Genomic DNA, 72,089 nt, shown 5'->3' on the forward strand with positions numbered 1-72,089 from the left:
TTAAGTGTCAAAATTTATTACATTTTTCATGGTTTTTTTTAAAAAAAAAATTTATCTGCTATTTTTTCTTTTCTTTTTTCTTTCTTGGTTAACGTTTATAGCTTCTTTTTTCTTTTTTTCTTCCTTTGATTTTTTCTTTCTATGCTAACGTGTTGGGTTTTTTTTTTTTTCCCTTTGATTTTTTTTCTCTATATTAACGTGTTGGCTTTTTCTTTTTTTTCTTTTTTTTGATTTTGATTATTTTTTTTATTTTTATTTTAGAAAAAAACTTTTGGGTTAATTTCTTATGCTTTTTTTTTTTTTTAATGAAGTATCCATCTATATACAATTTTTTTAAAGTATAATGTGTTACTTTTTGTTTTATTTAATAAGGACATAATGATAAATTTATACAAACTATATTTTCAACTAAACAAAAAAGTTTCTCATCCCTCCTTCCACACTCCCAACTAAAATATACATGAGAGAAATTAAGGCCCCGTTTGGTTTAGAGCTAACTCAATTCTCAGTTCTCAGTTTTCAGTTCCCATAACTCAAACCCAAAACTCATAACTCAATTCTCAAACACCACTTTCACTCAAAAATTGCAAAATAATGTTTGGACTCAGTTCTCAGTTACCTATCTCTACCACTTTTCCCCAAACCCGTGGGCCCCACCACTAACACTACCCAGTGTTGCATTTGTTGCTACCTGCGTCTCATTAATGAAAAACCCACTTCTTCCACTTCTTCTCAGTTCTGCTTTACTTCTCCCACTTCTTCTTCTTTACTTCTCCAGACTAAAAGAGTCACCGTGTTTTGCCTCTCGCCTCTCGCCTCCCACATCGATGCACGCTGACATCAAAGCAAGTATTTTCTCTAACGCTCTTCGCTCCGTCTCTCTGTCTCCCCTGCTCTGTTTTGATCCCCTTTTTTGTCTCTTGCTTTTGTCAATTTTTGAGAGATTGTTTTTGTTTTTACACAAAAACTATAGCTCTTCTCGTAAGTTGAAGGATAATATCAAATCATATACCTACCACAACTTTCCAATAAAAATTTCCTCTAACAAATCTTGACGAACCCATGATTTGGAACTAGTCTGATATGCAAACTCTCTGTTTAATGTTTATACTTTATACCTGCCAATAGAAATCTATATTGCCCAATTGAATCCTATTAAGATAGACAAAAGAGAAAATTCATGGACATTATAAATGGAAAATTTATTAGAAGACCTACGTACGTGTTCAATTCTCAGTTTTTTCGTCTCTTGCTTTTGTCAATTTTTGAGAGATTGTTTTTGGTTTTTTCACTTGGTGAACTTGTAATCTAAAGGATCTCATCTCTTACATAAATTCACTGGGCGTAGCCCATAGGCAAACGATCCAGACCTTATATGTCAAAATCTCCTTTTGTTGTTTTGTGTCAAAATCTCCTAATTGGTTACTGAAGCTACATTTTGAGTTTTTGTTTGTTGTATCTTGTTTTTATCAAAATTATTTGCTTGGATTAGTTATGGGATTTTGTGTACTGGTAGGTCAAATGTGATTGGGTTTGACAATAGCATGGTTGTGGGTACTCGGAGGTTTGGATTGGAGATTTGGATTGCAATTTGGGTTTTCAAGGATTACATTTATTTTGTTCTTCTAGATTGTATACACTTTAACATCTGTGTTGTTAGCTGTGGCATCTTTTAAAGTGGATGGTTTCATCCCTTTTCAAGTGGGACTAAGTGGCTATGTGACAATAATCGTATAAGAAGCTTCCATATATTCCACTTATTTATTTTGAGTTTTCAAAAAAGCTTCCATATATTCCATTTTGATTCGAGGTCCTAGGTCTCGAAATCTAAGGGATTGATCTAAATGGAAAGCAGACTTGACAGTAAAGTTCCCAAGCTTTTTTTTTTTTTTTTGTCCAAAGGAATTTTGAGAGGTGAGGAGGAGGATGGAGTGGTGATTTTGGGTGTACATTGTCTTTGGGATTCATAAGAAAAAGAGTGGAGAGTGTATTGGTATCTTAGGTTGAATCAAGTTAAGAGTGGATATACATTTTCTTTTGGATATACGTTGTCTTTATTAACATATTTTATCCTTCTTAAGCCCAAACTCCCATTCTCTTTTGATTTACATAAACTACTTGGAGAACCTATTACTGTGGATTTGGATTGCTTTACTCATGCTTGTATAGAATGTTTGTATAGAATGTTTCAGGTATTCTTGTATACGTGATTGATATAGAGGCAGGTTCTTACCAATGTCAGAAACAAGTAATTATTACTCCAGTACCAGTGGGCATCTGTGTGACCTAGACCATTGTACCTTTAGGATGTCCCTAAAACTTCATACTTTTGGTAGGAGGTTTTTTGGTTGTCGCTACTGGTCACCAGTAAGTACCACATCCAAAATTAGTAAAACACTCATTATGTGCATTAAGTCACCAATTTGTTGAAACGCTATTTAATTGTTTTATTTGATTGTACAGGGTGATGATTATGCATGTAAGTTCTTCAAATGGTTGGACACCAACACTTGCACGCGTGGCACAGCAACAACACCTATTATGAGCACGAGGTGGAACTTGCTAATGAAGAGTTGAAGCAAGCACGTGCAATGGGAGAAGCTGCAAAATGAAAGGTTGAAAGAGCCAAGGTTGCACGTAGGATTTCCAAAGAGAAAGCGGAGAAGTTCAAGATAGCTCTAGTAATATCATGGGTGATATTTGGAGTACTGCTTATTTTGTCTACTAGGTTTGAGGATGTTAGAAGCAGGCAAATGTATTTGCCTGGATGAGTTGGTTATGTGCATAATAAGCTAGAATTATATTGTGAAAATTGGAGGTTATTTGTATTATAATGGTACAACTTCATGTACCAATTTTTGTATTGAAAGTATAAACATTTATGGTATGTATGACATTGTACTTTTATAAATCTTCCTTCCAAGTTTTTCCTATGCTCAATTATTTTACCCCATGCATTTTGCTGTAGTTTTAGTGCTTTTGATTGGATAATTGAGAATAGATGGTGGCTGATATAAGTCGTAGCAAATTTCAGTTTTTTACTTTAACTGCTGTGAGTCAAGGAAGAACCAAGGAAGTCAATACCGTACCAGAGGGTGCACCGGTTTGGCCACCGATACGATATATTTCGGATAATGATCAATACCGATGTATTGTTTCGGGTTTACCGCTATTTTATATATTTAATATGTGTATATATATATACACACAAACCCACACAAACACATCCACACAGACAAATCAACACAAAGATACCCAAACACACCCAATGTTTTTGTAATTGAGCAAAATTTTGTAATACTAAAATTATTTATAAGAAAATTATTATTGCACACACAGTATTACACATAACCGTACACTAACTATCACTCTTCTATTTACAAATAAAGCCAAACAATTAAAGTGAGTTTGTTGTTATCTCAATGCTTCATTATAATAATTACACATGTTAATATTATTAAATATAATTTAACATAAACAAACCTATAAGTACGATAATAAATAAATACAAATAACAATACATTGTTATTAAAACTAAGAATAATATAAAATAGTAAAACATTAAAAGTGAAGTATAATAAAATATAAAATAAAATGTATTCTCAAAATAATAAAATAATATTACATGTGAGCTGTAAACCACAAGTTTTTTTTTTTTTTTTTGGAGAAAAAACCACAAGTATTGTTTGACTTTGTGTATTCAGATATTTCACTTATGACCAATTGTGTTGTCTCATCAAATACCAAGCTTTTACATTTCTTTATCTTTCTTCTTTTACATTTGCTCCTCTCCTTTCTTTTACCCATCGTTGCAGCTTCAGTGCCTATTTCTTTTTCTTTTCTTTTTTTCCTTCCTTTCTTCACATCTATTGCTTCTTCTTTCTTTCTTTCTCTTCTTTTTTCATCTCTTCACACCGATGCTTTTGTGGGTTTTATTTTACTTTTTTATGGGTCTATTTGTTTTTGAATCAGTGGGTTTTGTTTGGGCTTATGCAAAGGAGGGAGAGATGGCGGCTGGATTTTTGTTCATGGGTTGTGTGTTTGTGTGGCGGTTGGGTTGTGTGAGTTGGGTTTTTAAGGGTTGGGATCGGTGGGTTTGGGTTGTCGATAGTGGTAGGAGGTGGAGTGGCTCCGGCTTCGACCAAGTGCAGCAGCTTTGGGTAAGTTCTGAAAATTCGTGAGAATTTTTCTTTGGGATTTCTCTATCTGATTCTTTACCCGGTATCCATTTACCGGCCGAAACAGCCAGATTTTGCCGGTACGGCCAATAGGAGGCCGGTACAGTCGGTATTTTTTTCGGTACGAAACAAGGGGGTAATCTGTACCGGTGCACTGGTCGATACAATATATTCCAGCTGTACCAGCCGGTATGGTACGAAATTGACTTCCTTGGGAAGAACATTGGCAACATCCCTACCTTACATGCAGGAAGATTAAGAGAAATTATTTAGTGGGACTAGTAGAAGCTTAGGGGATGGGAAGGATTTAAATTATTTTATTATGTGCATTACCCATTCATCTTAGAAGCACTCATGCATAGATTTAAAACTTGAAATGGCAAGAGAAAATGATTGGTTAAGTGTAAGTTCCTATATTCTAGGACTACATCTGATCCTATAATGATTGGTCTGAAGCTGTTGTGTTAAATTCTTGAGTCATGACTACTACTTGCTTAGTTCTGATTAGGTGTTCTTCATCCTTTGTGTTATCTTTTGTGTCCTTGGATATAAATAAATTTTTTTATAAAAAAATTAACATGTTATTCATTGACCCTTTAGCTAATAGTCGAGATTCTTGAAATCCAACTTTTACAAAATATTGCGAAAAGGAAGTACATACAATTGCATATAAGCATGTTTACCTATACTTACATTACCAATAGGTATTAGATACACCTATTTTTACATTGCCAAAAAGAATTACATCGGAAATGTCAATGGGTTTTTGACATTAAGCCATAACATGTAACCATTGTTCATAGTTAATGTAAATTTACAAAAAGATGCATCATAATATCTAAAAGAATGCATCATGTATCTAAGGGACTTCTAGTCACAGTACCTAACTTTATACAAAAGTCGCCACAAAAAGTCATAAGCGTTGGTAATAACTCTATACAACAAGTCCCAACAAAAAGCGGTGAATCTATATACGTGCCCACCATCAACCCCGTCATCGTGCATACTCCTCCCACATGCGGGCAGTCACATCATCCCTAAACTCATCCATTGCCCTCTTCGCCGCATCAGACATCTCCCTCACATGCCTCCTTTCAGTACTTGCACTTGACTCAGGAGAATTCCCATTGTTCCCAGCTTGTACATCATCTCTATTAACGTCAAAGTTCTCCCATAAGTTAAACATTCCATCTCTAAGATTATTGATACGTATAAAATTGTGTAATGCACAACAAGCATAAACAACCAAACGTTGCTAAGATTCCTTATAGTTTGCCATACAACTCAAGATGTGATAGCGAGCCTTAAGGATTCCAAAGCTCCTCTCAATTACCATGTGCAATGTAGAGTGTCTATAGTTAAACAACTCTTTCCCCGATGCCGGTTGCCTATTGCTCCTCCTGAATTCCTGAGCATGATATCGGGTGGCCTTGTGTGGTGGAAGAAACGATGCACCAATGGGGTACCCCCGAATCAACCAAGTAATAGGACCCTACAAGAATAGCATATCTCAATTAGTAATAGGAACCTACATAAAGGAAAATAAGACAAAAGAAGAAAAAAGGAATAAAAAGCTACCACGTAGGTGCAAACCACATTAAGCTTACCACATAGGAACCTAAGTGTTCAACTAAAATATTCTCAAAGGCTGATGCAAGTGCAAGGTATAGTGAATGCATGTTTTATATATATATACAAGAATTACTAAATGGCATTAGCATTACATAGGTGCAGACCACATTAAAAAATTGGTGTAATCAGTACATACCCATCAAATTTTAAAAAATAAAAAATAAAAATAAAAAACTCTTTATTTCCTTCTACAATATCGCCACCAATCAAAACATCTTTTGCCAACAAGGCTTGGCAGTATTGCCTTCTACAATCTTTGCTCAAACATGCTATAGATGTAACAAACTCTCTTCACATTTGATTTTAATAAGACAAGTGGAGGTTGTGATGCCATAAAGTCTAGCCTGTGTGTTGCAACATACAACCTCCATCCACTACAAATGCTGCCAAACATGAGATAGTCTATGAGATGGTTGACAATTACTATTGTCAACCATCCTTTTCTTCTTCCTTCTAGGCCCCTTGAGATTCATGTCACTGCCCCCTTGTAACAACATGCCTTCCCACCAAAAGAAACTATTGATCAAATTTTATATATGACACTAAATAAACATCTAAAGCTCTACATTTATAATTGTTAGAAATACTGAATGATTGTATTGTATTTCATGCATAATATAATATACATAAGTGCCTTTATATAAGAAGCAGAGTGTACAGTACAAGTAAGTGTGTTATACAAGTAAACAAGGTGGGCCTAAAACCCACATACCCTAATACACGTTAACAGCCCCCCTCAAACTCAAGGTAGATGTGAGACCAACTTGAGGTTGTCAACCAAAGTGCGAAGACGTCCCTTAGGATGTGACTTGGTGAAGATATCAGCAAGTTGATCTTTAGGGGAGACTGAGATTAGCTTGAGAGTACCATGGACAAGATGATAACGGATAAAATGACAATCAATCTCGATGTATTTAGTCCATTCATGGAAGACATCATTGTAAGCAACATGAATGGCACTTTGGTTGTCACAATAAAGAGGAGTAGCAGAGGATGTGGACACACCTAAATCTTTGAGAAGCCACTGTAGCCAAAGGAGCTTAGATGTGGTATCAGCAAGGGCACGATCTTCTGCTTCAATATTGGAGCGGGCCACATGAGTTTATTTCTTACTTTGCTAAAAAATCAGAGAAGAACCAAGCAGAAAGCAATAACCAGTGGTGGACCTGCAATCAGTGGGATCTTCTACCCAATCAGCATCAGAAAATGCACGGAAAACAAGAGGAGACTGAGCAGAGTAGAAAAGACCATGGATGAGAGTGCCCTTTAGGTACCGAAGAATGCGCAAAACAACAGCATAGTGAGTCGATTGTGGAGCAGACAGATACTGACTCACCTAGTAAACATCATAGGAAATGTCTGGACGAATAATAGTGAGATAAACTAGGCTACCAACCAAGCTTCTATAAAGAGAGGGATTAGACAATGGTTTCCCCCCTGACGAAGTCAGATGTGCATTAAGCTCAACTGGAGTGTCAACAGTCTTACTATCAGTGAGTCCAGCTCGAGATAAGAGTTCAGAGGCATACTTGGCTTGAGTAATATAAAGTCCATCTATAGAATGAGTGATTTCAAGACCCAAGAAGTAGCTGAGATGTCCAACATCTTTCATCTTAAACTGCTGACTGAGAAAATCCTTGAGTTCTTGAATGCCACTGAGGTCATCACCAGTTATGATTATATCATCCACGTACAGGAGAAGTAAAATAGTGCATTTGTCAGTGCGACGAAGAAATGAGGCAGAATCATAATGACTAGCCATGTAACCCAAGCGAGAGATGGTAAAGCTAAATTTGGCAAACCAAGCTCGTGGAGCTTGTTTAAGGCCATAAAGTGCATGCCGAACGTGATAAACCTTGTTTGATTCAATAGAGAGACCAGGAGGAGGTTGCATATAAACTTCTTCACTTAAATCCCCATGTTAGAAATACTGAATGATTGTATTGTATTTCATGCATAATAGAATACACATAAGTGCCTTTATATAGGAGGCAGAGTATGCAGTACAAGTAAGTGTGCTATACAAGTAAACAATGGGGCCTAAAGCCCACATACCATAATACACGTTAACAATAATAATAGGATCTTATTTTTAACCAAATTTTCTACATGAGATGCTTGTGCATAAAATTCAAACTTAACAGCAAATCATGTTATTCTTGGGCCAAGATAATCACAATAAGTGCAACATAAATTCTAGTCATTCTAACATTTCTTCAAACATATCGTACCTATACTCTATACACAAATGCAAAAAAAATTCTCAAGCATTCACCATTTCTAGCAGATGACATATTGAAATAATAAATCCCCATATAAATTACATGACAGACGGTAGAGGAATATGAAAAAAAAAAAAAAAAAAAAAAAAAAAAAAAACAACAACAAAACAAACAACAACAACAACTTTACATCAAAAGTAGTTCATTATTTGGGACACAACAAAAAGCAAAATAGAAATACACTAGTCAACAAAACCTTATAATGCAGAATTAGAAATGCAGAATGCAGAATTATAATGCAAAATGCAGAATTAGAAATGCAGAACAAAAACAGAATTCAGAACTAGAACAGAACAGAATTCAGCACAAGAAAAATTAGGACAAAACAGCAATATGAACATAATTCAAAATTAGATCAGAACAGAATAGAAAACATACCAGAATTCAAAATTACAACAGAACAGAATGAAAAAACAGCAAACAGCAAATAAAACTAGAACATAACAGAATTTAGCACAAAAAAAATTAGGACAGAATAGCAATATGAACAGAATTCAGAATTAGATCAAAACATAACAGATCAGCAACATAAAGACGCATACCTTTCAGTGGCCATGGAATCCATGCTTCGGATCTTTAATAGCTTCTTGGAAAACCTTTGAGTCGTAGGCATTTCCCTCCCAACTAGAGTGGACATATGTGAACTTCATATTATGGTCGCATGTGCACATAACGTTGGTTGTAATCAAGCTCTTGCGACTCCTACAAGGCTGGGTTCTCTCACTTGGAGGCCTAGCACTAATATGCGTTCCATCAATAGCTCCTATGCTTCTCTACATTGAAGAGAGCCAATTATTTGTAAACAACATCTCTATATGTGAATGAAGGAATACAAAATAGTAATATGTGTGAACAGACTCATTGAAAGAACTTGTATTATGAATTGATTTACCTCAAACCAAGGGTAGTATTTGTTATTCGACCGCATATGCTCTGGAAGGCCTACCACATTCAGATCGAGCTTGATTAAATGTTGGCCATAGCTGTGGATAGCCCGCAACACCCTACAAAACTTGCGGCTGACAGTTTTAGTGGAATGTTGGAATCTGTCACCCATAGGTCACATCCGAGTATTATGGTTGACAATGTACAAGAATATGGCAACAGCCTCCTGCATGTCCACATGCCCCTTCCCTTCCTTCAAGTACCCATGCTGTTTCAGCTCATCCACCAAATGATAGAACAAGTCCAATGTCATGCGAAACATGTCATGACAATTGGTAGGATTGCCATCCCTCACTTCAGCCATGTAGTCTTTCCCACTCAAAATGCTAGTTCGCATTAGGCGCTTGTCATAATGCCGCTGGAAATAAGCCACCATCTCACCAACAAATGGAAATACAATCTAAAACTCTTCCTCCTCGCTGTTATAGTCTGAATCTGTGTCTACACCAATTTCCATGTCATCGTCATAGTCACTGACATCCATGTCATGATCGCAGTCACTGACATCCATATCATCACCGCATCCAAAACTCTCCATGTCATAATCATCAAAGTCAAAGTAAGCATCGTCAAAATCGAAGGTCCAGAATGGATCATTGGGAGAGACCATTCTACCCTATACCCTACAAAAACCAAAGCATCAATACCAATTCATTGCAATATGTAAACTGACAAAAGGAATAATATGTGGTATTGAAGATGCTACAATAATGTTAGCACAACTCTCCTTATAATGTAAGTACTAAAAAACAATTACCATAGAAATGATACAATACTAAAAACAACAATTGCATATAAGCATATATGTTAATCATGTCAAATCCACAACAATTACCATTACAACAAAAACAGCTTTAAGTAAAAGTGTTCAACTAAACAAGGCAAATACAACCAAAAGTCCAAGATCATTTACACACACACATAAAGTCCTTACAAGCTACATAAGTGATTCACATCCGAATCACAATAATCCATACAAAATAGAAATAAGAAGTCTCCACTAATTTTCTAGGCTGTAAGCATAGCTCTCCATCCACCTCCTCCTCCTATGTTCTGGCATGCCCATGAACACCACTCATCTCTCTTTTTTTTAGAGAACCTCAAAGATGTTGATATAGGTGTCATCATCAAGATCATTGTACTAGTTCAGCACATCTAAAGCCCTCCTAAGGGAGTAAAGATCGCCACCAGTAGCAGATTGTGCAACATGGTTGGAGCTACTCATAAACTTGCCCATTTTCTTGTTAAATCGTTCCCTTGCCAATGCAGTGTACTCTTGAAGAGCAATGGTCATCTCACTAGCCTTATCCGCTTTCTTGGCAACCTTCTTCCCCTTGCCAATAGGCTCTTCAATGGGACGTTTGTTCGCACGTTGAGTTTGCTTCGTAGCAAGGGGATCATCTTGGGTTATGCTCTCCATGTCAGGATTGTAGTAGTCATCGGTACCCAACTGGGTATGATGAGCCTCATTGGCAATTTCCTCCTCTAAGGCACGCTCTTCATCACTATCTGGGGCTGGTGTGTTTGATGAAATTTGATAGGCACCGATTGCAGCATTAGATGCAAACAGCTGCCGTAGTTTGTCATAGCTAGGACATCCACTCTTCTGTAATGCATTTTCTTTAGAATCAGCCTGAAATGACAAGATGTACATCAAAATCATACTAATACAAAATAAAAAATTACAAACATTTTACCAAGGAATTAGGGTAGTAAATCTAACATACTGCAACCACATTCGCCCACACCTCCTCAGAAGCAGTAACCGTTTAGGTTGTCTCATCCCACCCCACCTGGTATGGCTCAAAAGCTAGCTCCACTTTCTCTACTTTTGCCTAAGCCTATTATGCTTTTGCTGCACTTACTTAATGCAAAAACTCCTCCCCGTTTGCTGATTTAGGGCATTCATAATTGATAGCCAAGTTGTAGCCTTAAAAATACCATGTTCCATATTCCCCTTTTGTTGTTCATCCACCATAATATCAATGAAGATTATTTCAATGTGGGAAGGCCACTTTGGCTCCTCAGCATTTTGAGATTCTTGTGCCATCTAATACAAATATCCCAACACAATTGCGGAGATGTTAATATATATATATATATATATAGTTCCATGAATTGGCCACTTCATTTCTATTGGAAGAGGAACTGAGACAGTATTTTACTGAAGTTTTCATTTCTTAATGTAATTTTGATAAATGTTTATGTCACTTTGAAAAACAGAAAACTAATGGATGGACATATAAAGCTAAGAAATGTAAATAGTGCAATATGCAGTGCTCTATCCAGCAATATACAGTGCTCTATATGTTTTATTTTTATCTAATGCTTACTATCATACAATGTCAATATCTAAGATTAAGTCATCACTTATCAGTTAATTCCAAACAAAGGAATGAAAACAGTATTCTTAATAACAAAGAAAAGAACCATATTCCTAATTAATCCAAAACCTCAAAAATTAAGTTAAAGCTTAGACATTTTCCTTTTATCATACGTGTATGAAAATCAAGAGACCAAAACCATCAAAAGACCATCCAAACATGAACTGAGTGAAATCAATAAAATTTGTGTAATTGTTACATTGCCAAAACCAAGACCTTCTTCACAAGTTACTATAATAATAGGAAACAAGAGATACTACAAGAATAAAGGTTGCACTTGATGAAATTGCATATCAATTTTTTCAATATACAACACAAATTAATGATCTGAAATGTGGGAGAGAAAAACCTCATCCTTTTTGTCTTCTATACACATTAGACACAATCAGAGTAATAGAACCACAAACTTCTGCGAGCTAAGTAAGCACTGTCATACTTGAGTTGCCATCAAATCAAGGTTTGATATCTTATTTGTTGTAGATGGTGAAAGAATCTCTAAAGGTAGGAAAATAAATTAAACAAATGGCAGTCTAATATAAACAAATGGCAATTTCAGTTCATCAATTAAACAAATAGGTCACATAAATTTCATACCACAACTGTGGAAAGAAAGACCCACTTCAATAAAACACAAATAATGAAAAAAAAAGACCTAGGTGCAGATCAATAAAAAAAAAAATTATAAAAAGAAAGAAAGATCGAAGATGAGTCCATGGAGAAAAACCCACTTCAACACACTCAACAATACCCGTGGGCAAAAATCAATAAAACATAAATTATACCACAATGCCCAAATCATAAAATGGTCATTGACAATGGAGAGGGAGATAGAGATATACACTGCACCTAGGAGAAGATCACAGAAATGCCTTGAAATGGTTTTTGCAACGGACAGAGAAATGACTTCAAACCCACTTCAGTTCAGACCCAGGTGAAGAGAAATTACTTCAAACCCACTTCTTGCTTTGGTTTAGATCGCTGGAGGCCGAGATTTGATGGAGTAATGAAATGTGAGAGAAAACGGAGAGAGGGAAGCGAAATGGGGGAAAATTTTGGCTGAAATATTTTAAGGGAAGTGAGAAATGGTTTTTGAGGGAGCAACGGTAATATCAAACAACAGCTCTAAACTGACTTGACAACACAGAAGAAATGGGTCCCACAGAGTCTGAAAATTTACCTTAGTGCCATTGAGTTATGTAACTCAAAAACAGAAAACAACATTTTCTTGTTTCCATTTTTCATCACTCTCACTCAATCCAAACTGAGTTTGAGTGATGAAAACATAGAGAGGAAATCAAGCCAAACACTCAAAATTGTGTGGGTCCCATGTAATTCTCAAACTCAGTTATGAAAACTCAGTCATATGACTCAAAACACCCCTAATCCAAATAGGGCCTAAAACATTTCTATCCTCCCACTTTTTCATTATTTCTCTATTTTCTATCATTTTACTTTCTTATCCACGGACTCTAAAATATTAGAAATAAAGCATGCTTATGAAAAAAAAAAAAAAAAAAAAAAAAAAAAAAAAAAAAAAAAAAAAAGCACGCATTAATTTGCGAGGTCTAGCTAGAGGACTTTGTCAGATTTTCGGCTGAATAGCTATTAAGAAATATATATTTGACTTTGTCCTTCTTCTAGGCAACCTACAAAGAAATATATATTTGAATTTGTCAGATTTCATTATTTGTACTTCTTAGTATAAAAAGTATTGGCTTGGCATTGATGTTTCACAACACATTCATCATTATTATCATATAGAGAGAGAGAGATGGTGGTGCGAACTGTGTTTCAGATACTTTTGTTATTGGGATCAATTAATACAGTAGTAAGAGCATCTCCAGCAGCTAATGTAAAACCAAATTTGGACCACCAAACAGCACTGTTCACACTCCAGCAGCTGCTCCAAACGCACAGGTTCTCTAAATATTTTTTTGAAGTTGCTACAGTAATTCTCTTAATTTAGAGAATACTGTAGCAACTCTATTCCCTTATTATATATTAAAAAATTAAACAATGGCATTTAATTTACAATTCTTTCTCTCTCCCAAACGTTTTTCCTTCTTCTCTATTGTTTGGTTTCTCTTCATCAGAAAGCTCCCTCTCTTCAAAAACGCCACTCTCACGAAATCAACCCTCGCCGCTGCTCTCTCTCACAAAAATCTCGCACCGTGTCTTTCACAAAAGAACTCGCACCGTGCCTTTCAATCGAAGTTCGCTCAACCACCTGTGACGAAGAATAGAGTTCTGAAGCTCAACCTTGAATATCGGTACACAATTTTGATTTAATAGGGTTTTTGTCATTTTTGAATTTATTAGTTTATCGTACGAGTTCTGAAGCTCACCCTTTTCTATTGTTCTTCACCGTTATGTGGGTTTAGGTTTTGGGTTTTTGGTTCTTTTGTCTCTATCTTTCACTCTGTTCTTGATCTTTTTTCTATTTTTTCTATTTGATTAATCTTATTAGAGTCAATAAATTAATCTCAACCTTGAATATCGGTACCCAAACCAAGAAAAACAAAAAACCCCAAACAAAAACATTGAGAATCTGAATATCGGTACCCAAACTTTAATCTTATTATGTCTCTTTTTTTTTTTTTTTTTTTTTTGGTGTGGAAATATTGAGAATCTGAATTCTGGGTTTTTTTGTAGCTGAAATTGTGATGGCAATGATGTTTGATCGATGAATTCATATTGGGTTTTGCATGTTTGTCATTTTTTCTTGGTGGGTTTTTGATATCTATGTGGTTGGAATGGTTTTTGGAAAATGTTTTCTGGGAAATGCGTGTGTAAATAATTCTATGAATGAAAATGTAAGTGACTAATCTAATGGTTCATGTTGCATTGAGTTGTGTAGTTCTAGAATGTGGTAATTTCTGTTGCTTGGTTCCATGAGATTTTGTGAAAATTGTTTCTGAATGTATAATCTTAATTGTGAGATCTCTTGTGCTGTTAATATTTTGGGTTAAGAATGAAAAATTTATAGACAGCTTTGAGGTTGAGTTTTTTAGAATGTGGCGATCATTGTAGTTTTGTTCCTTATGGTTTCTGTGTAATTGAGATAAATTATTGTTAATTGCTTGAAACTGTGATAGAACTGGGAGTTTGATGCCAATAAACCATGAACTGAATGTAAGGGATTCCTTACACATTATAGAATTATTGTTTCTGTGTAACTTAATGTAAATTATTGTTTTTGTTTTTGTTACTAGGAATGGATTCAAGTATTCCAAGGGACACATCTTTCACTAATCTTTTAGAAGATAGTTATGATGAATATATGTCAGGATCTTCACGTATAAGTGAAGATAGTGTTCCACAAGCTCAAGCATTTAGCCAAATGTCTCCACCCCAAGTTGAATCCACGGCTAAGAAACTACAACGTGGCAGCAACTTCACCATACAAGAAGACGTGCTTCTTGTGTCCACATTTCTCAATGTCAACCAAGATGCACTGCAAAGCACTAACCAAAAACGCACAACATATTGGTCAAGAATTTGGGAGTATTACCACCAATGGAAGACCTTCACTTCTGAGCGTACGGTGAGTTCTCTAACGAACCGATGGTCAACAATTCAACTTTGCACCAATAAGTTTTGCGGGTGTTTGGCACAAATTGAATCAAAGAATGAAAGTGGTAAGACTAATGAAGACAAGGTACATCTTATAAAGAAATTTGTATTAATTTGCTAATTTGTTCCAACTATTTCAAGATAGTAACTATAAACTATTTGTTAATTTTTCAGCTTAATGCAGCAAAAGAGCTCTATCAAGTATTGCAGCATACCAAATTTCAATATGAACATTGTTGGAATTTATTAAAGCACTCACCAAAATGGTTGGCTATTGGTAACAGTCAGCAACCAAAAAAAAGAGGGAGATCTGAGCCATCTTCACGTTCTAATCTAGAGTCAATAAGTTTAGAGGATGATGATATTCCACAAGTTCCAATTGTAAGCTTGGAGAGACCACTAGGGGTGAAGGCCCAAAAAGAAAGATTGAAGAAACAAAAGTCCAGAGAAGGCACGACTTCACATATAGAAGACATATTGAATGTCATGATGGAAGAAAGAAGAAAAATGAGTGAGATGAAAATGGCGTGTATTGAAAAAGGACGTCTTGTAGACCAGGAGCATGATATGGCACGAATTCAACTTAAGGATAAAAAACTTGAAATAGCAAGAATGAAGGAGGAAAATGAAATGGAGAAATTGAGAATGGAAAAGCTGAAGGAAGAAAAAGAGCTTATGATGATGGATGTAAGTATGTTGTCTCCACTGCAGCAAGAATATATTCGTCAATGCCAAATGGAAATCCTTGAAAAACGAAGGTCTTGTTCTTAGACTATTATCATTATCAATGCTCTTATTTTGTATATGATTAAAAGAGCTCTTTAAACTTGTTTTGTATATTGGGTCACTCATTTTTGTTTTGCTACAATATGATATTGTTGCACTATTCATTTTGTTTTGCTACAATGTGATCCTATTGCACTATATACAATGTGATCTTGTTGCATTATATATGTATATCTGTTTTCCCCTTCTATTTTTCTGATGGTAATCTCCCCCCCTCGCTTGAGGCAATTTGTAAGGGAGATGCCTTTGCTTGTAATCCTTCTTAGTCTTTTAATGAAATTGCAGTTCATCAAAAAAAAAAAAAAAAGGTGGTGTTCAACCTTATTGTATTAAAGCTTTGATTGTGCTGTTGTGTGTGTGTGCGCTGCTCTGTGTGTGTGTGTGTACTCTACTCATATACAGGGGCTGTGCAGGGGCTGTGTGTGTGTGTGCTACTGTGTGTGTCTGTACAGGGGCTGTGTGTGTGTGTGCTGCTGTGTGTGTGTGTGTGTGTGCGCATGTTGCTGCTGCTGCTGTGTGTGTGTGTGTCCCTTTAACAGGGGCTGTGTGTGTGTGTGTTGGTTGCTGCTGCTGCTGTGTGTGTGTGTGTGTGTGTTGCTGCTGCTACTGCTGTGTGTGCTGCTGCGTGTGTGTGTGTGTTGTTGCTGCTGCTCTGTGTGTGTGTGTGTGCTACTGCGTGTGTGTGTGTGTTGCTGGTACTGCTATGTGTGTGTGTGTGCTGCTGCGTGTGTGTGTGTGTGTGTGTGCCTGCTGCTGCCGCTGCTGTGCATGTGTGTGCGTTGTTGTGTGTGTCTGTGTGTGTGTGTGCTGTCGCTGTGTGTGTCCGTGTGTGTGTGCTGCCCAGCTGTGTGTGTGTGTGCGTTGCTGTGTGTGTGTTTCCTTCAACAGGAGCTCTGTGTGTGTGCTGCTACTGTGTGTGTCTGTGTGTGTGTGCTGCTGCTGTGTGTGTATGTGTATGTGTGCTGCTCAGCTGTGTGTGTGTGTGTGCGTTGCTGTGTGTGTGTTTCCTTCAACAGGGGCTGTGTGTGTGTGCTGCTGCTCTGTGTGTGTGTGTGTGTGCTGCCCATATACAGGGGCTGTGTTGTGTTGGAAATTTGAAAAATATAGCTGTTGGGAATGAATAGAGAAAGAATAAAAAAATATTAAAAAAAAGAATAAAGAAAGGTTAAAGAAATAATGAAGAAATAATATTTAAATGAGATAGAGAATGGAATAGAGAATCTGTTGAAAGGTGGATTTGAAAAAGTTGGTAGTTAAATGTAAATGTTACTGTAGATTCTCCAAATAGTACAAAAATTTGGAGAATCTGCTGGAGATGCTCTAAAAGGAGCAAGTATAGCAAAGGACTCATGTCAAGCACAGTGTGGGGACGTTGATATTCCATACCCTTTTGGAATAGGAGCTGGTTGCTACATCAACGATTGGTTTGCGATAGATTGCAATAATCTAAGTGCTGTGGCCTCATCTCCCAAACCTTTCTTGAAGAGCTTCAAACTGGAGGTGCTAAATATTTCATTACAGAATGGCACAGTTCGTGTCAACTATCCAATTTTTTCGATGTGTGCAAATGGTACTAAGACAGAAGCAAGTGTGGATTTAGCACCAAGCCCTTTTGTGTTCTCGCAATTCGCAAACAAATTTCTTGCTGTGGGTTGTGACAATTTCACGTCATTGACATCCCCAAATAGTACAATTTTTGGTGGCTGCAGGTCTGTTTGTGTCACAAACACCACACTACTCAAAAATAATAATGGCATTAGTTGCAATGGCACCAACTGCTGCCAAACCTCGATCCCTTCAAATCTCCAACTGTTTAACGCAACTATAGAGTCAATAAACAGGGAATCTCAAAGTACCATAGATTGCAAGTATGCATTCTTAGCAGAGCAGATGTGGTTCGAAGTCAATTTGATAAACCCCTTTGAAATCCAAAATATGTCCCAAGTTCCTGTGACATTAGATTGGGGGATAAATACAACATTGTTCCCTCTTGTTACGGGAAGTAACCAATCATCAAGTTATAACTCATCATCCTATACATGTTCAAATAAATCTTCTACCTTTACATGTTTTTGCAAATCCGGCTTCGAAGGAAATCCATGTCTTCCTCAAGGATGTACAGGTAAACTACTTCTCCGAGCCTATTAATTTTAAGTATCGTCAAATCAATATAGGAATTTTTATATTGATATTTCATAACGTAGTAAAGGTTGAAATTTTCAAATCACTCTAATTATCAAATTATTATTTAAAAAAAGAAAAAGAAAAAGGAGTTGAAACTTTCAAAGGATTGTCTAGATCAGCCAAGGAATGTAAGTTCTAATAGTAATGAACTTCCAAATTTACCAACTTTTTTTTTTTTTGGTAAATCAATCATATCACTTAGATATTTAAAATGATTGTTTTTGGATGATTGTCAATGTGGCTTTCAGTTTTGTTGCTCAAATTGTTCTAAAGCTGTGTTTTTCATTATATGTCAGATATTAACGAATGCATAGATTCTAAAATGTGTTTGGGTGCCTGGAATAACTCTTCAACTGGCTGGAATAACTCTTCGAGATCCCTCTGCGTAAACTTAGGTCATACTATTGTTTACCAGTCATCGAGCCTCGTCCTCCTCCGACTAAAGCGATCACAATAGGCACGTCTTTTTTGTTTTTTGTTTAACAGATACTTTAATTTCTTCAGATTTTCTACCAAAGTTGTGGAACTTTTCCTGCTGTTTTTTATTTTAAAATTCGTTTAGCGATTTGAACTTATCTTTCTTGTCACCTACACAGTTTCTCGAAAAAAAATAAATAAATAAACTACCTTATTGTTTGTGTAACATCAAGCCACATGTCCCATTCCTTTGCTAGTTTTTAATTTTATTCAATAAAAACTTGTATGCTTTGTACTAATTTAATTTTTAGGTAAACCGCTCGTATTATCAGTTATTAAAAACAAATTAAAAAACAAAACAAAAAAGGTCGTAGAATCATTTAAACCATGTTTGGGAGATTATAAAAGAATCAAATGAAGAGTAATAGAGAGAACACAATGGAGTGGAATATGATGTAATTTTTTATAGTATGCTTAGGAGTCTATAAATGAAATATCCAATTAATTTTATTAGAGCAGGAGTATTGAGGTGTAAAACCCCCCAGTTGCTACTTTAGCAACTAAAAAGTCAAAACCCACCCACATTGGGGGGGTTGGGTCTCTATTTATTTTTACCAACTGCAAATAGTTGGTTCTCATATATGAGAACCAACAATTCACAAGGATGTAAAATAAAAATAAAAAATTAATAAGAAAAGAGAGACAAAAAGGTAGAGAGGTAAAAGAAATACAGGAGAAGAGAGAAAAACCAAAATTTTTATATTATTTGTTGGTATAGTTTATATTATTTTAATGAGTTGTATGTAAAAATAAAAATCAAGATTTTGGATGAATTGTAAAATTGAATGGTAAAATAGATAAAGTACGTTTAGAGGATGTAAAATAGACACTTTTTTGCATCCCTGGATGCTACGTTCCGTTTGATTTTTTATTTAAATAGGGATAAAATCAATATTTCGTGCCAATTTTATTAAAATAAAGATTATTATTATTTTGAGAGGAATGGGATAGAATGATCATCCCTTATAACCATTTCAAACAAGGGAACAGATGCAATATTCTTGATAGATCAATTCTATTAGATTGATTTCCATTCCTTTCTCTTATTCCAAAAGGAAGTAAGGAACTATTAAGAGGCAAAACATGTTTCTTTTATATATATAAATATATATATATATATATATATATATTCCCCCATTAACAATTCTTAGTATTTCCTTCTCTTGTATAGTTTGCCAAGTTTTTTGAGCATTCAAAGAAGATGTGTCTCTATTTTACTTGTACATATTATAACCTTTACTACAACGAGTAATCCTTTCCTATTTGATTGCGCTATGCAGGTATTAGCACAAGCCTTGGGTTACTATTTTTGCTAATTGGTGGATGGTGGTCCTACAAAGTGGGAAAGAAAAGGAACAACATTAAACACAAGGAGAATTTCTTCAAATCAAATGGTGGTTTATTGCTACAACAAAATTATCTTCAAGTGAAGTTAATGTTGAGAAAACCAAATTGTTTAATTCAAAGGAACTGGAAAAGGTCGCTGACCATTTTAATGTGAATAGAATACTTGGCCAAGGAGGACAAGGCACCGTTTACAAAGGCATGTTGGTAGATGGAAGGATCATTGCAGTGAAAAAATCCAAGGTAATTGATGAAGCAAAACTTGAAGAATTCATCAATGAAGTTGTCATTCTTTCACAAATTAACCATAGGAATGTGATTAAACTACTTGGTTGTTGTCTAGAAACAGAAGTTCCTCTGCTAGTTTATGAATTCGTTCCTAATGGAACTCTATCTCATTATCTCGATGGCCAAAATGAGGAGTTTCCACCAACATGGGATATGCGCTTACAAATTGCCAATGAAGTTGCAAGAGCTTTTTTCTACTTACACTCAACAACCTCCTCACCCATTTACCACCAAGACATTAAGACTACAAAGATACTCCTACATGATAAGTACATAGCCAAAATAGCAGACTTCGGGACTTCAAGATCCATTACTATTAATCAAACTCACCTAACCACAATAGTACAAAGCACTTTTGGTTATTTGGACCCTGAATATTTCTAGTCAAGTCAGTTTACTGAAAAGAGTGATGTTTATAGTTTTATGTTGTCCTTACTGAACTCTTAACAGGAGAAAAAGCAATCTCTTCTACAAGGACACAAGGAAACAAAAGTTTAGCCACATATTTCATTCATTCAATGGAGGAGAACAATTTGTTTAATATTATTGATGCTCGAGTTATGAAGGATGCTAAGAAAGAAAAGATTATAACTGTTGCAAATCTTGCAAAAATGTGCTTGAACTTGAGTGGAAAGAAACAATCAACAATGAAAGAAGTTGCAACGCAGTTAGAGGCAATTCGAACATTACGAAAAGCTCCTAATGTTTGAAAGTTCAAATAGTGTATAAAACACCCTTGAATGTTTAGACCCCCAATTACAAAATAACCAATTCAAGCTTTGTGTCAAACAACTAGTGTGCGGAAAATGAATAAAAGCTATAAACAGAATTGGTAAACAATCTAAACCAATTAAAATCACAACCCACAGCAGATAATAAAAGGCAAAGATAAAAGGGAAGGAAGATGCAAATACAAGGACAACACACGATGTGTTATCGAAGAGGAAACCGAAACCCTCGGCGTAAAACCTCTCCACCGCCCTCCAAGTGGTAAGTAATCCACTAGAAAATGTAGTTGGAATACATGAACAGTAATAGACCCTCCAAGCCTAATCTACCTAGTATACCTAAGCCCTCCAAGCTTCTTGCTCCATCGAGGTTGCGCCGAACCTATTTCTTTTCTAGCTTCCTGGATTCCGCTACTTGACCATAGCATCAACCAATGTAGATTGGTTCCTTCCTAACTGCTTTCCAGAACACCAAACAGCTCTCTCACAGTAATGGATATGGTGAGAAAAGGTTTTGGTAAAAGACCTCTCAAGGGTTTTACAATGGAGAGGAGGAGAGTTGAGGAATTTGAAGAGACTCTTATGTAAAGATTGTAGATGAATCAATCTTATTTTACTCTAGGGTTTCTCTCTCAAAATTCTCTCTGAAAACTCTCTTTCTTTTGTGGATATAAGGGGTATTTATACTGGGACAAGAATGGAATGTGAAGAGTTAGGTTTTTCAAAACAGTGGACGTCAAATACAAATATACGTGCCACATCAAATACAAATATATTCTTGTAGCCCTGTAATGACTGAGCCACATCAATCTAGAGAGACCTATACGTGCACACATACATTCAATATGCTCTTACCTCCAAAAAGAAAAATCTACCTATATGCAATTGCCCATTGTAGATAGATAACATCCCTTTTATGTTAAACATAGTTTTTGGCTCAAAATTATTGGAACCATAACGCTATACCTCCCAAATTATATAGCCAAGAAAAAAGAGCTAACGCACGTCTAAGTTCTAACCTGACCTTAACGGGTTTGCATTATGAGCAGAGGTGAAGCTGCATTGGTGAATTTTAAGGATGTTGATAAAAGTATATACTATAATGTATAATCAAAATGACAAAACTTAGATACAGTTACTTAGGTTCCCCAACTGAAATAAACCACATAACTGCATTGACCAATGTAACAATACAACCATAATGTACAACAACATGGCTTTTTTTGCCTGTTAGCCTAATTTCTCACATAACAAAAGTGTTTCAAAATTGGCCACATTACTAATATGTTTGGGAAATTAGCCTAACAGACAAATAACACCTAAGAAATTGTACCTAAGTTTTACCCAGATCGGAAATCTCACGTCAATGACCCAAAAAAAAAAAATTAGTGAATAGAAAAAATGAGTCTCAAATCAATGGCAGATTCAATCCTTGTTAATGTCTTCCTTCTTCTTCTTCTTCTTCTTCTTCTTCTTCTTCTTCTCTCTCTCTCTCTCTCTCTCTCTCTCTCTCTCTCTCTTTAATGTTGAATTTTTCTTGTGTCAATAAATTCTGCCTCATCGTTTCACATCCTTCTTTTATGATTTTTTTTTTTTTTTTGTGTTCTAATTGGCTTTCCAAGATGGGTGTGTCAATGCTCTATGCTCTATCCCATCCATATATACTAATGCAAAGTATGCTACAGATGAATCTTGGCCAACCAAGATTGATGACTTTTTCTTGCAAGTTTAACGTTTGGATGTTATATAAAACGTTTTCTTGTTGCTTCCCACTTCAACCTTTTCTTAAAGTTTGAAGCATGCACCATGCCAGTTATTCAAATAGTGCAAATGCATACTGGACAAGATTCTTTACCAGTAGACCAACCTTGAAGCACTATGTCAGAATAATGAGTGGCTATTATTTGGTATCATTTATGTGACTGTTTTAGTTTGTATGATGGATTTAATTGGAATAGTCAAATGACAGTTTTAGAGTTTGAGATTTATTTAACTCTAATGAATAATTGGCCGTAGGGCAACTAGAGTTTTTCAAAGGAAGGAATAGTTCTGAGCCCAATACAGAATCACTCGCAAATGCTTTAGCAATTGCTCAACATCAGGATGGAGTTACTGGTACAAAAAACCTACATATGGCTAATGATTACGCAAAACGTTTGTTGATAGGGTACACAAAGGTGTGAGTTTGGCTTATCAATTCAACCATATGATTTTTCTCAAAGTTTCTCTCTCTCTCTCTTCCTAGTGTCATCCATTTCTTCAAAATTTATGTGTAGGCTAAGGAATTATTTGCATCTTCACTTTCTTGCTTGGTTCAATCTACCTCAAATACTGGATGTGGGAAGTTTCAACCAGTAAAGTATTATGAGCTTCAGCTACTGAGCTATTCTAATTCATTGCTTAAAGGGCTCATTTTATCGTGTCATTTGTATAGCTCTGATGATGGATCTTGTTTTTGACTTTTGAGCACATTTTTTGGTTCTCTTGTTAATATGGTACTTTTTAGCTACAATTAGTTATCCTTGCATTTTTTTTAATGACTAAGAGGCGGTAATGTTTAGAGGGGTAGTTTATCTTTGTATTATTATGGGTTAGCACAAGAATTCACAATCTACATACAACAAAATGAAATTACAAAAACTTCAAAAGAATCAGCTCTTTGTGTCCATGAAATGTAATCAATCACTAACAAATGAACTATTCTTCAGCTATATGATCGCAAGTTGGGAGTTTCCAACTCAATTCATTTACTTTAAATCGTAAATGTCAAAATGATTATACTGTGAATTTAATTTTGTATTACACTACAACCTAAGTTGCTTCTCTCTTAGAAAATTCAAGGGGAAGCACATACAAAATTATCAGCTAAATCCTTGAGTTGATAAACCAACCAAGCTAGACTAACAAAATTTGACTCCAGTCCACTGCACAATAGCACCACAAGGCTTATAAGAGGGGAAAAAGGGGCTGGAACTCAGTTTGCATACATGCAACTCCAAAACTTAACATTTATTATCATTAATTCCACTGGCCAAGGGACATATAATGACAACAAATGCCAGATTTTAGAGCAATAATTTGAGCATTAACTTTAAATCAGAAAAAATTTTGAAACAACTATCCAAGAAAATAGGTTCCAACTTCCAAGCAACAACATGAGTGCACAATGAAATCACAACAAGAGATAGAACAATTAAAGGTACAAACAACCATGCATACATAAATGAAATAGAAAAATTATCTTTAGAAACTACAAAATTTACCTGAAATGAATACACATTGCTTAAAGATTGACATGTGAATATGAAACTTATCCTTGATGTTGAGAAACTAAAAATCCTTTACACAAGCTTCTAGAGCAATTCTAGAATGTCATTATCTACCTATAAGACTGCAGTAAGTGACAAAATTGAGAGCCACTCCCTTGTTGGACAACTCAAATTGAAGTTTATAAAACAATAGAATATATAAATGATTGGAATAGAATCAAATTGAAGTTTATTTCTTTCATGGTACAACTTTTATAGCTATTTTAGGAGGAGAAAAGCTATGTCCATAACACTTTCACAACAAATCTTAGATAGCAAGTTGTTATTTATTGTTACTAGTGAGCAAATAAGTAATTTAAGTGGTAAATTTAAATTAAAACCAATAATAACTTACTACTTGTGATTTGTTGTGAAAATATTGTTGACATAGCACTTCTAATTTTAGGAGAGTTGGTCACATTGTTCATGTGTGATATGGTTCCCAAGACCTATTCTGTATCTATCACAACTCCATAAAGAGTGAAGTTCTCCTCCCATCCAATAACTCCTTGTGAGGATCAACCATATCTTCACTTCAAATAAAACCTATTTAATTACAGATTTTAAAAAATAATAATAATAAAATAAAATAAAAATAAAAAGACAAAAAAAATTGAAAGGAAAAAAACATCAATAATATGAAAAGAAACATCACTTCATAAAAGTAAATAACCACTTCCAACAAATATACATACACCTTATAGATTGACTGGCGAAGTCTTAATAAGTAATTCTTGAAGTGCTTTATCTGCTGGATTTGCAAATATCAAGTCAAACAACATGGATGCAGTGGTTGCATTTGCTGAAAAACCCTTGTCAACCATTATCTTAATAAGTTCCATAGCCTTTGATGTCTCATTATGTTGCAGTAACCCTTGGATTATTGTGTTATATGTGTGATCGTTAGGTGAACAACCGCACCCATCCATTTTCTCAAACATCTCACTTGCTTCTTCTAGTAGTCCCTCTTTGCAAAGCCCTTTGAGCATTATGGTGTAAGTTCGAACATTGGGTTGCAATCCTTTCGTAGGTAGACTATAAAAGTGTTCTCCTGCAACTTTAAGATTCCTAACATTACACAAACCGTCAATCAAAATGTTGTGAATCACAATATTGTTGCCCAACATTTTGTCTTCCAACTCAAGAAACACTTTTATTGCCTCAACAACTTGTCCATTCTTACATAGGCCGTCCAACAAGACGGCATAAGTTTGGGGATCTGGAGGTTGGCCACAAGACTGCATCTTATGGAATAGCTCTAGAGCAGCCTTGTGTCTCTGCACTAGAAAAAACCCACCTATAAGAGTGTTGTAAGTCACAACATTGGGAGTTACTCCCTTGTTGGACATTTCATGAAAGAGATTCATTGCCTCATCAATTCTTTTCTCTTTACAAAATCCATTAATCAATGTGTTATAGCTAACAACATTAGGTGAACAACCCCTCTCAACCATCATGTTCAATGCTTCGATGGCATCCTTCAATTTATTTTGCAAACAGTATCTATCAATCAAAGTATTATAAGAGACTACATCAGGCTTAATACCTCTTTGAATCATCATATCAAAATCTTTTTTCACCTCTATCAACATCCCCTCTTTGCAATATGTGTCCACCAATATGCTGAAGGTTCTCACACTTGGCATGATCTTCCTCTGTGTCATCTCATTCAACAAAGTAATAGCCTCTCTCCACCAGCGGAAATTGCATAAGCCTTGAATTAAGGAATTGTAAGTGATAACGTCTGGCTGAAAGCCTTTACTCCTCATTTCAGATAAAAGGTTCAAAGCCTCAGTTACTAATCTATACTTACATAAACTATCAATAATTGTGTTATACACTGTCAGATTAAGCTCAAAATTCCCTTCTTCCATCTTCCTAAGCAAACCAATAGCCATACTAGTCTGTCCAATCTTACACAGAGCATTCAGTATTGTTCCACAAGTAATTACATTAGGCTTATACCCATTCTTCTCCATTTCTTCTACCACCCTCACTACTCCAGCAATGTTACCTTGAAGACAGAGGCCCTTGACAAGGGTGTTTAGAGTAATAGAGTCTGGGTGATGACCAAGTTTCAAAATTGTTGCCAAAAAAAGAAAACCCAAAATCTACTCGGTTCAAATGGCAGAAGCAGTAAACCAAAAGATTAAGAGTATAAACATTAGGAGAGATACCAAATGATTCAATTCGTTAATTAGAGAAATGACTACTGGGTAATGCTTCAATCTTGCAATGGCACCCAACATGTGATTAAAATTGACAATGGAAGGCAAATGACGCATGTGAAGCATTTTATCAAACAGGTCTAAGGCATGATCAACATTCCTAAAGCTTCTAGATTTGCACTGATCTTTAATAGATTTCAAGAATTGGTTTTGATTGTGATTGTGATTCGGGTTTTTTTTAGCACTAGCAATACTAATAGTAGCAGCAGCAGCAGCAGCAAGAGTAGAATAACAATAAGAACGAAAAGAAGAGTGAGAAGTACGAAGCAGCGTACCCATTTTCCTGAAGATCCAGCAAACAATTCGGCAGTGGAAATCAGAACGAAACGATAGAGTTTGAGAATTGATGGTGAGAGAGCACAAAAGAATTGGGGATGGGGGCAGCTGAAATGTGGTATTTATATCATGCTTTTTAAAAATGTAAGTAGCAAAATAATCAAGCGTAGGCTCGAACTTGAGATAAATTGACCAAAACACACTTACCGCACCACTAAGCCACCGATCAGTTACATCTTCGAAGTAACATAATCTGTATATATCTAATCTAATACTATATAAAAATCCATATACCTTTCCCTGCCATTAAAGATGTTGCGTCGTGTTGGAAAAAATGCCATTTAAAAGTAACAAATTTGGCTTTATAAAGTCTAGAATTTGGGTTAGAATCCGTTTGAAATAAAAGTCTTTTGGTTAGAATCAAATAGTTGCTTAAACTTCGCTTTTAAGTAAATGTGGTGTTGAAGAACTCGCGTGGCTAAAATATTTTATTCTCTATAAATTCTCACCACAATTTTTTTTTAAAAAAAAAGAGATGTGGGTTGCATGTTTAGTTCATTAAGAATGATACTGCAGTCCTATGGTTTTTTCTATCTTTGCTAAGGACGGACAAGGATATTTCAATTAGTTCATGCATGTGATTTGTATAGGGTATATATTAGGTTATAGTACCTTGGTGTCTGCAGAAAAAAATAGTTCATGAGATTAATGACTACCTCAACTAGAACCCAGCACAGCTGGTGAGAAGCTCTCTAGAGATGGCGTTTCAGTAAAGTAGAGAATTTATTGAGTTGACTACCTAATCCAAGCAAGTAAATAAAGGTAAAATACTATAGTATAAAAATGTTGATCAGATACTAGAAATATGGTTCTCTAGGACGGTCACATCACTCTTGCCTAATGGTCTACTGTTCTATTAAAAGACTTCTATTTATTTAAAAATTTGTTAACTCAATTTATGATAAAAACAAAGGCAAAAGATAACCAAAAAACTAATAGAGTTGTGTAAATGGTAAAAAATTAAGAGGGAAAATTTTCTTGTTTAAGCGCTAAAAAAAAAAAAAAATTCCTTCTTTAACTGCAAATGTTAAGGTGAAAAAGTTGTTTGTGTTTCATTCTATCATAACAGCACACAGTTTTTTATTCTTAGTTCTTACTTAATCATACACTGTGCCTTATTTAACAACCTCATATCTAGTCAAACGCTAAAAATCAAAATGATGTTATGTTCGTAGATGGCGCCAAAGCTAGATATCACATCTAATATTTTTTAGGAGATGTTGAGAAGATCCGGTAGTTATTTCAAGGCTATAAGATTTTATTATAATAATATCTTTATGTAAAAAAATAAAAAATTAACAGATAGCATTTAAATGTTTTTACCTTTTACTTTTATTTTTATCATAAATTGAGTCAGCAAATTTTTGAATAGATGTGTATTTTAATGTAATGATGGATCAATAAGCAAAAGTGACATGGTCTACCATAAAAACCTTATAATTTCTTGCAAAAGTGATGTGGTCTATCATGAGAATTTCTCCGGTCAAACAAGTGGCAAAGAATGGAGTTTTAGTACTGTTTGTGTTCTAAAAACAATTGAAATGTGTCGCAGAAATAACCAAGCAAATGCTCTGATTTGAAGTTTTTTCACATCTGTTGTGTTGCAGTATTTGGGCCAGAATCTGATAGCATCAATGATGAAGGGCTCAGCTCTCCACCTAGTAGATGGAAGGGTAAATGCCAAGGCAACAATTTGAATTCACCTACAACAAGTGAGCTCTCTCACTCCGCAGTACTTATGTGAGCATTGTCATGGGTCCAAATTAGTCATTACATAAATAAGAACTAACGAGGTAGAGAAAATTTCATAGTAAAAATAAAATTGGTCATGTTATGAGTGACAAACATTTTTTTGATAAATATGTTACTAGTGATAACTCTCAACAGCAAATATTATTCAGCAGTTTTACCGTTGTGCAGTTTGCTGTGTTAATGGGAGAGAACCAACAACTTAAAAAGGATGCGATCCTAATTCACTCAAAATAAGATGAGTCAATAAATTTCGAAAATTTTTTATACTTGGACTCAGAATCATAAGTGATTGTCTTACGAACTTTTGGGACAGCAAACATAGGTAACTATTAGTCTATTACATAACTTGAGATACATACATAAGACAGTGTCAATAGCATTCATCTTTTAAGCTTTCATCTCATTTAGCAACTCACAGAAATTTTAATATCACAGCAAGATAATTTAGATGAAGGAATTGCAAGAGGTAGAGTTCCTGGCGCAAAATTGCACTGTTGAAAGCTTGCAGGTCATTTGGATGCTCCTTGGCAAACATCCTGGCAACGATGTAGTAACTGATAGAATTGACATTATTTCTACGTCACTTGGTTTCTACCAGTCACTCTGCGTCTTTCCATGCCATGAGAAAAGGCATCTTGACTTCAAGTTCGACTGGAAACTTAGGGCCTCAGACATTAACCCTCTCCAAGTATGCACCTTGGATATTAGCTGTTGCCGCCAACACCATTGACAGGAAATTTGTTGCTCAAGTTTGCTTGGCAATGGACAAGTGTACACAGTGAGCTTTCGATTGAAGTTATTCCATGAAAAAGATAGCATTTCAATACAGTATTCTTTATTAATACCATACTAATTTTTTGAATGATCTAAGAAGGGCCTCTCCATTAATAGCTTCAACTTCAACGAAAAATCGTTTCCCTTGATTTGGGCAGGAGATGCTGCAAACTACTTTGCAGGTGCTGACTTGGATAATTCAAAATATTTCAAAAATGGTTCCATGAATTCTTTCAAAGTACGAGGACAGATTGTTTTCTGTGAACCCTTATGGGATGACATTGATATCTTTTTAGCCAACAGTGTAAAAACCATTATGATCTACCACTAGTGAGGCTCCTATGTCAGCCCATTTTATGACAAAATAGAAATGAGTTTTCTTCTTTTATACACTTGTTTAAGCTTCCACAACATACATAAAAACATTGGACTTTGTGATCACCAAATCATCATGTCACTTTTGTACCATAATGCAACCAGAGTTGCAAATCTTCAAGTCAGTGGACAAAAAAGCTACTTCATTAAGTTCAAAAGTGTTTCAAACTACACTAATCTAAATTGGTTCCAACTCCCAATAACCCATTAGATCAACTAATTAAACTAAAACTAATTAAGTTAAAACAATTAAACTAAAAAAAAAAAAGACATTTTTTAGAAACCCTACCCTACATACCCCACAACTCACACTTTTCAGTTTTCATTCTCACTCTCAGACAGCCTCCACACTCCACACTCCACTCCAATCCAATTCTGCCTCTGCCACTGGCTTCCCCTTTTCTTTCACTCTTAGTCTCTTTTGATCATCAGTGGATCGGCTTCGTTCTTTACTTCTTTTGATAATCAATATGATTCTTCTCTCCCTCTTCCCATTGCTTTCTTGATTTTCTTTGTTCTTCAACAGCTCTACCTCTCTCTCTATTGCTTTGTTTTTTTATATGTGATTAAAGTTAGGGATTTGAAAATCTCGATATGTCATTAAAGTTAGGGTTTTGAAAATCTCAAAAACTGACCAAAACCAATTGAAACCGAAATAAAACCAAAACTGAAAATTTCCAGTTATTTCGATTGGTTTCGGTTAAGAACTTCACAAACCGAAAATTTCAGTTTTGGTCGGCCAAACACTAAGAAAACCGGCCAAATCGAACCGATTTCACCCCTATTATATACCATATGCACTAGAATGATAGGTTATATCTTTACTTTGACTCTTTTTGATATGTTATAAAAATTCTATTAAAGAAACACAGACGTCCCAGTTTACAAGAGGTATAATAAGGCCATATCTTTACTAGATTCTAGATCCTTCTAGGTAATATCTTCTTAATTGCTTCCTGCTTTCCCCCAAGGCTAAGCACACTCAATCTCTCCTTCAGCTTCCACTTCTATGTCAAGCATCATAACTGCAATCTCTTGACTTTGTAAATTTTTCTTTTAACAAAGGTAAGTACTAAATCATTGTGGTTTGTAAACTAAATATATGCTAAATGGAGAATAAAGTTACTTTTTTGGCAGCAGATTTACAAGGACAGTCTTTATAATTTTTTGTGCTATATCAGAGTATACATATTTCTAAATTATATTGAAAAAAATAAAAATGTTAGTACCTGCCTAAAGGTACATATACGCATATATACAGTGTTGTTATACTTCCCCATTTTAAGGCTTTGGTTCAGATAAACTTGGATGTTCTATGTATAACTGTACACAGAGAGGTTCGCTACTCATTGACTTAATAGGGGTCAGGAGGGGAGGTTGCTCCCACTGCCTTGTGTCCGTTGGGATCCATTGCTCCACATCCTTGTTTGCACTAGCTTCTGGAAGGGATCGAAAGTAAGCAGTTATCTCCCACCTGTAGTCTGTCAAAAGAGAAGAGTGTGGGTGCAGGTGGGGGGTAGATTAGAGACCTACCCTTAATTCTAAACATAAAAGGGAAAAAAATCCAGGATATAGATCATGAATGCAGCAAATACTTGAGAATTCCTTCAAGCATAGGAACCAACACCAAGGCATTTGATAAATAATGGAAAGCCATAACAAAATAATATAAAATAATAAAAAAGGCATATTTTGTAACACATGTATACAGAATGAAGTATTAAACTGAGAATCAATATACTGAACTGCCATATTCAGCACTTACCGCGGGGAAGAACCTTAGTAAGAGATTCTGAGACCGAAAGCTTGATTAAGAATGATCTAAGAGAGAACTCCAGGTCAGCTTCTTCAACCTTTGAGCCATATGACAGATTCACTGCAAGCTTGAAAACAAAACGCTCCACTGGGATGCCATCAGTGTTGAAAAAAATAACTGCTGCTCTCTCCACCATTCCCTATTTGTGAAGGACAAGGCTGTTTCAGTTGATAATCATAACATGAAACCAAAATCTTAATATTCTTTGTTAAAATTTATATTTAGGCAACTCAATTCAAATAACTAATTGCAACACAAGTTTTATACATCCCTATATGATGATTGGAAAAATTCATCAAAAGTAAGGAGCCTCTCTGTTACGGATACTTGAATTTTTAATTCAAGTAAAAATTATAGGAGATTATGATGACAGAAGTTGGTTAAAGAAATTATGAGAGAAGCAAATCTTATCTTTAACTAACGGATATAATTAGACAATACCAGAGATTCTATACAAGAAGAAGGGTGACTCCGTCAGTAGAAATTACCCAATTTACCATTCAAAATTTCTTTTCTTTTTTTGATCCCCCCCACTACTTATTTCCATTCAAACTTTCAACATTTGGGTCTATGTTTTGTAACACTTTAATGGTTAATAATCACCCAAATAGCAATAGAGAATCATTCTGAAATTAAAGCACAATATATGATCAATCTTTCAAAGTTAACTAAAACCAATATGGTCAGCTAGACATAACCTATTGTTTCCTCCTTACTTAAATATAACATGTGAATTCTTTCAATACAAGCCAAGCAGTGAAATTCTCCAATACATAAGCCCACTTTAACACCTGAGTATAGCCTCTACTAATATAGGACAAGTATTTTATTTAACTTACAACAAATTGAGAAGGAAAATAACAAATTTACCATGCCAACCACTCAAACCTTTCAGAAGTTATTGGTTACAAACTTAACAAAGCATCATGAATTTGAGGATGACTATCCTATCAAAAAGAAAAAGTATTTGCAATTTGTTTTCCATAGCATTTGTAATATTATTTTTACATTACAAAAATAAAAACAACACCGTGACTAATAGCATACACTAAAAAGATCCTTTATCTACATAGAACATTAGAAATTACATTGACCGAAAAAGGAAGGGGGGGGGGGGGAACTCATTTTATAGATTTAGCATCATCAATTTAAATATTATTTATAACTAAATCCAAAACCAACCTTTTGGATAAAAGGAAGAAGACCAAAGACAGCAGAATGTATATAATCTCTGAGCTGAGGGTGGCGAGCCCTCTGAACCACCAAATTCATATACCTCCTCCTCTCAAATGCACCTTTCACCCACAAATTCACCATCACCCAATTCATCAAGTAGGTATATATAGATAACACAATATCAGAAATGCACTTATTCTTTTCTTTCTTTTCCTCCTGTTTTGATGCATATAAATTTTATAGGCAACCAAACAGAGAGAGAGAGAGAGAGAGAAGGGTTTAAAACGAAACTAACCAGAAGGGTAAACCCCTTTGAGGAAAACAATAGAAGTGATCGCCACTTCCAAGAATTCAACCAAAATCCGAGCTGCTTCACCTGCCATTAATTTTCACTCACACTCAGTTTCTTTTTTCTATTTTCTTTTTTCTTTTTTTCAATTTAAAAGGAAAAAAGGGTATAAGAGAAAAGGAAGTAATAAAGTTAAAACCTTGAGGAGATTGGTTATCTTTCCGATCCATAACACTAATAAATACTATGTATGCGTCTCTGTAAGCTGCAATTTTTGTGCTGCTCCAATTTGGTTATCTGACTCTCTATTTTTGGGTTTGGAAATGCTTGCCAGTTGCAGCCCTTCTGATGATTGTCTTGCGCTTATGTTTCAAATTTTCACCAACTCTCAATTTGAGAACCATACATCATAGTTGTGCTTATTATTCTAGGTAAAATAAATAAAGATACAAAGATGAACTACAAAGTATTACAAAATTAGGGATACAAATATATTCTTGTAGCCCTGTAATGACTGAGCCACATCAATCTAGAGAGACCTATACGTGCATACATACATTCAATAAGCTCTTACCTCCAAAAAGAAAAATCTACCTATATGCAGTTGCCCATTGCAGATAGATAACACCCCTTTTATGTTAAACATAGTTTGCAGCTCAAAATTATTGGAACCATAACACTATACCTACCAAATTATATAGCCAAGAAAAAAGAGCTAACGCACGTCTAAGTTCTAACCTGACCTTAACGGGTTTGTATTATGGGCAGAGGTGAAGTTGCATTGGTGAATTTTAAGGATGTTGATAAAAGTATATACTATAATGTATAATCAAAATGACAAAACTTAGATACAGTTACTTAGGTTCCCCAATTGAAATAAACCACATAACTATATTGACCAATGTAACAATACAACCATTAGGTACAACAACACGGCTTTTTTTGCCCATTAGGCTAATTTCTCACATAATAAAAATGTTTCAAAATCGGCCACATTACTAATATGTTTAGGAAATTAGCCTAACATGCAAAAAAAGCCCAACAACACCTAAGAAACTGTACCTAAGTTTTACCTAGATCAAGAATCTCACATTAATGACCAAAAAGAAAACATTGGTGAATAGCAAAAATGAGTCTCAAATCAATGGCAGATTCAATCCTTTTTGGCAGATTTTGTCTGGGTTCAACTGAAAACTATAAACCCATATGCCAAAACAACATTTTGATCATTTTTCTTTTTCATCTTTGATTATATGAGAAACTTTTTGAAGAGTTAGTGACTTGGGTTCAATCTAATTCTAACATATCTAAAATATTCATTACTGTTCTCCAAGAATTGAACCAAGTCTCAGTTATTCAACATAATAAGTTTATCATTGTATGAAAATATGTGAGTTGTAGCCAAAAATGAATAACATAAAAGGTAGTATGTAGATGGGTTACCTGAGATTTTGGCAGTGGCACGATGGAGAAGAATGAACAGAGGCGATAACTGTGTGAGGGGGTTTTGGCGTTTTTAGAAACGTGTTTCCAAATAAAAACGCGATGCCAAGAACACGTCTTTTCTTTTCGCGTTTACCCTTAAAAGAGTTCAAATTTTTTATTTTTGAGGTTTTTTATTTTTATTTTTTAATTTAAGATTACAATTAACATCTGGATTTTTTTTTTTCTAAAAAAATAAAATCAGGAGCTAAAGATAGCAATGGGACAGTAGTACAGGACAACTTATTAATTTCACCGCTCCATGAGTGATAAGTAATTATTGTGAAGTCCAAGATTATTACTCCCTCCTCTCACATGAGAAATAGATTATGTATTTTTTTGCTTTATTTCCTATTTGAGACAAAAAAAGAAAAAAATGCACGTAGGGTAAGAGTGGGATAGGTCAAGGTCAAAATGAGTTGGAGACACGTTATCATTTCTAATGAAGTGACTTGACATTAACGAGGTAAAGATAATGAAAAAGAAGAAAGTCAATTGTGAAAGTGGTAAGAGAGAAAAAGTAAAGAAATATTATACCTACAATATTTTTACAATAAATTCTAAGTGACAGATTGTTACTGATTTTTATTGGTGAAAAAAAAAAGTAACTTTAGTGGTTCAAATTAGAACTAATAACAATTACTACTTATAATTTGTTAGGAAAATGTTATAACATAATAATTCTTAAAAAAAAAAAAAAAAAAAAAGTGAGGAGATATGTATAGAATATACTAAATTGATTTGTCCTCTTACTTAGATATCAAGAGTGAAGATACCCACCATTGATATGTACAGAAAATACTAAATTGTTAAATGTCCCATGCCACATTTCGTGAACAACTATACCCAAAAATGAAAGAATTGTGATATGGCGTTCAATAAGCCACTGCTTGACTTTAAATGTGCATATGCACACACAAATATATATATATATATATATATATATATATATATATTTATATATATATATACACTGTCAAATTTGGAAAGCTAATCAGAATGCACTAAATTTTAGAATATTTCAGTAATCTTTCTATGTAATCCCCCTTCTTTCTCCTTTCATTTCCCTATGTTCCAAACATACCTCATTTAAAATAAATAAATAATTAATTAATTAATTTGAAGCATTTTGCTTGCACATTCCATTTAGCTAGTAGTTACTTTTTGTTTGAAAATTAACTGAGAGTACGGACCCAGAAGGGCCCAAAGGGGCTCGCCCCCAGGCCTTATGAAAAAAGTAACGATAAGTATATTTTATATATAATAGGTAAAGCCCAAAAATATGTATATTTAGGCACCTCTTTCGTGTAGCGTGGCCTTCTTACCTCCAAAACCATCGGCCCAACTTAACCCAGTCCAGCCTAAATTCATGTAAATTTTCAACCCAAAACATAATAAATTTTATTAAAAAACAAAGCAAAAATAAATTAGCAAATAAAAAACTAATAGTATTTTGTATCTTTTGTTTTTGTTAATAAATAAATGCATCTTAATGTATTAATATTAAGAAACAATAATTTTATTATTAAAAACACACAGAAAGAGGAGAGAATGTTTTAAAGAAACTGATAGTAGTGTATATTCAAAAGAGCTTAACTCTTGAATACATAGTATAGACTTTAAACCTCTTTAACTCACACTCATTTTCCAATGTGCAATTAATCCACTATTTTTTTTTTTTTTTTTGAGATGAAGTTATCAAAATAAAACCAAATTTAAGAAATAAACAAGCAAAACATGGGCCAGAACAATGGGAATCAGAGTAACATACATTACGAAACCCATAAGCTGAAATAAGTCACAATCTCATTCATAACTAATTAACTACCAGTATATAAGTTAGAATTTATCCCCAAAAAAAAAAAATTACATGGTAGCTTTAGGAGGTGAGTAAATGATTTTGGTTTTTTGGCAGGTGAAAGCATGAAAACTCATTGCAATGTAACAAAATAATTTAAATAAAGAGTAGGGGAAAGATTGTACAACCCACCTATACAATTTTTTATTTATTTGTAATTTATCCCCAATTTGGAGAGAGAGAGAGAGAGAGAGAGAGAGAGAGCTAAAATTTAATACCAAAATCAATATTCTTGTTTCTTTTAGGGGTGTTTGTAATACTCATGGCAATGCATATTACAGTACACCGGTATTGACTGATACCTAAAATATATCGTACCACTAGCCAAACCGATACAATCTCCAGTACGGTATTGACTTCCTTGGTGAGAGTTTGAATGCTAACAAAGGCACAATTTATACTACCTAATTCCTTTACAAAGCATAGGATGTCGAATAACTTCAAAATAAAGGATATTATTAAAAATATTTCAAATTTTACTGCACAAAGTTTACAAACCAACATAACAATAAATATGATGCACTTCAATGACAAAAGAAATAAATGTCTGAACTTTTTTTTTTTTTTTGTTTTCTTTTATTCCTATAAACTTTATTTTCACCCATCAATATATAGTTTTCATTAGAGAAAGAGATACTCTTTTAATAATGACTTTTGGTATATCTAAATAAATAAATAAATAATGACTTTTGGAAAAGTTTTATAGCTTTTTTTTTTTTTTTTGAAAAATAATTACAATATGCTATTAATCTCACAGCTCGAACTCTTTCTCCCCTAGACCCCCAAGCACTTTGTGCATGGAAAGACGCCAATTCAATTACAAGGCCTTTAACAAAAAATTTTATAGCTTTTAAATAACGTTATCAATAAAGAATAAAGATTCATCTATTCACTTATGCACAAAATTACCATGCCTTAGAAAAGAGTCATCATAATTTCTTATTGCTGGAAGTCTATAGGTAAATTACTAAATTATATTGATGGAAAAGCAAATAAAGTAGCTGACTTCATTGCTTTCATTGGGCATGACCTTCAAATGCACGTAGGTTAATTTGGAATTTCAATCCTCTTTACTTTTTAGATATAATTGTTGTAAACCCTATAAGAGGAATTGTTCTAGTAAATTTTCCCACACACCTAAAAAAATTATTGGGCATGACCTTCAAATTTTTTTTTTTAATAATCTATTTATTATAACAAGCATTGAAGGAAGATTCGTTCTTTAGTTCTCCTTGAAAATGAGACCAAGCAATGCTAATAAGTTAATATTATTCTCAAAAATTAATATTTTCTTTTTAACAGTAATCTCATGCAAATATATATATATATATATATATATATATATTTTGGATACAAGATAGAAATTCTTCTCTAGTCTAATCTATATGTATATGTCTGTGAAGCTCCCTCCTGGAGACTTGAACCCCGGCCCTTGCCCCCCACACCCCACAAGCACTTATACTTGTAGAGTGACTATCGCACCAAGAGTGTACGATGGTAATCTCCTGCAAATCTTAACAGGATATAAAATATTAAGCTTATTTGGCTTATGTAAATCTTTTTAAAACTTTATTTTTTTTAGATACAATTATAACTTTTTACATTTTTTTTTAGGGATAAAATGCAAAATCACTCCCACTTTAGGGATAAAAGTCACTTTTTTTTTTTTTTTTTTTGAGAAAAGGATAAAAGTCACTTTAACTTTATTCCTTTCGATAATTTGGGAGATAGGGAATTTCAATTCCAAAAATCTCCATCAAAACCATCCATAAGTGACTTCATCATTTGAGAAGAAGCATTAAAAAAAATATCTTCAATCAAATTTTAATTTAAATAGTTTTTTATTACAATTTATTCTAAAATAAGTTTTTTAATATAAAAATGAAATGTAAGAAGACGAAAATTAAATGTTAGAATCAATTAGACTAAATTTCAAAATTCATGGATTTTTATTTTTTAATTAAAAAAATAGCAGAAAAGCAGTTTGTTTTTACCTTAAAAAATCAATTAAAAAAAAGTCCAAAATATATTACTGGAAAAAGAAAAAAAAAAGAAAAGAAAAAAGACACGGCTTATAAATTCCCAAACTAAGTTCTGAGGTCCGATGAGGTCTGAGAGAGTTGTGATTTCGAAGAAACTTTTCAGATATCAGCTAAACTCTTCTATTTCTATGTCAATTTCAACCTCCAAAGAAAGGAGCTCTACATGTGACTCTTAAAAGACCCTGCACTCCAACTGTTCGACGATTGGTCCCAGAGACACCTCTTTGTTCTTATTCGGAAATGCAGGGGACATTCATGTTCTTGAGCTTAAACAAGCTTCTCAAATGTTCAAAAACTGGTTCTAAGACATGGGTTCCAGTGAGGCACAAATCAAGTGGAGGAAGAAGACCCAAGAAGAAAATATACCACAGGGTCCATGAACTTGACAGAGTCATGGACTTGCAAAAGAAACCATCTTTGATCCTTCAGCTCAAGTCCATCATCCAATCCCAGAAACAGCAGTCTCTCTTTCTCAGGGACCTTGAAAAAGAAGTTGGGTTTGTTCAGAAATGGAATTTCATGGCTGTCATTGAGAAGTACCCTGCTATATTTTGTGTTGAAGGGGGTGGCAGTACAAACAGAACACCCCCTTCTGTTAGGCTCACTGGTAAGGCCCAAAAGATTGCCAGTGAAGAAGGTGAAGCTAGGAACTTGATGGAACCGATTCTGGTTAAAAATTTGAGGAAGTTGTTAATGTTATCAGTTGATTGTAGAGTACCACTTGAAAAGATAGAATTCATTGAATCTGAATTGGGTTTGCCAAATGACTTTAAGGAGTCATTGATTCCAAAGTACCCGGAATACTTTTCTGTGAAGGATGTCAATGGGAAGGCTTATCTTAATTTGGAAAATTGGGACTCTTCATTGACAGTCACTGCCCGTGAGGAAAGAGCAGCACAGGATGGGATTCCGGACTTTAATGGGAGTCGAAAGCAGGTTAGAATCTCGAAAGATGGTAACTATCGAGGTCCAAATGCATTTAGACTGAGTTTTCCTGTAGGCTTTAGGCCTAACAAAAGTTATCTTGAGGAAATTGAGAGGTGGCAGAAAATGGATTTCCCTTCTCCATACTTAAATGCAAGGAGATTTGAAGCTAAGGATCCAAAAGCCCGAAAACGGGTGGTGGCAGTCCTCCATGAGCTTCTCAGTTTGACTATGGAGAAGAGAATGACATCTGCACAATTGGATGCATTTCATTCTGAGTATCTGTTACCATCTCGATTATTGCTTTGCTTGATAAGGCATCATGGTATGTTTTACATTACTAATAAAGGTGCAAAAAGCACTGTTTTTCTCAAAGAAGCTTACGATGGTTCAAATTTGATAGATAAATGTCCTTTGTTGTTATTTTATGACAAATTCATATCACTTAGTGGTAGAAGAGAGATCAATTTGAACGGCGAGATGCCTTCTTCACAAGTTGTTACCTGAGAATTTGCTTTGCTGAGAGAGATTCTGTGTAATGCTGGTAGATATGGACTATGCTTGTGAGACTTGCTTTAATGCCATAATTAAGTCAGTCATTTTATAGTTCATGATTTTGGTCTAGCTAACTGGTTTTGATCTCCCCAACAATCAAACTTATTTGCGTTGATTCATTTTATTGCCAGGGCTTGATATCTGTGTGTATAAGTATGCAGTTTCCATATATGTAAGCATATTTTTATATCATTTTGTTTTTGATATCCACAGTTGTGTCTGAGCATTGGGTGAATTACTGGAAGTTCTGTTTAAAAATCATACTTACAATAGATCATTTTTTACCTCTTTGTCAATCATTAAATGGGTATTGTGGTTGAACTCGTACAAGCAATATTTTTAGTCAAGGTTATCTATGCAAGTATTTTGATCAACATGAGTTTTAGTATTATGGTGACTGCCTGACTGGGATCTATAGAATCTCTATGTTTAGGCTTTTGTACCTTCATTTCTATTCTTCTTGAGGCTTATAACTGCTTCCAATTATTGGCCCCCCTCTCTTCTGTATTATCCTTAATTAAACTGCATCTTCTGGTTGTTTACCTCATGTTGAATTTGGTTGGGAATCCATGGTTAGACGCTATTGAGTTATATGTAGTGCATGAGTGAATTTCGAGAGCAATATCTGTTGATTACGTAGTGGCCATTGCTACTCTCTGCTTCTTCCTCTTATCCACTATCTCTTAAATGTCCAAAATTTGAATTTATTTCTTTAAGTTAGTTATCAATTTCAGAGACCTATCCAACATGTTCTGGAAAATTTAATAAAATTGCAATTTAATTAAAAAAATATGATCATATACATATTGATGTATCCCTTTAAAATTCACATCTTATTTTCATTATCAACATATTTGTGTGAAATCCATCTCCCATATCTATAAGTGCTTCAAAGGCAGAGACTTTGGTCCATTAAATGGCTTCCCCCTCCCCCCTCCCCAAATTTGTTACTATGATGTAAAAGAATTTATACCTTTTCTTTTTTGTGTACAAATAAGAAAATATTTTCTTATCTAAAAAATAGAAAAGCTTTGATGTATATCATCTGTCCCATTTCTTTAAGAGATGTAAGGTGCTAGAGGGATGTTGTGAGGATATGAATGAAATTCATGAAACAGTCCAATCATCTGTCTTAGATTAGCTTAGAAAGCCAGAGACAACCAAATGAAATGAATGAAATGGAGGGGTTCACCAGATGGTTCTATATCTGTGCCATCTGTTTTTGCCGAAGATGTGAAGTGTTTTTTTTTCTTGTTCGTGTTTGGGGCACAAATATATCCAACAAAACCTAAGTCAAATCAATAGATTATGGTGTTTGGTGGACAATAGCTGCACTTTATGTGGTTTGGAATGTGACTTTGCTAGAGTAGCGTGGTTTGGATTAGGTTGGTGCCTTTTGTATTGATGCAATTAATGTGAATTTAAGTATTTATCTGATAATGTTGGTAGTTGCTCCCCCAGCTCAAGTCCTGGATGGCAGAGTAACAAACCAGTTGCCATTATTTGCTGCTGTGGTTATAGATTAATTACTGAAGCTAAGGAACTTAACTTGATCTAATTCCACTGAAGTTTTAACTATGAAGCTTCCTGCCAGAGTAATGCAGAATTTTGAAAGCTTTGCTAAGCTCAGACAGGATCTCTACTCAGGCAACTATGGAGCTGACAAAAACCTCCTGCATTAAGTTCAAGGTGAACTGTGATGTCACTCTCAATTCAAAGCAGGCATGTATAGCCAGCTGTTTTGCGAGACTGGGAAGGCCATGTTCTTAAAGAGTGAGCAAAGAGGATTCCAATTTTCCAAAGAAAAGGGTGTTAGGGAGCTGACAATGGAAGGGGAATCCAAGATGTGCATGGATGTTTTAAGAAAGGAGGCAAAGTCCAAGCTGGGAAATGTCTTCCATCCTCGAGGCTATTATGTGGCTCCAGCCTCCTGCATGTATGTTTAATTGGGTTAGTAGGAATGCTAATGGTGTGGCTCACTCCCTTAGCTATTGGGCTATTACTCGTTGTCCTTGTGGGAATTTTTTTTTTAATTAATTAATTTATTATTATTATTTTTTTTTATACTTTCCACCAGAGGTTCTATCAGTCGTGAAAGGATGAATGTACTCTAGTTGTTGATTTTTAATGAATATCTCTGGTAGCTCCTCCTCTGATTCTATCAGTCATTTTTGTAATTCTTGTGTGCAATAATTAATAGTCTATTACCAAAATAAAAACACCATTCTTATAAAATAAAATTAAAAAACAGGATATTTGAATTGCATGCACATACACTAAAGTAGTTATTTTGTCAGTTCACTGGCAGTGAAAAGTATAAAGACTAGGACTCACCAGAGTTTCCAGTGATAAATATCTTTCCTTTGGGCCATCAAACTGAGGGGAAACATTGGTGGCGCGTATGAGTGAAACAAAAAGCAAGAATTTTGCAAGCCTCCAAGCTATTAAATATCTGCAGCAGCAACATGCTTATGACTGAAACTAGTTGATTTTTTGCAGTTGACTGCTGATATGAAAATTACCTGTGAAACTAAATGCAATATTTTAGTTTATAGGTTGAACACTGTCAGTGTATTACAGGATTTAGTTTAGTTGGACACAAGTGAGGTGCATATGTGCATATAAGTGCAGAAAAAATTTAGAACTTGATTGTACCATATCTAAATGCTTCAACCCTAATTGGCTGATTTAGTTCAAAGAATTGACAACACAAAAGACGTGAAGAAGAATAATGAATTTCCTGAATGGCTTCTAGTTGGTGATTGTATTGAAAATTCTTAGACAGTTGCTTCCGAATTGTTCATCGCCCTCCACAATGGCTTGTCCGTCTAGACTACTATGGTGTGTGCTTGAAAGTATAACCTATGTTTTCGGGCAGCCGTGATCAGTCCAAATGCCAGCTTTTTCATGGGGGGATACCTTCCTTCTATTTCCCGGAGTGCTTGGTTGGTATAGTAGACGGGTAATTGTATGCGATTTTCTTCTCGAATAAGAGCTGAGTTAACAGCTGTTGGAGACACAGCCAAGTATAGGAAGAGCTCTTCACCGAGTTTGGATGGACTAAGCAACAGCGGGGATGCAAGGTACACTTTCAATTCCTCAAAAGCCTTCTGGCATTTGTCGGTCCATTTGAAGACCCCCTTTAGTTTTTTGAAGAAGGGTAAACACTTGTCCGTCGTCTTGGAGACGAACCTGTTGAGAGCCGCCACCCTACCATTTAAGCTTTGCACCTCATTGACGTTCTTTGAAGGTGTCATCTCCAATATGGCTTGAATTTTGTCGAGGTTGGCCTTTACACCTCACTACGACACCATAAAGCCTAGAAATTTCCCTGATGACACCCTGAACATGCATTTGTTGGGGTTGAGCTTTATGTAGTAGAGGCGTAGGGTTTTCGAATGTTCCCAGAGGTCATCTAGGTGACTACTCTCTTTTGCACTTTTTACAAGTATGTCATCCACGTATACTTTGATGTTTCACCCGATTTTCTAGACAAAAATTTTGTTCACAAGCCTTTGGTACGTCGCCCCTGCATTCTTCAATCTGAACGACATGACCTTGTAACAAAAGAGCCCTTGGCTCGTGACAAATGAGGTCCTTTCTTGGTCCACTCCATCCAACCTGATTTGGTTGTATCCAGAAAAGGCGTCCATGAAACTTAATAGTTGGTGTCCGGCCGTTGAGTCCACGAGAAGGTTGATACAAGGGAGTGGGTAGCTATCCTAGGGGCACACTTTTGTTTAGGTTAGTGAAATCTACGCACATCTTCCACTTGTCATTTGCTTTTTTGACCATTACTATTTTGGCCAACTATTCAAGGTAATAAACCTCCCTAATGAAATTTGCCTCTAACAGCTTACGGAAGTCCTTGGCTATGGGTTTATCTCTTTCCTAGGTGAAGACTCTCTTCTTCTATCGAACTGGAGGGAAGGACGAGCACACATTGAGCTTGTGGACCATGACACTTGGATTAATCCCTAGCATGTCCTCGTAGCTCTAAGCGAAGACGTTTTGATTGTTCTTCAAGAAGAGGGCGAGCTCCTTGCAAACTATAGGATCAGCCTGCATGCTGACACGAGTGATCCAACCTAGGATGTTGTCATCCAGTGTGATCTCCTCTAGGTCTTCCATTAGTTCTACTACAACTCGTCGCTCCTTGATGCTTAATGCCTGCAAATGGTTGTCCATTTTTAACATGGCAATGTAGCAATCGTAGGTGGCCATCTGGTTTCCACATGCTTCTCCTATCCATACTCCGTTAGGAACTTCACAAGTAAGTAGTATGTAGACGTGGCTGCTCTCCATGGGTTAAGCATAGGTCGCCCGATGATGGCATTGTAGGCAGAGGAGCAATCAACGACTAGGAAGCTGACTTCCTTAGTGAGCTGCTGAATATATGTCCTAATGGTTATTGGTAAGGTGATAGTTTCGAAGGGAAGACTTTGGTGCCACCAAATCCAACTAGCGATGTGTTTGAGGGTAGGAGACGTTCCTTATCGATCCTCATCTGCTGGAATGCAGGATAGTAGAGGATGTTTGTTGAGCTCCCATTTGTCCATTAGCACCCGTCGAGTGTTGAAGTCTGAGATCGACGAACTAATGGCTAAGGTGTCATCATAAGGGTGGTGGAGTTGTCGAGTGTCCTCTTCTATAAAGCTGATGCTTGGGTTGTCGACCCTAGTCATTTTAGGAGGTTGTCTAGAAATCTGGACGCTTTGCACCATCCATAAGTACGTCTTCCTTGCCTTTTTAGAGGAGCCAACCATTATGCTTCCTCCTACGATCACCCTTATTTCTCTAAGTGGGGCCCTTAGTCTTTCTTCGACCCATTGGTTGGGTTTGGGGCCCCGTGGTGGGTTTTCTCCACCCCTGACGTACCGTTGTAACTTCCCTTACTTAATAAGGGCTTCAATTTGTTACTTGAGGTCATAACACTCAGAAGTGTCATGCCCATGGTCTCGATGGAAGTGAGAGAACTTTTTTTTTGGGCCTCTTGTTCGGATCGCCCTTCATCTTGTTCAGCCAAGTTAGCGTCACGTTGTCCTTTATTTGCATGAGGACTTGGTCCAATGGGGTATTCAGGGGTGAGAAGTTTACAGTCCTCCTAAGCAGAGGTCTTAATCTCATATCATCCTTTGGTTGCTTGTTCGAGTAGCCTTTCTTCCTTTGTCTGGATTGGGATCATCTTGCCTTTCTCTCTTCTTCAACTTGCCCCCTCGGGCAACCATTGTATCTTTAGCATTCATGTACTTCATGGTTTTGTACAGCATATCGGTTATCGTCTTTGGGTCGTTCTTGTAGATAGAGAAGAGGAACTCTCCAGATTGCAACCCGTTGGTGAACGCGGTGACCAAAACTTTGTCGTCGGCTTCATTAATCAAAAAGGCCTCCTCGTTGCTTAATGTTCAATAGACTTGCTAAGGACCTCTTGTAACTTTGCCCTCCAATAAAGTGGGTGACGAAGTATTTGCTCAGTTCTTTGAAGGTGGAGACAATGTTGGGGGTCAGTTTACTGAACCATACCTTTGCTGGCCCATTAAGTGTAGTAAGGAACGCCCTGTATATAATCTCATCTGTAACCCCTTGTAGGTGCATGAGGGTTTTGAATGACTGTAGATGGTTGAGTGGGTCCCATGATTTGTCATATGTTTCCATCTGTGGCATCTGGAACTTGGCAAGGAAGGGGAAGGAAGTCACTTTCATTGTGAAGGATTAGTTTGTTTGCTAAACTAACTCATCCAAGTTGGTGGACACTCGTCCCTTTATGCCGTTCATCATCATGTCCATCTTTTCCTTCATTATTTGCATGTCCTAGGCCATGTGCATCACACTGATTTCTATTTTCGAAGAGCGGTTAGTGTCCTCTAGTCCATCCTGTCTACTGTGGACATTGTTTTCTTCTTGATCTTCCCTCTCCTAACGGTCCCCCGTCGAGAGATGACTATCGTTTTGCTTGTCATTGTCCCATTCGTCGCGCTAGTCTTTAGGACATCGCTTTTTCCTTTAGTTTAGCTGTTGCTCCAACTCCTAGTTACGTTGGGTAAGTCGTTCGACTGTTGTTGCTAGGGTTTGAACTTGTCTTTCCAAGGCTTTGGAGGGATTTCCTATCTCCTAGTTGATGGTAGCCATTGAACGCGTCTGGACCATGCAACTCTTTGTCCTAGAAGCGATGATATGACTAATCACTTGTTTCCCACAGACAGCACCAACTGATGATTCACAAAAACCGTCAGTAAGTTGATGGCTCCTGATTGCATTAATGGGTACCTGAAGAATGAGAAAATAAGAACCAAATAGAAGACACCAGTATAGTACCAGCCAAAGACCCTTTGAAAGTTAGTAAATGAGAAATTTCTAAGAACTCTATAATGAGAGAGTTAGGGATTTTCTGCATACCTGGGAAAGGAAGATAACGGTTGCTTATATAGTGGTAGGGAAGAGCCCTAAATACCGAGAATAGGGAGATTTTCCTTATGGGGAGAATGTGGAGTTAATGCTATCGAGATCTTGGGGATACTCTCCATTCTAGGAATGTGAAAATCCTGTGGTAGGGTTTTTGTGTGTGATATGCAAGATGTTTCCATATATGAATGTACGTAGACCACGTAAGGCCATGTAGGACCCGTCGATATGCGTCTTCGTCAGTTAGGGGACCCTTCATCGGTCTGGCAAAGAGACGCACTCGTCGACTTTGTCTCTAATCCATCCTTATGGCTATCAGTTCCTAAGGAAGCCAACAATTTCTATGGGGCTGACGGTTCCTTTGAAGCCATTGGCCTTTTCCTTGACGGGCTTGGTTTTCCTATGGGTCCCAATTTTATTACTAAAAATACTCTTATCACATCATCTTCAATAATATTTGACAGCGTAACTCACTAGTTGGAACACCAAAAAATGCTCTCATTTTGGATGGATCCTTAATAGGCATAGCATTGCATCAAGTTGAATATTCGACAGTATTCCTATATTCATCAATTTAGAAAATACTTCATCTTCAAAGTAATAATGAGGATGTCCTCTCTCCATGATAGCAAGTCCCACCTTAGCAATCTCATGTCCTTGCATCATAATAGCAAGTCCTCTTTAGCAATCTCATTTCCTTGCCTTATACTTGCTACCACATTATCAATTCCAGATTGAAAATTTTCCATTTGCTTTTCAAGTATTTTAACCATTTGAGCTGGTTTCTTTGCCTTCTTAGATGATGTGTCACATGAGTAGGAAGGAGAGACCATTGGAGAATATGATTCTACATTTGGCATGCTGAACTCATCAAAGCCATCAGCATTTCCTTCCTAATTTATGCTATTCTCTTTTTCTTTTTCTCATTGACGGATTTTCTTCTTTGCACTTATACAACCTTCACCATTTGCCCTGTTCTTGGAAAACAAATCAAACAGCTTCTCATAATATTGAATTTGAGTTTTTTTTTTTTTTTTTGGGTTTTCCTATAAGAATACAATACACACTTATTAGTATTTTTATTATTACAACAAAGTACCAACAAAATGTACCAACTTGATCTAAAAATCATTTTAGGATATCAAAATAAATATAATTAACCTCTATTAAAGGTTTCCACACAGCTTTAGTCTCAAAAAGTCTAGTAATTGGATTCCATGCAAATCTACTCGTGTTCTTGAAATGGTCATAACATGAATGGAAAGTACCTTTCAAAGTTTTGATATGATTCTTGATGTTACTTTTCTCAACTGCATAACTGAATGATGCAAAATACTTTTTATACATATTTGAATAAGCACAAGAGCTCCATGTTTGATTGGGCCTATTTCCATCATTTTGTCCTCCAACATGACGTTAAGTAAAAAGTCATCCATGTCATTAGTCCATCTCATGTTATTCATTTTAGGGACACTATCATTTGTCTTCTTCAATGTCTTAGACATCTTTAAAGACTACATGTTAAACATATTATTCTTTACAATATTATTACAAAAATTACATACAACTATTACAAACAAACCAACAGAACAAAATAAGACAGCATATTGTTACTACAAATAAACTAATAATTGAATATTCTTCTAAAAAAGTCTAATTATTGAATAAAAAATTAATAAGGTTAAAATAATAGTTGTATAGAAGCAATTACTGTTAAATGTTTCACAACAGTGTATACAAAACAACTATTACATAGAAAATGATACACATAAGCAAGTTACAAAAAAAAAAAAAAAAAAAAATTGAGATTATTACTGTTGCTATGAAGAGGCTGAAGTTTGAGAAAATTGATTATGAGCTGTGAAAGTGAGAATTAGGTGGGGTAGGTTACAGCAAAAAAACATAGTTACTTTTGTCTTTCTGCCTTAGCAGGTGTTTTCATGCCTCTTTTCTCTCCATTTGGAGAGAAAAGTTTTGTGTGGGCTCGGGTGGAAAATGCCTAGTCTCCACCTAAAAGTTTTCTTTCCCCTCCTCCCAACCAAACAACACACAAACTCATTAGGACTTGGAGTTAAGGGGGAGGAAGTATAAACAAAGACAAATCATGGTAAATTGCAAAGTACAAAAAAAAAATACATTATGTTTTTCTTTTCTTTTTTTCCTTTTCAATACTCATTTTCACTATTATGTCTTTTATACTGGCCTCAAATATTACATCAATGCATGTGTGTACGTATGTGCATACATGTGTAATGTTGCCCCCTAGTCAAATCACGGCTCCTCCACTACCTATCGACTTTCTAATTAGTTGATGACAAGGCTCTTTCTTCTTCTTAAATTTAATTTGCTACAAGTTTGCATCGATTTTGCTTCCTCATTATGCCATTTCACTCCACTATCTCTTACTTCCCATTTAATGGATTGAAATATCCTCTTGAACATGATGTGGTCTCCAATTAACTAATCTAGTAGTCTGTTTCACAGATCCCATCATCGCTTGAACTCTCAGCTTCAATGGGTGCCTTTGCCTTTGCTTTTGCCTTGGTTGCTGATGTTACAAACCTATGGAGGAAAAACACAATTCCCTCACCAGAATCTTGAGGACAAGATTTACTGTCAAGGGGAAGGGAATGCTATGGTTCAGACAACACCAAAAGGAGATTGCATTGAACGTGGATAACAATATAAGAAGATAAGGATGCTGGTTTTCAAGTTGAATTCAAATAAAGCTCTTGAATTTCCAATAAGCTTCTACAGTAGATCAGCAGTAGATTAGGATGAGAATTTCTGCAATATATTAGGATTAGGATTAGTATTTGTATTTCAATTCAAATAGGAGTTGAAATACTTTCAATCTCTGTAATCATCCCGTCACATACTTTCTTTTTAAGCTAAAGAGAATGCCGAAGGGCCAAAAAGAAAATAAACATTGTAATATTTTTAAAGGTAGTATGGATTTCTATGCTAGATTTTTCTTAAAATAAAGAAATTGTTTTACATGAAACCATGATAACTGTGCTTCACTTTTTCCACTGTGAAGAGAGCAATGTGTCTCCCTCTAGTGTTTATTGTCCATCTCCCTTATCCCATTATCTATTGTTATTTCTAGCAAAAGTATTAGGATTCAAGCTTACTCGCTTCTCTAGGAAACTTCCAAGGTTTTAGTCTTGAAGCTTCTTTTTCCTCTAAAATATACAACAAAATTGTATGAGTCCAACTAGTATGACCAACATAGCAGTTTCAAATAGCAGGAACATCAATATTGCCCTTTCCTTACTTGAAAGAAAAAGAATATTAATTATTGGCAGTTCATAACACTCCATTGTTCTTTAACATATCCAAAAGGTTGCAAATTACCTGTGTAGACACTAAGATACTTGGGTCTTGCTTGCGAGCAGCTGAGCTAGATGCACGCTTCTAAATTGGTAATGAATACAAATTAGATACAGTGCACGGTATGAACTGAAGGACAAGGTTAGTAGAACAAAGATTATGTACTTTGGTATGACATTGTAGTGGGTTGCCAATCTCTGCATCAATTACAATAATTAGGATGTGAGTAAGACCATAAAAAAACTCAGAAACAAAGCTCAAATGAAAATGTGAATTCAATTTCTTAAAAGGAGTGAAAGAAATATACATTGCTTGGTATGTGTATATAATGGTATTAACAGATAATGATGATGAGATGTTTCTTAGCCATCCATTCTATGATTTTCTTTGAAACGTTATATTCTTGTCACATGTGACATATGCAAATGTTTAAAAATGACCTATCCTTCAATATAATAGACATAAATTCTACTCTACTCAATGAAAAAGTTATCATATGAGACGGTTTGATGACCCTCTCTCTTACAACATGTGTTTAGTCCCGCATAAAATACTCTCTCCTATTGTACTAAGCCTTAACTAGGGTATCCTTAATCCTTTTTGAACTAATATAATGTGTGTTTCATTGTATACTGTAATTAGCAAACATGCTTTATTAAGAGAATCTCACTTGAAAGTGGCAACAAAAGTAAGAAGGATCAAGGATCCTTTCAACCAGTACAAATTGGCGCAGATCACTCTCGGACAAGGAGGATGAGAATTGATTTGATATAATCCACTAAACCCATTATGAAAATATATTGTACTTAGCAGGAGACAATTTCAAACAATGAAAGATTACTAAAAACTGATTACTAAGATAGCTTTTAGACCAATAGATGGAACCAGTTGCTGGAACCAACAAAGTGAAGATTACAGTTTTCGGTCTCAATGCTGAGGCACAAGTATATTCATACATTGTTCGGCTAATCTTTCCCTCCATCTCTGTTTGAGAAAAATAAACTGCAATGCTAGAGCAATCAAGCAGTGGAGCAACTTGAATCACGAAATTCAGTATATATGCCTTTGAAAATTTCTCAAGAATCCTAGTTGGTGAAAATGAGTATAGGAACCCATCCAATGAACCAATAGATATCCAACCTGATACATCAAATAATTAACAAGATTATAGGAGAGAGTGTAAAAATGAAAATGCTAATTTGGAAGAATAGCAATATAAGAAAAGATATCATCAGTGAGCAACTAAGACCAATACAAATGCAGACTAGGAACCATTTTGATTTATGTCATAGAGAAATGATATATTAACGCTTTATTAAGTTAAATTGAGCACATTTATCCCAAATTAAAGTGAATTCAACACCATATATTAAATAATACAACTACTTCTACTTTTTATTGTTAACTATTAAATTAAAGTGAATTCAACACCAGTCCATATCCTCAAATGCTTGTCAAATTTTGTTGTGACCACATGCTTCCTAGTCTTGATCATTTCAAGGATCCAAAAACTTCCAACTTCCAAATCAATATGAGATGACAATTGACAAATTTATAGTGCTATGTAACATGAACCAACTACAAATATTTGGCTACATATAGTTACCATTAGAATCCACAACTGATGCACATTCTGACAAACAATATAATTCTTCTTTAGTATTTAGGATCTGCCAATGCATAACATAGATACAATTTCATAAGCATGAAGGTGTATATTGAAAGAGAGTTTCGTTCTGAAAGAATTGGCAATTTCAAACTAATATAATGAAAGCTCCAAACAGTGCCCATTGAAAAATCATTTCATTTAAATCATCGCAACTTAGCATATGAGAAGAGGACTGATTAAAATTCAACATGTATCTAATAGTTATAGCCAAATGTCAGAGAAGAATGAAGGAAACACTGGATGTGTGTAGATTACATATATACTAGCTTCACATTGATCATGCACTGGCATTGAAGTAAAATAGCAATCAGCTAGATTTTTCCTACAACCTAGTAAGTAGCCAAATCAATATATCACAGATCCAACCCGTGGCCGCTCTAGGAATTTTTCGTAATGTGGTTACTAAGAGACTTAAATTATATAAGATCTAATAAAACAAGATCTTAAATATATTGACATCACAAAAGAAAAAAAAAATCATAAAAAAAGACCACACACACAAATACATGAAGTTTTACCATTTCCTTTTATTAAAAGGAAAATTCAACTCAACTTTAATATTTGTTGTTGCAATATTTTTGTTGTCTGTGTTCATAGCATTATGCTATTAAAAATATTTTTTCTTATTAATTTAATTTTTATTATGTCCTTAGCATTACCATATTAAAAATTTAACTATTCTCAAATTTTTTGTTGTTGCATTTTTGTTGTGTCAACAACATTATTTTTGTTGTAACAGTTTTTCTATTTTTACATTTATCAATCTTTGTAATTTTCCAATTTCCTTTACTCTTTTATTTATCAACTAGCCATAATATTTTCAGAGTGCCAGCCATATTGACTTTATCATTTAAAACAATCAATTTTTTTTCTTTAAGATTTAACATTAGCATGCTATAAATTTTTGTTGTTGAGCTTGCTTCGTTTTTATTTTTTTTTCCCAAATTTTAGATAAATATAATTTGTTGTTGAATCTTTTCTTTTTGTTTTAAAATGTCAATAATATTGTTAAGGGATGCCAAGTTTCAATTTTGTTGGACTTAGTTCCGTAAATCAATCACCTAAAAAATTTAGGGTATTCATTTTTTTTTTTATGATGAACAAAAAAATATTAAAAAAATATATAAATTAATTTATGGGCAAATTATAACTTACATACTTGTGATTTGACCGAAATTTAAGTTGCTTACCTGTGGTTTAAAAGTTGGTACTTTGCCCACCTGAGGTTTACTTCATCAATCTTCCGTTACTCACCTCTATACTTTTACTGTTAAAAACACAAAAAATATCACAAAAACATAAAAATCAAGATCCAAAAGCATTTTTTTTTAAATGGTAAAGTTTTGACTTAAGAACATTCTTTCTCTTCATAAAAATATTCTCAAGCCTATCAATCTAAACAAAACTGTTAAGGGGATAGAAAAGATTGAAAAAGAAATTTGTGGTGTGTTTGATTTGGTTTTAATTTTTGGTTGTAGTGGCTGTGGGTTTATTGAAGCTCCTCTCAGATCCACTGGGTTTATTGAAATTTGTGGTACTTCAGTCACTTTAGCTCCTAGCAAATCCAACACCTTGAGCAGGTTGAATCTAGCATGAAATAATTTTGAAATGGACAACTTAGATGGCAGATCTTCGACTCCAAAAACAAGCAAAGAGCGAAGATGAGATACATTCATGTTGGTATTATGTGTGTTAAACTTTGTTGGATTGTCTGCCTCCTGCATTTTCTAGACATGCTTTCGTTGCAAAATTTTTATGTCTCAACTTGGAAACAATCTGTATGCGGCATTTTATGATTCTTGCATCAACAATTGTTATAGCTATTTGTATCAAGCTTCTATTAAGAAGTTAGAAATTAAAAGTTAAACCCAGAATTTAGAAACTAAAAGCTAAACCACAAAATCAATCAAAACTAAAAGCTAAACCCAGAATTTTTGAACATAAACCCATAAATATTGAACATAAACCAAAAATTAAACCCATTAATTTGGAACATAAACCCACAACCACTGCAACCAAAAATTAAAATCAAATCAAACACACCGCAAATTTCTTTCTCAATCTTTTCTATCCCCTTTATAGTTTTGTTTGGATTGATAGGCTTGAGAATTTTCTTAAGCCAAAACATTACTATTTTAAGAAATATACTTTTAGATCTTGATTTTTATGTTTTTGTTATGTTTATTGTGTTTTTAACGGTGAAAGTATAGAGGTCGGTTATGGAAGTTTAATGGAGTAAACCTCAGATGGGCGAAGTGCTAACTTTTAAACCACAAGTAGGCAACTTAAATTTCGGACAAACCATAAGTGGGTAAATTGTAATTAGCCCTTAATTTATTTTTCATGGTCATGGTGTTCATTTGAAAACCCTCACCATAACATTGAACCGTCCCTGGGTCCAACACTCCACATCAGTTGTCCACGGTCATATATGCAAAGATTCCTCAATTCTTAATAGTAATAAATATAGATAAACTCAATGTTTGATTTATTTATAGCAGTGCTGGCTCAACCATAGAAGCAAATGATGCATTGGCTTAAGGCCCCCGGATAAAAGAAGGCCCTCGATGCAAATTAATTCCGGCTCCTTCACCTAGGAAAAAAATTTAAGGCGCCACTAATAGAAATAAATTGATATGAAGAGCGAAAATTAAGGACGCTTGAAGATAGAAAATTAGGTCCCTTTGTAACCGACGGTTTATAAAAAAAAATTAAAGCCCCCTTTCCCAAAACATAGAAATTGAAGAGATAATGTTCCTATTTAAAATCTGAATTAATAGCTTTGTAAATAACTTCATCGATAGAAACTAACATTTATTACTTGAATCTATAGGAAAAAACAAACAGAAAAATAACATTCTCTCTTTATCTTAAATCTCAAGAAATTAAATATAGTACCGATTAGTATTTTTTTCCCCTGCTTACCTTGCTTCTCTCTAGTCTCCATCTTCATTCTATTTTTATAGCATTCTTCGTTGTTGGCTAGCTACTCTTCTTTGATCTTCATTCAGGTTTGCTTCTATTTGCTCTTCCTTTCCTTTTATTCTTCTTGCTACAAGGTTTTTTTTTTTTACTTGTTGCCGAGTTTCACTGATTTGGGTTTCTCTCTTTTTTAGTTAAGGAATTGGAATGACACACTATCTAGTCATAGTCAACACCCAAAACATTTTACTAGACTTTTAAAATTTTTAATATTTTTCTCCAAAGTACAAGTTGTACATGTTTATTGTTTATAGCTGGAAAGCATTCCACCTTTTTTTATGCTATGAGTTATCATATCAATCAGCAAGAGTTATCAAAAGTCAGAGTCCATGTGAATTGCAGAATTTTTTTTTTTTTTGAGAAACGTGAATTGCAATTTGCAGACTATAGTTACATCAAGACTATAGTTACATGTTTACATGAGCATTCAACTTTATTTTAGTGCTTCTATTTTCAACCTACATCAAGTCTTTTTTTTTCCCATCCATTTAGAAAGTCATTAATTTGTTACAGGTAGAGTGTTGTCTTAATTTAATAAAATTATAAGTTTAGGATAATATATTTTGTATTAAAATTAATTTGTTAAGCTATGTGATAAATAATTTTTTATTCCATAAAATTAATATTTTTTCTATTACAGATCATGTTTTATTTTAAAAACAAATTATTACTAAAAGATTAAGTGATATTAAAAGAAAATGTTAATAAAACTTAAATGTAAAAATTTAATTAGTAATTTTGTATCTCAAAGAGAATGATAAATAGATACTAAATATTAAAAAAATTAAAAATTAAGTAAATATTATCTAATTAATATTTAAATAATTAAAAAAAATTCTGCCTATAGTTTTCGCCTAAGGCCCCCAAGTTTGTTGAGCCGGCCCTGATTTATAGCTTTGTGTATAACATCATATAAAATCATGCATATAAGGAATTAATGTATAAAATTATTTCTCATAAAAAAATTGTATAAAATTATTTAATTTTCTCATATGTGTAAGTATATGTTTATGTTTAAATAAATGTTATGTTTGAAAAAAGTTTATTACATTCATTAAATATTAACAAATAATTAACATGCAAGTTGATCGATTTGTAATTTGATGTTATACGTAAAAAGGTTTTAAATTCTTTGGAGTACAAGCTGAACGTTATTTGTTGTAATAATTATATTAATTTCTAAAAAGAGTATTTATTGATTTTATCTTTGGAGTACAAGTTGAACATTATTTGTTGTAATAGGGGTTCTTATCCATGTATAGTGTTTTGTGTATTAAAAAAGAAAAAGACAAATGGAAATATTAATTTTTAAGTAATAGTATGCCATAAGTGGGAAAATCTCTGAAGCAAATTAGTCACCCCTTAATATTACATTATGTACTAATAAATTTTGGGCTTAAAAGTTGTGGTTCACCAAATAGTTATTCCAAATACTATATAATAGAAGTCAGACTTACAAATTATGGACTAAACCAAATTGCAGCAATTTTTTAAATAAAATCAATATGTTATTTTTTACTAGAATTCTTCTCTATGTGATTTTTTTTTTTTTTCTAATTCGTTATTTGTACATAAGTTAGTAGATGATGTGAATGGAAGAAACTATTTGAAATTGAAACTAGTCTTTTTTTCCCAACTCTCACGTAGAGGCATTAAAATTCAAATAGGAGAGGTAATTTTTCTAAAATATATATTAACAACCGTGTGTGTGTGTGTGTGTGTGTTTTTTTTTTTTTTTTAAGGTAAGGTAACTTGAAATGATATTTAAAAGTAAGATAGAGATGGTGTCCTAAATTTTGAGACAAAATGGAGAAAAGAAAGGAAAAAAACCTAAAACTTAAGAACAATAAATTACTCTTTTAACTAGTTTGTGTTTTTTAATTTAAAATAATTTAACTAAAAGATAGGGGTATTTTATATAGTTTAAGAATTTGTATCAGAATATTTTAGTACGCAAAATGATAAAATTTAAACAGGAAGTACTATTATTAATAGTATAAATTATCAACTCTTTCTTTGCTATTTTCTCGATTTATTTCATTATCACTTTTTCCTCTACTATTTTATCACATCCTTAGATAAACTATAAAGTAACAATGAGTTTTGTTCATAGTAACTTTTATTGATTTATTTTTGTTGATAAAGCAACCATTTTGGTCACAATAACTTCTTCTTCGTCTTCTTATTCTTTTTTTATTATTTATTATTTATTTTATTTATTTATTTATTTTATAAACAACTTCTTCTTATTCATGTTTGTTTGTTCTGGTTACCATATTAGTACGTTGGAATGTGACAATGTTTTTAATAAACAGTTTCTTTTTCTACTTTTTCTTCTTCTTTTTTTTAATAAAATAAACACCACCTTTAATTTTTTATTGACTTTTTTCGCTTCACCATTATTAATAATTATCCTTTATTTATATAATTCTTAAATTGATTAAAAATATAATTACATTTTATATCTAAATTATAATGAAACATTTATAAATTCTCTATTAGTACATTGGAATGTCCTTGTGCCTAGTGATTATCTAACAGTCATCTAAACTCTCATTAATTAGTTATTGCTAAATAAATAAATTAAAAAGAAATCGCAATCACAATTTTTTTTTTTTTTTTTGTTTTTTTAAAGAAGGAAGAATCATAAAATGTCCTATATAATTAAATGGGTAAACTCCAATAACATATTCCGAACATTCCGAACTATGAGATAAAACTAATCAGATTTAAGAATTTTCAAAATTGATCAATTTGATCCCTAAAGTGTACTTAGTCTCTAAGAACCGTGTTTTTGAATTAAGTTGATTTTAAGAATCAAATTGGTTAGTTTTGAAAAGTTGTGGACTTGATCTGTATTTATTGGAATGTACCCTAAATAAATTGATAAATTTAAAAAAAAAAAAAAAAAACATTAAAATGGGCTAGGCAAATCCAAGTCCAAACAAGTCGAGTAGTCCATAACTTAAGCCCATTCTCTCTGCATATTATTTCCGAGTCGGGTTTGCAGTGAATTCGAAGTCACCGTCTCTTTCTGGGTTTCACATTTCCTGTAAAACGAGAGAGCTAGAGAGTGAAACTGTGTCTGTGTAGAATTTGATTTTTCAAGTGGATTTGATTTTCTCAAATGTCAGGTAAACACAAAAAAAATCAGTTCTAATTTTACTTTTTTGTTTCTTTTGTTTTAGTTTTCTGGTTGAATTGATTCCCATAATTACAAAATTACCAATACAACAGATCATTTTTAATTCAGAATTTGATGTAATAATGAACGATTATGAAGGGAAAAACGGGAAGAGAGGGAGGGCGTGCGTGGTGGTATTGGGAGACCTCGGTCGAAGCCCTCGGATGCAGTATCATGCTCTTTCACTTGCCCGTCAGGTTCATTTTTTTTTTTTTTTTTTTTTTAATTTTTAAAATTTTTTTAATTATTATTATTATTATTATTATTTTTTTTTAATCTTAGCCTAAGTGTATATGTGTGTGAGGCTCACTCGTGGAGACTTGATCCCGAGCCCTTGTCCCCCACTCCACAAACACTTGTACTTGTGAATTGAACATCACGCGCCGAAGGTGTGCAATAGTATTTGGATTTATTTATTGACAATGAATTGAAGGTGGTAAAAAATGTAATTAATTGAAGTCTTATTATAGATGGGCAATTAATTTGACTTGTGTACTAATATGCTTGTTGTATGGATCTTAATACTAGTGCTGTTTGTTCATTGGGTAAATCTGGATGCTTTCAACTATGTACCAATTTGGTGATGCAAGAGAAAATGGGTCAGGCACACTGACCTATTAAGCACATGTAAACTCATGGGGTTTATGTGTGAAGAAGGCTTAATTGATCTAGGATCTTCGGGAAGCCCTTAAACTTTGTCTAGCAAAAAGACTAGGCCATGGGGTTTATGGGTTCTGGAGTTTTTTTTTTTTTGGGATAATTCAATAGCTGGGGGAATGAGGATTTGAACAATGGAAACTAGGAGGCGCTAGTTGAGCTACAGCCTTGATGCCCTTGGCCTGAAACTTGAAAGGTAGCTTTTAGTCCTAAAAGAATTGTGAATGTACTAAGCTAGTTCATTCATAGCCTTGACATTCTAATTCTTGTTTATGTGGCAAAATTTGACAAACTCATGTAGCGCTCCTCTGTTATAATGGAAAGGTTAGAGAAGGACTAACTTGGTATGTTTGCATTGTTTTTTTTTTTTTTTTTTTTTTTGAAGACTATAAACGAACTTTTCAAATTGCAGGGACTAAAATAGAACCCAAATCAAATTTTAGGGGCCATCATATATTTCACTTTTTTTTGGGTACTAGTTTGGTATTGTTAATCAAAGGTAGAGTTCGGCACTTGTATTATAACTAACAAATTCTGTTAAAGTAATTTTTTTGATGGAATGACATAAAGTATAACATGAGAGATATTATAAGGTTTGTAGTTTGTGGGAGGTGAGATAAGAAAGGAAATGGCATTGTAACAGTACTAGGGTTGATGATTGATTATTATTTGCTGCCTCTGCACTCAACTTATTTTTGAGATTATGGGTTCCTTGAACATAATCTTTAGACATTGGCACAATAACATTAGCATGCAGTGATCACCATCTTGGTTTTTTGATTACTTTTCATTTTCTAACTGCATCTATTAATCCCATTTAACATTGTTGGTTGTTACACAAAGTGATGACTGGTGAATGAGTATTGTCCAGGGTTATTGAAACTGTTAAAGGAGTGCTAAAACTGAAGCTTATTTTGGTTAGCTTGGAAATATATGTGGAGTAATGTATATCTACTAGATCAAATTTTCCTCTTACAGCTCCATATTTCTTCATGTTATGATTTTTCTATCATTTTCATTCAGATCTCTCATGTTTCTTGGTTTCTCAACTCATCTGCAAACTTTTCTTTTGATTTTGCAGGCATCTCTAGAAGTGGACATCATTGCATATGGAGGTAAACCTTTCTATTCTTTGGAAAAGAAATAAAATGTAAAGAACCTATTTTTTTTATCCAATTGTTGCAGGCATCTCTCATTTGAAAAAACAATTTTTTTTTTTTTTTTTTGGGGCTAAACTGATAGACTTTTGGTGAGTTTTACTCTTTAGTTATCTATGAACTCTCCTCTCTGTTTCCTCTCAAGGGTTTAGGGGTCTTTCAGTCAAGCTATTACTAAGTGTGCTGCTTTAACCACAAATTTGAATGCTTGAATAGGTTCTGAGCCCCACATTGCAGTTCTAAGTCACCCATCCATACATATTCACACAATGGTATTGTGGTGGAGATATTTCAATTTTTTATTAGACTGGGGATTTGTGTCTATCGTTTTCTTTTGATTATTTATTGTATATTGTTTTGATTTGCAGACACAATGGCCAAAAATCTTTCAAGGATTACCCAGGATATTTCGCCCCATAATGCTTCTGCTCAAGCCAATAATTCAGTTTTTCATGCTTCTCTGGTTTCTTTGTCTAAAGATACCTTCTCCTGATGTTTTTATTGTGCAGGTGAACCCTCGCATTTCATTTTGGGAGTATTCAGTGTTTCTTAGTTAACAACTTTGTGGCATACGTAGTCTTAGTAGTCTTTGATTGTTCTAGGCAAAAAAAGTTTGTTTGTCGATTCTTGTTATATTTACTTCCCTCTTGAAAGTCTCATCTTTTGTGTTGGTGCTTGCTTAATATATGAAAGAATCCTATATTGATAAAAGCATTTTTTAGTAAAAATTTAGTATTAACTTTTCTTATGACAGAGGAGGTCAAGTGATAGTTAAATACAAATGTCTCATTTGTAAGTCTTTCTTGTTGTTGCAGTTGCAATTGCTTATTATTTTGTGGGTTAATTGTAGCAATCTGCCTTGAACTATAAGGAAATTTACATATGTTTGTCATAAATTTAAAAATGCTGCAATCAACACCCTAATTCGAGACTAATTTGCAATGTCCATGCCACTATCCAAATTAATCTCGAATCAGGATAATGATTGTGTAACTTTTGTAGTTTAGGGTGCACATTTCAAATGCTCTCAAAGGTTATGGTAGATAACTCTCTGCTAGTTTGTTAAGTGAGATATTGATTTGGATCGTGGGTGGGAATTAGTAATTTTTTATTAATTAATCTTGAATTAGGGTGTAAATTGCAATATCTCCCATAGATTAGGGTAACTGCAACTAACCCTTATTTTTTCTGTTTAACATTTGGGAACTACATTGCACTAAATATTGTCATTTTTGAATTCATTATACAACTTTTTCCGGGGAAAAAAAAAAAGACATGTAGAGGTATGGTGGCTTATGTTCCAGGTATGTACATCCTCATTTCTAAATGAAGCAAAATGCTATTCTTCCACGCCAAAAAAAAAAAAAAAAAAAAAAAATCAATATTTACTTAATCTATTGTCATAATGGCTGGATGAGTGATTGTGATAACTAGATGGCCAATGAGCTATAGCTCGACTGGCACTTCCTTCTTCCATAATAAATTTTTGGAGGGTTATACAACTTTTTCCGGGGAAAAAAAAATACATGTAGAGGTATGGTGGCTTATGTTCCAGGTACGTACATCCTCATTTCTAAATGAAGCAAAACGCTGTTCTTCCACGCCAAAAAAAAAAAAAAAAAAAAAAATCAATTTTTACTTAATCTCTTGTCATAATGGCTGGATGAGTGATTGTGATAACTAGATGGCCAATGAGCTATAGCTCGACTGGCACTTCCTTCTTCCATAATAATTGGTTGGAGGGTGAGATTGTGGGTTCAAGAACCATTTGGGTATGTGTGTAATTTATCACTAAAAAAAAAAGGATTGTGATAACTAAATGATATTTTTCCAGAAGTAATTTTTTATTTTTTTTATCAACCATAGCATATAATGAGATGTTATTATACCTGGTTGTATCAATTGCTATGATACATCTTCCTTCTAGTGATTACTAAAAGTGCTACGTGCAAGTACGCAGTTGAAGTGAAGGCATCTTTGTGCAAAGTCTGAAATTTTTTTCCTGGATGGTTTTACCCATCTTGGGAGGTTTATAGTTGACTCTTTACACTTTCAGGTGACTCTGAAGGTTGTGGGTTTATGTTTGAAGAATAACAGCCTATTTTGGCACGTCCTATAAAAAAAAGCCTATTTTAGCACATGTACTGAAAATTTCGGTGGAACATCACTAGGGGCACATTTTGTTATTGCTTGAATCATGGAGTATCTGGACCATATTCATTATTGTATATCATGAAGATGAATGAATGAATTGGAAATAATCACATTTTGGATCCTTTGTTCTTGTTAATCATGTAGTTCATTAAAATCCTTGTCTTTAATTTTTCAACATTTTTTGTCACTTGATTATATATTTTGTATTTTGTCTCAATCTGTGTGTGTCATTGTGTGTCCCCCAGATTCTTGATTTTTTATTTTTTATGTCTTAGAATTCTAATAATTTGAGTTCCAATGCTTTCTTGCTTCTGTAGAATCCTCCTTCTGTTCCAACCTTAGTGGCTGTAAGATGGGCAAGTTCGCTTAGGAATTCTGCGTTTATAATTGATTGGCATAATTTTGGATATACACTACTCGGTTTATCCCTTGGGAGAAATAGTCGCTTCGTCTCTGTATATCGCTGGTACCAACTTGCATCCATGCTATTGTGTATGATGTCCTTTTTTAGCTGTACATTTTTTTTATAATTTTTGGATGTGTTCTTAGGATTGAGAATCATTATGGGAAGATGGCAGATGGTTCCCTATGTGTAACAAAGGCAATGCAACATGAACTGGCTCAAAACTGGGGGATTAAGTAAGATGGTCAGCTAAAAATTTTGCAATTTTTTTTATTGCTTTATAAATATTTTTGGTAAAAATTTTTAATGGTCATTTTCATATCTTATTCTGGTTTGACATTGATAGTGCAACAGTGTTATATGATCAGCCACCTGAGTTTTTCCATCCCGCTTCACTTGAGGAAAAGCACAAGGTGAAGCAAGTATTTCTATTCATACCTTCAATGATGAACTCATTCATTGACTCTTTATTTTAAGGTCTTTGTTTGCTTGGATGCATGCCCTAGGTAGCACCCCGTCCATCTCTTTTATTGATTGGATTGGCTTTCTTTCTTTTTGAGTTGTATTATCTGTAAAGGGATTTTACACATTACTTTTTGTGTCTTTCCCTTTTCCTTTTTTAATAAAAGTTTTACTTATCAAAAAAGAAACATCTAGTATACTCTATTGGCTTCCTTTGTATGATTCTTCTTGTTTGGTTAATAAAATTGTTATTACCTATAAAGATAGTATTTCTTTGTCAGCTTCTAATCAAGAATGTTTGATTGAAGAATTATGTCTGACATGTGGATCACTTGTAGTTGTTTTGTAGACTAGATAAAGATCTCCGTCAGCCTCTTGGATCTGGGGATTGTGTTAGTGGTGGTAAGTGTAACTTTTGACTATATCTGTTATTCCCAATTTAATTTAGGTTTAGTGGAAATGACTCTTTTGGTCAAGTTACATACTTCTTGCAGGAAGTTTAGGAATGGGGAACTATGAGCTAAATGAGACTCTATTTACTACCCAAGTTGGCACTGACATTTTCTTGAAGCCAAATAGAGCAGCACTTGTTGTAAGCAGCACCAGCTGGTGAGCTCCTCTTCCTTTGATGAATTTATTGATCTTGTAAACTCTGAATATTTATTGCCACAATCTTTGAATTTGGTTTGGCATGTCCAATTGTTATGTTAAATTGGTGCTTCTTCAGCTTAATGCCCTTTATCAGCTGCCATGATTATGTGATTTTTGAAAATTATTTTTCAAGTTTTTAAATTATTATTATTATTTTTTTTTATAACTAATCAATTATTATTAAAAATAGAGGAGAAACCTCACGTATAAATGATTTGTAGAGGGTTCCCCTAAAGAATAACATGATTTTAGAGTTAAATACAAAAGACGGAATTGATATTTGGAAGGCCATTCCCTTGTGTTTAATGTGGTGTATTTGGCAAGAAAAGAAGAGGGGATATTTGAGGGATGGGAGATATTGGTTAGGGGATTGAAGAATGTATTCTTAAGGACTCTTCACATGTGGACCAAGGCTATGAATCCTTCTTCTCCCTTGAATCTTTGATTTTTTTAGATATGCTATATAGAACTTAATTTGTTTAGGCACTATTGGGTTTACTCTTGTGTACATCCTTTCTACTAAGGGACTACGCCCTTGTTCTTTTATCTCCAGTAAAACTATTTATTTTTAATCAAAAAAGAATTTCATATGAAAAAGAAAGAAAATTAATGAAATATATAACTGGATGAATATCATTTGGGCCAAGAGTAAGGGGCCACTCAATCAACATTTTCACACATGATGATTTAAGTACTGCCATTGACTGCTTCACACCATTAAATGTATAATTGTTGTTCTCTCTCCATATTGCCTGCATTGAGCATAAAGTGACTATATTTAAAACAAAAGAACTCTGACATTTACCTCTTTATTTTTGTGTTGCCTTTGTTTATGGCCCGTGTACATGGGTAGCTCTTTTTGATCATTTATGAATTTACTTATAATAATAAAGAACTCTGACATTTACCAAACTAATTTTCCAATTATTATTGCACAATTACCAAGTAAAACAATCTATTAACAAGTAAATTCAGCGAAATCTGTATGCTTAAAGTTACATTTATGTTAAGATGTATTATATAAAAAGTGAGTGATAGAGTACATGATCAAGAGAGTGTTAACAAGGCTCCTTGAAAGTTTGCTATTTTCGCTGGTCAGCTGCTTTGGAGAAGATTCATACTGTGGCTAATCTTATTAAAAGACATATCACCCTAATGAATTCAGTGTAAACACAGTGGAGAGAGTATTGACCATTTGGTGCTTCATTTACACCTTTATATATTCCTCTTTTGTAGATTCCTTGAATTTCAAAAAAAAATTTTTTGGTTGCCAAAGCTCATACTTCCTGTGCATGAGTTTCTTCTAATCTAATAATGTTTATTTGTTACATATAAAAAATTAAAATAAAAAGGGGGTCGGGGGGGAAGAAAAATATGAGCCTACTGCATTTAACCCTGTTCACTATCTCAAATTACGCTATCTTCACACATGATGCTGGGAATTTGGATTATTAGTAACCTTTAGAGAGCTGAAAACAAAACAAAAAAAAATGTTCTAGTGTCAAATGAATAGTAGTAAGAATTAGCGCCCATGTCATGTTTCCTGAATTACTATCAATTTGATGTCTTCCACCAAAAAAAGGGGGAAAACAAAAAGAACAAGTCCTTCAATATTATTCATTGTTATTTTCTTTTTGATAATTCGATAGTTACAATTGAGCTGGGGATTTGAACCTTGGATGTCTCCGTTGGAAATGCTAGGAAGTACCAGCTGCAACTCTCTAGGCATTCTTCTAATTTCCATAAAGTAATAAATAGGAAAAATGAAAATAGAGAACAGTGGCCCTTATAATGAAAAATTGTATCCAACAAATGCAAGATACTGCAGCAGACTCTTTCCTCCCACTACTGGTATCCTCTATATTTAATAACATGGTTTAGGTCTGTGGACTTGACAATTATTGGTTGTGATAAGAAGGAATGCTATAGATGATAACAAAATGAGTGTAAAATACTTCGACTGAATATAATTTGCTATTGTTATCATTACATGATGTCTTGTTTGTTGGCATGGTAAGCCGCCGTAGGCTAAATATGAACAGCCTTGCAAGTTCACTTGGATTCTGACTTTATGGGTGTTGCATAACATTTATGATTTCTTATAGGTTTTTCAAAACACCTGCATCTGAATGTTTTATCTTTCAGATAAATCTATGATGAAAAATAAATATTTACTTGAAGAATGAAACCTCTTTTTTTTTTTCCCCAGGACCCCAGATGAGGATTTTAGCATTCTCTTGGAGGCAGCAGTAATGTATGATAGGCGTGTTGCTGCAGTATTAAATGAAGATGATTCAACCAATGAAGAGTTTCTATGGAAGGAAATCTCTGATGGAAAGCAATATGTGTACCCGAGGTTGTTGTTCATCATTACAGGTAATAATGCATCAATATGTATGTATATATGTGCAAGTGTGCTCACACACACACACACATATATATAAATGAAACATCAGTTTTGATGCAGACACCTTTTGACTCGGGATCTATTTTTCATGAAGGTAAAGGACCTGAGAAAGAAAAATATGAAGAGAAAATAAGGAGGTTACACCTCAAACGTGTGGCATTTCGTACTATGTGGCTGTCAGCTGAGGATTACCCATTGCTCTTGGGTAGGTTCTTTATTCTTTGTTTCTTCTTCTCTTCTTTCTTCCAAGAAGCTATCAAATGCCAATATATTTGCTATATTCACAGGATCAGCAGACTTGGGCGTATGTCTGCACACTTCCTCTTCAGGGTTAGACCTTCCAATGAAGGTAAATCATTATCTGTTTCCTGTTATAGGATAAAGCCATGTAGAGGGCTATAAGGATATTTTTGTGGGCACATAAGCAATCTTTTACTTAACAAATAATGTTGTTGTTAGCGTTACTCATGTTATTATTATTTTTGTATTATTATTTTTTTATATGAACTTCTTGTTATATTTTAGCACAAGGGTATTCTTGTAATCTTGTCATATCATTCTAATATAAATATCTGCTAAGGTGAAGGACTGATTGATTGATTCATAAACCTTTTCTCAAATCTCTTTCCATTCTCCTCTTCTAAAATATAACAGTGTTGGCTATCAGGTTGTGGATATGTTCGGTTGTGGACTGCCTGCTTGTGCTGTTTCCTACTCTTGGTAAGATTTTGTTGTATGTTTCTTGGTATGTTGACTTCAATGTGTGCTTGAACAACGCAATATGTTATTTTAATGATATTATCTCATTAGTAATGGTATTATTTATTTCACATTTTCTGAAGCATTGAAGAACTTGTAAAAGTTAAAAAAAATGGTCTCCTCTTTTCTACTTCTTCAGAGCTAGCTGATGAACTCATGGTAAGTTGAAAAAAAGGCCTCCTCTTTTCTCCTTGTTCAGAGTTAGTTATTGAACTCTTCATAAGTTTATTACTTGACTAAGGTCAGAAATGGCTAAAACCCAGGTCACGTTTTTTTTTTTTTTTTTTTTTTTTTTTGGTTTTTTATCTAATGGAGGAAGAGAAGATAATGGATGAGAAAACTAGATAAAGTTCTACATTTTTTTTCCTATAGTCGTTGAGAAGACTAAGGGGAAGAAACCAAATGTTTCATTTTACCATTTCTGTTTACTGTTTTATGTCATAATTGGTACCATGTTGCATTATTTAGTCACATGACTTTCAAGTCTCCTAGTTTAGTAACTTTTTATTCTAGACAATGGCCCACTAATGGAGGTGAAAAATTTGTTGGAATAGGTTGGAGAGTTCAATTCAACCCAATACATGAGTGGGAAAACTGTAGTTTTTATTATGTATAAGTATGCATTAACCTAACCACCCACACAGACCAAATTATAATACATTTAAAATAATATAAAATAAAAACCAAACAAACAATCTAGGTCAGGTTTTCCAAATATGAGGTTGGTTTTTTAGAACATGTGCTTCCGCTTATCTGGGTCAGAACAGAAAATATCATAACTCTTGTTCATTGGCTAACTGACCTAACTTTGATTTTTTTGCTTCCTCTTTTCTTTATATCCACTTTTCTTTATAACTTTCACGCTTTCAACCTCAACTAATGCATTGGACAGTGTAACCACTATAGCTCTCTGACAATATCATTTTTTTATGGCCCCCACCCTCTTCTTTATGGATAATTTATCCGAGACAAATGAAAAAATTGGTCCGGTTAATATATGCCCTTAGGGCATATATTAATCATCTATTTTAGGAAACTTTTTATAGGAAATTGAAAAAACTATTAAAAAAGTTAGTCACTTTTTCAATTTTCCATAAATTTTTTTTTTTTTTTTTGATAAGTAAGAAAGATATATATTAAAAGCTACCTCATGAAAACACAAGGCAGAACAGAGAAAACAGAGAAGGAAACAAACAAAAAGAGAGAAGAAAAAGAAAAGAATAAGAAAACAAACGGAGACAACAAAAAGCAAATTAATTACATAGAAGAGAACTAAGGAACATAGGGATAGAATCACTAGAGGTGAGTCCCCAAGCCCTAGACCAATCAAAAAGAGAGCCGCTAAAGTAAGCGAGCAACTGGTCATCAGACTTGTCCCTATCCTCGAAAGTACGCCAATTACGCTCTCTTCAAATACACCACGTTAGGCACAACGGAGCTAGATTCCAAACGCCAGAAGAGTGCTTTCCAAACCAATTCCACCAACTGAAAAGCATATCTGCAACCGATCTTGGCAAAACCCAAGAAATCCCAAAGGATCTAAAAACCATGCTCCACAACAGATAAGCTTTGTCACAATGGAGAAGTAAATGATTCACCGACTCCCCGTTACAACGGCACAAAATGCACCAATCAACAAAATCGAATCCTCTATACCGCAAAATATCCCCTGTAAGAATCTTCTCCCAAGCCGCAGTCCAAACAAAGAAGGAAACGTGAGTAGGAGCCTTAGCCTTCCAAAATACCTTTCCAAGGAAAGGTAATAGGCAGGGAGCTTTGAAGCTTATTGTAGAACGAGCGGATGTCAAAAACCCCTTTCTTCGACAATTTCCAAACCATGCGGTCTCCTTGCTCAGATTGAGGTAAGTTAGAACCCATGGTTTGAAGGAAATCATCCACCACACCCGTCTCCCAATCATTTGGATTTCTAAGTAAAAGAGCCTTCCAACTTCTTCGAGCCTCGGTCCCCAAATGTTCAAGAGACGAGGCCACCGAAGCCTCTCTATTAGAAGCAATCCCGTACACTACCGGGAAAGATAGATGGAGTGGTGAGTCCCCACACCACTGGTCCGTCCAAAGCTTCACTCTATCCCCCACCCCTACCTCAAACCGGATGTTTTTGCTAAACACCTCCCATCCTTTTCGGATACTTCTCCATAAACCACACCCATGAACACCCCTGCCCAGTTTGGAAGACCAACCCCCCCACTCTTCCCTAAACTTCAAAGCCACCACCCTCCTCCAAAGACGAGTCTCCTCAACCCCAAACCGCCATAGCCATTTTCCTAGTAAAGCTTTGTTAAACGTAGTTAACTTCCTTATACCCAAACCACCATTAGCCTTAGGAGCACACAACTTATCCCATCCCACCAAATGAAGCTTGGAATCCCCCCACAAGAAGTCCCTCTGAATCTTCTCAATCTTATTAGCCACATGCGAAGGGATGGTAAAAAGGGATAAATAGTAAGTAGGAAGGCTGGAAAGCGTACTCTTAATCAACGTCAGTCTACCACCTTTTGACAAATACAACTTCTTCCACCCGGCCAACTTCCGACTAATTTTTTCCAAAATAAAATTCCAAATAGAAGGGGACTTATGGGAAGCCCCCAACGGCATACCAAGATAGGTCATAGGCAAAGACCCAATCCGGCAACCCAGAATCTCTGCCAAAGCATGAATATTGTTAACCTCCCCTATAGGAACCAACTCGCTCTTTAAGACATTAACCTTCAAACTTGTGACAGCTTGGAAACAAAGGAGAAGCATACGCACATGAAGGATCTGCTCCACATCCGCATCACAGAAAAGAATAGTATCATCCGCAAACAAAAGATGCGAGACACACTCCCCTACACCTCGTCTGCCTATAGCCTGAAAACCCCTGATCAAGCCAGCACCTTCAACTCTTTTCATCATCCTACTTAAGACCTCCATCATAACTAAAAACAACATAGGAGATAGCGGATTCCCTTGTCTTAGGTCCCTCGTGCTCCCAAAAAAGTCAGCTGGAGCCCCATTAATCAAAATAGAGAACTAGACAGTTGAAATACAAGTGCGAATCCAACTACACCACTTCTCCCTAAAGCCCATTCTCTTTAAAAGATCCAGAAGAGCCTCCCAATTCACATGATCGTAAGCTTTCTCAATGTCTAGCTTACAAATAACCCCCGGGATCTTACTCTTCACATGACTATCTACACACTCATTAGCAATAAGAACTGAGTCAAGAATCTGTCTGCCTCCCACAAAACTATTCTGAGACTCAGAAATTAATTGATCTAAGACCCGTTTCATTCGATTTGCCAAAACCTTAGACAAGATCTTATACAAGCTCCCCACCAGGCTGATAGGTCGGAAATCTCTAATATTAGAAGCATCGATTTTCTTGGGAATAAGAGCTATAAAGGTAGCGTTCAAAGATCTCTCAAACTTACTGTGCTGATAAAATTCCTCAAAAACTGCTAGAACATCCCTTTCCACCACTCTCCAGCAATGGTGGAAAAAAGCCATAGAGAGGCCATCAGGACCTGGAGCTTTATCTCCAGCCAGCTCTTTAACAGCTAGAAGAATCACCTCCTGCTCAAACCTCCTTTCAAGCCAACCCCTCTCCAACCCATCAAGCTGATCAAACTCCAAACCTTCCATAAAAGGCCTCCACTCCTCTGACTCCTGGTACAAATTTTTATAAAAATTTACTACCTGTGCAGCCACCTCGGATTCCTCCTCATAAATCACCCCGTCCACCTCCACAAAACTCAGATGATTAAACCTTCTACAGGAATTAGCCACCCTATGGAAGAATTTAGTATTATTATCTCCTTCCTTAAGCCATAGCATCCTTGATTTCTGTCTCCAAGAGATTTCTTCCATAGAGAGAAGATTTTCCACTTCCGATCTCATCACAGCTCTCTCACAAATCTCTGCTTCTGAGAGGCCAATCTCCCCTTCCTTGACATCTAACAATTTCAAAGTCTCTAATAAATGAGTCTTTTTGCGACCAACATGACCAAACTCCAATCGGTTCCACTGAACGAGGTCCTCTTTCAAAGCCTTCAACTTTTTGGCAAAAACAAAACTAGGAGTGCCAGAGAAAGAATGCCGACTCCACCAAGACTGAACTCTATCGGTAGACCCATCCGTCTTAAGCCACATATTCTCAAACCTAAACGGACTTTTCCCCTTCGCCGTTCCCCCTAGCTCCACTAGAATTGGAAAATGGTCAGAAACAGGACGAGGGAGAATCCGTTGGGTCACATCTGGATATTGCTCCTCCCAATCATGAGACACCAAAACTCTGTCTATCCTGGACATCGAAGGCCTCTCTGACCCGCTAGACCAAGTAAAGCTCCCTCCCTTCAAAGGCAAATCTATCAAATTAAGATCCTCAATGAACTCCGAAAAAAGTTCCATAGCCGGAGTAAGACGAGAATTACCCAACCGTTCACTAGGGAAGCGGACAATATTGAAATCCCCAATGCAACACCAAGGGACATTCCAGTAATGCTAAACACCTACCAACTCGTCCCACATTAACCCCCTCGCGTTGTTATCTGTTGGGCCATAAACCCCCGAACACGCCCAACTGAAACCGTCCCCCACCCCTTGCCACCGAATAGACACAGAGAAAGAGCCCACCAAAACCTCCGTCCTCTCTAAAACCCTTCTATCCCACATCATCACAACCCCTCCGGCCGTCTGGACAGCATCCAAGGCCACCCAATCCACATAAGGACAGCTCCACAAATTACCTACCATCTGTCTATCCATACCAAAAAGTTTAGTTTCTTGAAGGCATATAACATCACACTTCCACTCACGCAAACAATTCTTCACTATCAAACGTTTTCGACTGTCATTCAGCCCCCTAACATTCCAAGAGAGAATTTTTAAATGCATAAAGACTTGAAGTCCCCGGCTGAAAAGAATCTCAGCAACCAACCACTACCTACCATCGTAGTTAACCGAAGACTGCAAGTTCCTCAGCTCTCTCTTTCCCTTGTCCTTATAGATAACCACTTTTCTAGATTCTGTAACTTTCCTGTTTAGCACTTTGGCAGCCTCCGTCTCCCTCTCAATCTTCTGTAACAAAGCAATGCATAATTTTTCATGACGGCACAAAGGTAGCCCCACCAGTTTACTAAAACCAGGGAGCCTATTCTTCACCCATCTAGAAGTATCCTGAGTATCCACACACTCCACTGCCTGGTTATCACGGTTCAGCTCATCTGACAGAGGTAACCCACCGGGAGTGATAGCCAACAGAGGAATAGGTGAACTATCTTCACCACCCAAACCCATATCAGAAAAATTCACACCTTCCTCCACCAAAGAACACACCCTAGGGACAACACTCAATGCCATCGTGGGTAACTCTGCTGATCTGGGTTGCTCAAATTCAAGGGCCGCTTTCGGCGAGACGGCTCTATTGTCCAAGCCACCTTCATCCCCCTCATAGTCACCCAAAACCAAAAGACCAGCCCACGATAAGCTCAGAAGAAAAACAGATAAAAAACCTTCAACCGATGACCACGGAAGCAAGTTATCTGACTTACCCAGTGTTGACGTGGACTCATCGGAGCTAGTTCCGACAAGGAAGGGGTCGTCGGCCTTGCCCATTAAAAACGAAGGCAGGACAGGGCTGATTCCGGCGGAGATAGGGCCATCAGCCTTTACCTGAGCCACCGCGAGCTCGTCGGAGCATGTGCCGGCGCAGAAAGGACCGTCGTCCTTTCCCTGTATCGGCGTGGGCTCGCCGAAACTGGTACCGGTGAAGCCATCGACCTCACCAGATGCTAGCAAGGGCTCGACGGAGGACGACGTGCACCGGCCCGACACCCCTAACTCTAAATCTGCTTCCAACAGGACTTGGGCTAAAGCTCCTTCACCAGCCCAAGAGCTCTCTCCCACTTCAACAAGTCGTGGGCCTGAAAAAAGACCCTCACTAGTGTCGGTCAGCTCTGGGCTTGTTCCAAGGCCCATAAAAGGCTTAACTACAGCTTGATTAGAGCTCCGTTGAATCCATTTAAAAGCCTTAGAAGTCTCTCTACCAGATTCACGTGAATCCCCTCTGCACTTCGTATCTCCCCCTTTCTTTCTATCCCAGAAAACCCGCCGCCTCCCCATCACATCAACCTCCACGACAAGACCTCTCCC

General features: G+C 35.1%; 3 protein-coding genes, 1 long non-coding RNA gene and 1 pseudogene across 11 annotated transcripts in view; 3 read left to right on the top strand and 2 right to left on the bottom strand.

Moving 5' to 3' along the window:
• The first annotated feature begins 14,635 nt into the window (after positions 1 to 14,635).
• LOC115985837 lies at positions 14,636 to 20,783 on the top strand (annotated as a pseudogene).
• A 3,509-nt stretch (positions 20,784 to 24,292) lies between these two features.
• Positions 24,293 to 26,806, bottom strand: LOC115987429. Its single transcript, XR_004091081.1, has 2 exons — positions 26,613 to 26,806; positions 24,293 to 24,655 (listed from the first exon to the last, which is right to left on the bottom strand). It is a non-coding gene; the product is annotated as an uncharacterized LOC115987429 (long non-coding RNA).
• A 3,869-nt stretch (positions 26,807 to 30,675) lies between these two features.
• LOC115983286 (DNA polymerase zeta processivity subunit) lies at positions 30,676 to 34,409 on the bottom strand. Of its 4 annotated transcripts, none has more exons than XM_031105938.1 (6): positions 34,299 to 34,409; positions 33,055 to 33,217; positions 32,862 to 32,942; positions 32,573 to 32,685; positions 31,340 to 31,529; positions 30,676 to 31,055 (listed from the first exon to the last, which is right to left on the bottom strand). In XM_031105938.1, the coding sequence occupies exons 2-6, from the start codon at positions 33,083 to 33,085 to the stop codon at positions 30,856 to 30,858; spliced, it is 615 nt and encodes a 204-aa protein (XP_030961798.1). In that variant the 5' UTR covers positions 33,086 to 33,217; positions 34,299 to 34,409; the 3' UTR covers positions 30,676 to 30,855. The 4 variants fall into 4 exon arrangements, with proteins under 4 accessions (XP_030961798.1, XP_030961799.1, XP_030961797.1 ...); XM_031105939.1 differs by having other exon boundaries at positions 33,055 to 33,242; XM_031105937.1 differs by having other exon boundaries at positions 33,055 to 33,282.
• Positions 34,410 to 38,270: 3,861 nt separating this feature from the next.
• On the top strand, positions 38,271 to 41,852 carry LOC115988006 (protein WHAT'S THIS FACTOR 1 homolog, chloroplastic). Of its 2 annotated transcripts, XM_031111633.1 has the most exons (2): positions 38,271 to 39,486; positions 41,311 to 41,852. In XM_031111633.1, the coding sequence occupies exons 1-2, from the start codon at positions 38,478 to 38,480 to the stop codon at positions 41,313 to 41,315; spliced, it is 1,014 nt and encodes a 337-aa protein (XP_030967493.1). In that variant the 5' UTR covers positions 38,271 to 38,477; the 3' UTR covers positions 41,316 to 41,852. The 2 variants fall into 2 exon arrangements, with proteins under 2 accessions (XP_030967493.1, XP_030967492.1); XM_031111632.1 differs by having other exon boundaries at positions 38,271 to 41,375.
• A 15,217-nt stretch (positions 41,853 to 57,069) lies between these two features.
• LOC115983702 (UDP-glycosyltransferase TURAN) overlaps positions 57,070 to 72,089 on the top strand; it is a 19,047-nt gene continuing 4,027 nt past the window's right edge. Inside the window, exons 1-15 of one of the 4 annotated variants that reach the window (XM_031106442.1) lie at positions 57,070 to 57,236; positions 57,340 to 57,483; positions 59,025 to 59,058; positions 59,317 to 59,372; positions 59,469 to 59,609; positions 61,572 to 61,720; positions 61,804 to 61,893; positions 62,004 to 62,070; positions 62,458 to 62,521; positions 62,614 to 62,728; positions 64,980 to 65,146; positions 65,272 to 65,382; positions 65,465 to 65,526; positions 65,845 to 65,897; positions 66,020 to 66,095. In XM_031106442.1, the coding sequence (XP_030962302.1) occupies positions 57,370 to 57,483; positions 59,025 to 59,058; positions 59,317 to 59,372; positions 59,469 to 59,609; positions 61,572 to 61,720; positions 61,804 to 61,893; positions 62,004 to 62,070; positions 62,458 to 62,521; positions 62,614 to 62,728; positions 64,980 to 65,146; positions 65,272 to 65,382; positions 65,465 to 65,526; positions 65,845 to 65,897; positions 66,020 to 66,095 (1,299 nt within the window). In that variant the 5' untranslated portion in view covers positions 57,070 to 57,236; positions 57,340 to 57,369. Of the gene's footprint in view, positions 57,237 to 57,339; positions 57,484 to 57,582; positions 57,676 to 59,024; positions 59,059 to 59,316; positions 59,373 to 59,468; positions 59,610 to 61,571; positions 61,721 to 61,803; positions 61,894 to 62,003; positions 62,071 to 62,457; positions 62,522 to 62,613; positions 62,729 to 64,979; positions 65,147 to 65,271; positions 65,383 to 65,464; positions 65,527 to 65,844; positions 65,898 to 66,019; positions 66,096 to 72,089 lie in introns of those variants that run through there. The other 3 variants (XM_031106441.1, XM_031106443.1, XM_031106444.1) reach the window with 3 other exon arrangements.

This window comes from Quercus lobata, chromosome 4 (genome assembly GCF_001633185.2).
Source record: "Quercus lobata isolate SW786 chromosome 4, ValleyOak3.0 Primary Assembly, whole genome shotgun sequence".
NCBI classification, from domain to species: Eukaryota; Viridiplantae; Streptophyta; class Magnoliopsida; order Fagales; family Fagaceae; genus Quercus; species Quercus lobata.

What these genes read in the sequence shown, in the direction of transcription:
- LOC115988006 (XM_031111632.1), top strand. Translation starts at nt 38,478, where the DNA reads ATGCAGGGGACATTCATGTTCTTGAGCTTAAACAAGCTTCTCAAATGT.
- LOC115983286 (XM_031105938.1), bottom strand. Translation starts at nt 33,085, where the DNA reads ATGGATCGGAAAGATAACCAATCTCCTCAAG. An exon ending in AGATAACCAATCTCCTCAAG is followed by an intron (nt 32,943 to 33,054) that starts GTTTTAACTTTA and finishes AATTAATGGCAG; the next exon opens with GTGAAGCAGCTCGGATTTTG. An exon ending in CAAAGGGGTTTACCCTTCTG is followed by an intron (nt 32,686 to 32,861) that starts GTTAGTTTCGTT and finishes TGTGGGTGAAAG; the next exon opens with GTGCATTTGAGAGGAGGAGG.